Genomic DNA, 72089 nt, shown 5'->3' with positions numbered 1-72089 from the left:
GGATATTGAGATAGGGCAAATATATTTTACATGTCAGAAAGATATGAATTTTTCAGGGTGAGTAGGTAAATTGTTATAGGTTGAATTTTGTACCCCCCAAATTTTATATTAAAGTCCTAACCCTCAGTGCCTCATAATATGACATTATTTTTGGAGATAAAATCTTTACAGAAGTAATCAAATTAAAATGAGGTCATTTTAAAATGAGACCTTAATCAAATACACCTGGCATCTTTACAAAAAGGGGAAATTTGAACACAGAGGCACATACAGAGGAAAGGCAATGTGAACATGTAGGGAGAAGACAGCCATCTACAATCTAAGGAGAAAGGCCTGGAAGAGATCCTTCTCTCACAGCCCTCAGAAGGAACCAACATCACTGACATCTTGATTTTAGACTTCTAGCTTCCAGAACTGTGAGACAATGAATTTCTGTTTTATAAGCCACAGAGTTTGTGACTCTTTGTTATGGCAGCCCTAGCAAACTGATGTATCATGCAGTACTCTTCAGCAATAAAATGAATAAATATTGTTACATCCAAAAACTTGGATGAATCTCCAGTAAGTTATACTAAGTGAAAAAAGTACCAATCCCAAAGGTTACATATTGCCTGATTCCACTTAAAAAACAATTTTAAGATGCCAAATTTTTTAGGAATGTAGGACAGATTAGTGGTTGCCAAAGTTTTGCAATTGGGGCTGGACAGGTAGGAGGTATGTGAGTTTATAAAAGGGATCATGAGGGAGCCTTATGTTGATGGAACTCTTTTGACTGCAGTGGTGGATATATAAACCTACGTACTCGTGATAATTGTATAGAATTAAATTTACAAACAGACATACACAAATACAAGTAAAACAAAAGCATCTAAATAAGATAGGTATATTGTGTGAATATGAATTCCCTAGTTGTGATGTGGTGCTATAGTTTTTCAAGATGTTACCATTGTGGGGAACTAGGCAGAGCAAACACAGGATCTCTCCATGTTATTTCTTACAACTGCACGCAAATCTATAATTATCTCAATAAAATGTTCAATTAAAAAAAGAAATGATTATTGATCATATAACTATATAGAATTACTTCAAAAGCATTATGCTAAGTGCAAAAATCTTGAAAAATAAGTCTAAGAATTGTATGATTCCACTAGATGAAGTTCTAGTAAAGGCAAAACAGTAACAACAGAAATATTAGTCATTGCTTTGTACCAGCGATGTGGAGGAAGGAAAGGTTCTTTGTCTTGATTTTAGTAATTTTGAACTCATACATTTTTCAAAACTTATTGAATTATATGTTTAAAATAATGTTTATTGCATATAAATTATACCTCATTACACCTAATTAAAATAATAACTTAGAAGGATCTAAATACCAATTAAAAATAAACTGCTTATTGAAATCATGATATTGTCCATTTGGAATGGATTATTTTACATTTAAAAATATATACCCTCCCCTTAAAAACTACAACCCACACTATTTAAAATCCTTTTATTTGATATATTAATGAACATAATTACTAAAGTTTTTTCCTTGTTTTATAATAACTGAACATTTATAAAAACATGTGTGTAAGCTATTGCCTTTTAAGTATGTACTACTTGTAAAAATTTACTCCCAGCTAAGATGATCTTTTGCATTGGTTTTGTGAGTGTGTGGTTTGGAGTGTGTGTACATTATTATCTAACTTTTCTTAAACACCAGGATGTTTTCTTGATTCCATAATCTCCTTCATTTTCATTTTTAAGGATACATTTTATTTTTCTATCTCGTATTTCAAAGGTTTTATATTGACTAATATAAGTTATGTTGCATTAAGAATCCATGCTATAACTTTTTGAAGAGTTATGAAACACTCATGCTGTATTTAGCAAATTCCTTTTGGCTCATGTTAGTGTTTAAAAAAAGAAAAAGTACACAAAAGCGTACTGTTTCCTGGCATGCTTCAGTTATTCAGCAGGGGGGCAAAAGCTCAAAGGTGATCACAGGAAGTTAGAAATTCATATAGTTCCTAAGAGAGAGCAAGACATGGTTTGAATTAATGTACATACTATTGATTAAAAAGAGTATATTTTCTCATTTGAGAGAATAGAATTAAAGGTTGAAGTTGTTTGAACAAGAAAACCTCATTGGACCTTCCAGTACATGTGTCAATCTCTGTTTTAAAAATTGTCTGTGTGAAAAGGAAATAATCATATTTTCTGAACTTGCTTCTTACTACATTAAAATAATGTAGGTATGTTGATCTTTAATAGTCATATTTTAATCTTTGGTCTATCATTAAATAATGTATTATTCTAATCTATAGCTTCTAAGAGTAAGAGTATGTAAACCTGAATTAAAATATGTTTACCACGCTAAAACGGGTTGTTCCATTCATGACTATATGTGGACAGGCTTAAATTTCCAACTATACAGATAGTTGAGCCAGTACTTTTTGAACTTTTTCCTCTTAAATTGTCTAGGCTAAATTTTCTTCAAAGAAAACAATCAATAATCATAGAGATATAGAGACTTACTAGTCACAAAATATCCACTGATAAAATAGTTTATGTGTAATGCTTCCCTTTGCATTGTATTATACTATTTGAGAGAACAAAAAGGTGTTGTTGAAAATGTACCTAAAAATGGCACAGAGCATTTCAGGCAGCTTTGATCTTGTAGCTCTATTATCCAAGTATGAGGTTTCCTATTATTACTATAGCAGGCATATATAACTCAAACCCTCTCTTCTATGCTTCAGTCTGTAACTGACAGTTAATTTATAAATGTGTTCCTTTCGCCAGAACCTGTTATTAGCTTCTGCTTGCTCCAAAGGGGCTGTGAATAGAGGTAAGCAGATAGATTATATGCAAAACATTAAAATCTCCTGCTTTCAGAGAGACTTTTATATTATCTTCCACTCTATCTAATGTTTTAATTCTTAATAAAAACATATTTTTAGTTTCTGAGAGCCACTTTTAATTCCCTGAGTGTTCCTTTTTAAAGCAACTTGTTCTTGTCTTGTATAAAGACTTCTTGGATGAGTAGATTGAGAACTAAAAAATTTATAAATTTCAGAATATTGAAGTTTTTTTTGTGTTTATTTTAGTATTCATGGAGGGCCAATTACCACAATACCTGTCCTAGATTTCCTAACAGAATAATTCCATTTATTTAGGAATAAAAATGATAAAATATGTACAAAATCTATATAAGGTGAACTATCAAACTTTTTTGAACTATATAAAAGAACACAACTAAATGGAAATAATTTTTCTGGATTGAGAGGTTAACTATAGTCAATGTGTCAATTCTCGATTCTGCCATGTTTTTGAATAAAACTTAATAAGCCAACGTCAAAATATATTCTGAAGAGGAAATCACAATATTAGCCAGGAAAATTAAGAAGGAAAACAATTAGAGAGATTCATGTGTGAATTAGTGTCTCATTGTGGTTTTGATTGGCAATTCTCTAATAAGTAAAGTTAATCGTATTTTCATAAATTCATTGGATATTGGATTTTTCACCTCTTTGAAGTTTCTATTTATTTGACTATATAGATTTCCTGTATTGTATATTTATTTATTTTATTTTATTATATCTTGCTCTCATCCTTGTGTGTTTTTTTAAAGTTTATTTATTTATTTATTTATTTATTTTCTTATTAGTCATCCATTTTATACACACCAATGTATGCATGTCAATCCCAATCTCCCAAATCATCACACCACAAACCCCACCCCCTGCTGCATTCCCAACTTGGTTTCCATACGTTTTTTTCTCTACTTCTGTGTCTCAATTTCTGCTCTGAAAATAGGTTCTTCTGTACCACTTTTCTAGATTCCACATATATGCGTTAATATATGATATTTGTTTTTCTCTTTCTGATGTACTTCACTCTGTATGACAGTCTCTAGATGCATCTACATCTCTACAAATTACCCAATTTTGTTCCTTTTTATGGCTGATTAATATTCCACTGTATATATGTACCACATCTTTTTTTTTTAACATATTTATTGGAGTATAATTTCTTTACAATGGTGTGTTAGTTTCTGCTTTATAACAAAGTGCATCAGTTATACATATACATATGTTCCCATATCTCTTCCCTCTTGCATCTCCCTCCCTCCCACTCTCCCTATCCCACCCCTCTAGGTGGTCACAAACTACCGAGCTGATCTCCCTGTGCTATGTGGCTGCTTCCCACTAGCTATCTATTTTACGTTTGGTAGTGTATATATGTCCATGCCACTCTCTCTCTTTGTCACAGCTTACCCTTCCCCCTCCCCATATCCTCAAGTCCATTCTCTAGTACGTCTGTGTCTTTATTCCCGTCTTATCCCTAGGTTTTTCATGACCTTTTTTTTTTCGCCATAGATTCCATATATATGTGTTAGTATACGGTATTTGTTTTTCTCTTTCTGACTTACTTCACTCTGTATGACAGACTCTAGGTCCATCCACCTCACTACAAATAACTCAATTTCATTTCTTTTTATGGCTGAGTAATATTCCATTGTATATATGTGCCATACCTACTTTATCCATTCATCTGTTGATGGACACTTAGGTTGCTTCCATGTCCTGGCTATTGTAAATAGAGCTGCAGTGAACATTTTGGTACATGACTCTTTTTGAATTATGGTTTTCTCAGGGTATATGCCCAGTAGTGGGACTGCTGGGACATATGGTAGTTCTATTTGTAGTTTTTTAAGGAACCTCCATACAGTTCTCCATAGTGGCTACATCAATTTACATTCCCACCAACAGTGCAAGAGTCTTCCCTTTTCTCCACACCCTCTCCAGCATTTATTGTTTGAAGATTTTTTGGTGATGTCCATTCTGACTGGTGTGAGATGATATCTCATTGTAGTTTTGATTTGCATTTCTCTAATGGTTAATGATGTTGAGCATTCTTTCATGTGTTTGTTGGCAATCTGTATATCTTCTTTGGAGAAATGTCTATTTAGGTCTTCTGCCCATTTTAAGATTGGGTTGTTTGTTTTTTTGTTATTGAGCTGCATGAGCTGCTTGTAAATTTTGGAGATTAATCCTTTGTCAGTTGCTTCATTTGCAAATATTTTCTCCCATTCTGAGGGTTGTCTTTTGGTCTTGTTTATGGTTTCCTTTGCTGTGCAAAAGCTTTTAAGTTTCATTAGGTCCCATTGGTTTACTTTTGTTTTTATTTCCATTTCTCTAGGAGGTGGGTCAAAAAGAATCTTGTTGTGATTTATGTCATAGAGTGTTCTGCCTATGTTTTCCTATAACAGCTTGATGGTGTCTGGCCTTACACTTAGGTCTTTAATCCATTTTGAGTTTATTTTTGTGTATGGTGTTAGGGAATGTTCTAATTTCATACTTTTACATGTAGCTGTCCAGTTTTCCCAGCACCACTTATTGAAGAGGCTGTCTTTTCTCCACTGTATAGTCTTGCCTCCTTTATCAAAGATAGGTGACCATATGTGCGTGGGTTTATCTCTGGGCATTCTATCCTGTTCCATTGATCTATATTTCTGTTTTTGTTCCAGTACCATACTGTCTTCATTACTGTAGCTTTGTAGTATAGTCTGAAGTCAGGGAGCCTGATTCCTCCAGCTCCATTTTTCGTTCTCAAGATTGCTTTGACTATTCGGGGTCTTTTGTGTTTCCATACAAATTGTGAATTTTTTTGTTCTAGTTCTGTGAGAAATGCCAGTAGTAGTTTGATAAAGATTGCATTGAATCTGTAGATTGCTTTGGGTAGTAGAGTCATTTTCACAATGTTGATTCTTCCAATCCAAGGACATGGTATATCTCTCCATCTATTTGTATCATCTTTAATGTCTTTCACCAGTGTCTTATAATTTTCTGCATACAGGTCTTTTGTCTCCTTAGGTAGGTTTATTCCTAGATATTTTATTCTTTTTGTTGCAATGGTAAATGGGAATGCTTCCTTAATTTCTCTGTCAGAATTTTCATCATTAGTGTATAAGAATGCAAGAGATTTCTGTGCATTAATTTTGTATCCTGCAACTTTACCAAATTCATTGATTAGCTCTAGTAGTTTTCTGGTAGCATCTTTAGGATTATCTATGTATAGTATCATGTCATCTGCAAACAGTGACAGTTTTAGTTCTTCTTTTCCAAACTGTATTCCTTTTATTTCTTTTTCTTCTCTGATTGCTGTGGCTAGGACTTCCAAAACTATGTACAAGAATAGTGGTGAGAGTGAACATCCTTGCCTTGTTCCTGATCTTAGAGGAAATGTTTTCAGTTTTTCACCATTGAGAATGATGTTTGCTGTGGGTTTGTCGTATATGGTCTTTAGTATGTTGAAGAAGGTTCCCTTTATGCCCAGTTTCTGAAGAGTTTTTCTTTTTATCATAAATGGCTGTTGAATTTTGTCAATAGCTTTTTCTGCATCTATTGAGATGATCATAAGCTTTTTCTTCTTCAATTTGTTAATATGGTGTATAACATTGATTGATTTGCATATATTGAAGAAACCTTGCATCTTTTGGATAAAACGCACTTGATCATGGTGTATGATCCTTTTAATGTGTTGTTGGATTCTGTTTGCTAGTATGTTGTGCAGAATTTTGCATCTATATTCATCAGTGATATTGGTCTGCAATTTTCTTCTTTTGTAGTATCTTTGTCTGGTTTTGCTATCAGAGTGATGGTGTCCTCATAAAATGAGTTTGGGAGTTTTCTTTCCTCTACAAGTTTTTGGAAGAGTTTGCGAAAGATGGGTGTTTGCTCTTCTCTAAATGTTTGGTAGAATTCACCTGTGAAGCCATCTGGTCCTAGACTTTTGTTTGTTGGAAGCTTTTTAATCACAGTTTCAAAATCATTACTTGTGATTAGTCTGTTGATATTTTCTGTTTCTTCCTGGTTCAGTCTTGGAAGGTTATACCTTTCTAAGAATTTGTCCATTTCTTCCAGGTTGTCCATTTTATTGGCATAGAGTTGCTTGTAGTAGTCTCTTAGGATGCTTTGTATTTCTGTGGTGTCTGTTGTAACTTCTCCTTTTTCATTTCTAATTTTATTGATTTGAGTCCTCTCTTTTTCTTGATGAGTCTGGCTAATGGTTTATGAATTTTGTTTATCTTCTCAAAGAACTAGCTTTTAGTTTTATTGATCTTTGCTATTGTTTTCTTAGTTTCTCTTTCACTTTTTTCTGCTCTGAGGTTTATAATTTCTTTCCTTCTGCTAACTTTGGGTTTTGTTTGTTCTTCTTTCTCTAGCTCCTTTAGGTGTAAGGTTAGATTGTTTATTTGAGATTTTTCTTGTTTCTGAGGTAGACGTGTATAGCTATAAACTTCCCTCTTAGAACTGCTTTCGCTTCACCCCATAGGTTTTGGATCATCGTGGTTTCATTGTCATTTGTCTCTAGGCATTTTTTGATTTCCTCTTTGATTTCTTCAGTGATCTCTTGGTTATTTAGTAACGTATTGCTTAGCCTCCGTGTTTGTGTTTTTTACGTTTTATTCCCCCTGTAATTGATTTCTAATCTCATGGTGTTGTGGTCAGAAAAGTTGCTTGATATGATTTCAATATTCTTAAATTGACTGAGGCTTGATTTGTGACCCAAGATGGGATCTATCCTGAAGAATGTTCTGTGCACACTTGAGAAGAAAGTGTAATCTGCTGTTTTTGAATGGAATGTCCTATAAATATCAATTAAATCTATCTGGTCTATTGTGTCATTTAAAGCTTGTGTTTCCTTACTAATTTTCTGTTTGGATGATCTGTCCATCGGTGTAAGCGAGGTGTTAATGTCCCTCACTATTATTGTGTTACTGTTGATTTCCTCTTTTAGAGCTGTTAACATGTACCTTATGTTTTGAGGTGCTCCTATGTTGGGTGCATATATACTTATAATTGTTATATCTTCTTCTTGGATTGATCCCTTGATCATTACGTAGTGTCCTTTCTTGTCTCTTGTAACATTCTTTATTTTAAAGTCTATTTTATCTTATATGAGTATTGCTACTTCAGCTTTATTTTGATTTCCATTTACATGGAATATCTTTTTCCATCCCCTCACTTTCAGTCTGTATGTGTCCCTAGATCTGAAGTGCATCTCTTGTAGACAGCATATATATGGGTCTTGTTTTTGTATCCATTCAGCAAGCCTGTGTCTTTTGGTTGGAGAATTTAATCCATTCACTTTTAAGGTAATTGTCGATATGTATGTTCCTATGACCATTTTCTTAATGGTTTTGGGTTTGTTTTTGTAGGTCTTTTTCTTCTCTTGTTTTTCTCACTTAGAGGAGTTCCTTTTGCATTTATTGTAGAGCTGGTTTGGTGGTGCTGAATTCTCTCAGCGTTTGCTTGTCTGTAAAGCTTTTGATTTCTCCATTAAATCTGAATGAAATCCTTGCTGGGTAGAGTAATCTTGGTTGTAGGTTCTTCCCTTTCATCACTTTAAGTATATCATGCCACTCTCTTCTGGCTTGTAGAGTTTCTGCTGAGAAATCAGCTGTTAACCTTATGGGAGTTCCCTTGTATGTTATTTGTCGTTTTTCCCTTGCTGCTTTCAATAATTTTTCTTTGTCTTTAATTTTTGCCAATTTGATTACTATGTGTCTTGGCATGTGTCTCCTTGGGTTTATCCTGTATGGGACTCTCTGTGCTTCCTGGACTTGGGAGGCTATTTCCTTTCCCATGTTATGGAAGTTTTCAACTATAATCTCCTCAAATATTTTCTCGGATCCTTTCTCTCTCTCTTCTCCTTCTGGGACCCCTATAATGCAAATGTTGTTGCGTTTAATGTTGTCCCAGAGGTCTCTTAGGCTGTCTTCATTTCCTCTCATTCTTTTTTCTTTATTCTGTTCCGCAGCAGTGAATTCCACCATTCTGTCTTCCAGGTCACTTATCCGTTCTTCTGACTCAGTTATTCTGCTATTGATTCCTTCTAGTGTATTTTTCATTTCAGTTATTGTATTGTTGATCTCTGTTCATTTGTTCTTTAATTCTTCTAGATCTTTGTTAAACATTTCTTGCATCTTTGCCTCCATTCTCTTTCTGAGGTCCTGGATCATCTTCACTATCATTATTCTGAATTCTTTTTCTGGAAGATTGCCTATCTCCAGTTCATTTTTTTTGTTTTTCTGGGATTTTATCTTGTTCCTTCATCTGGTACATAGCCCTCTGCCTTTTCCTCTTGTCTGTCTTTTTGTGAATGTGGTTTTTGTTTCACAGACTGCAGGATTGTAATTCTTCTTGCTTCTGCTACCTGCCCTCTTGTCCTTTGTTTTTTAATCTTCTTTTTTTGAATGTAGTTTACTACTTTTTTGGTAAGTTTTTGTGATGGATACTGGATCATTAATTTTTCACACTCTCTTGTTTTCTAATATATATATATTAAAACTAGAAGTTTTTTTCCTCTAAGCTGACTTTAAGCACATCCCACAAGTCTCATTATTTTTCATTTAAAAATCCATTCTTATCTAGGTTATGACTTTCTTTTATTTATGGCTTACTTAGGAGTCTGTTGCTTAATTTCAATCACTGGGAATTTCTATTTTCCTTTGGTTTATTGATTTTTAGCTTAATTTAAAATTAAGAGTGTTCTCTATGGTTAGAGGACATACTCTGTATAATCTAAGGTTTTTAAATTTTTTTTATTTTTTTTAAGTTTTGCTGTATGGCCTAGCATATGGTCAATTTTCATAAATATTATGTGTCTTTGAAAATGATATGTGTTTTTTCCTCTTGATTGTGGTGTTCCACTATGCAAATTAAAATCGATTTTTGTTAGTTGTGTTATTTACATCTTGTGTCGTTCTTCCTCCTTTTCTTCCTTTTTCCTTCTCTCCCTTTTTTGTCTTTCCCTTCCTTCCTCCCTCCCTTTCTCCTTCTCTCTTGAGAAAAGTAATGATTCACCCTACCTGGAGTATAAATAACCAGAATTGTTATTCTAGTTCAAATGTTCAAAGGCTCAGAAAATTGGACAAGCTGATTGGAAATCCTTCCACCCAATTATGTTTCTTAAAAAGGCCTAGAAGTCTCTCTATTTACCAAAGCAGTAAAAGTTCCCTGATGAAGGATTAATTGGCATCATTCAGAAGCTCAATGGTGGCCATCATCTGTAATGTAGGAATGACAGAAGGGATGTTATAGATCCTGACTCACTGATATCAATGATGATAATATAATCCTAAAATAATAAATTATTACAAGCCAGGGGTTCCATTTTCATAATGGGAAGCAAGGCCTGGGTGATATCCAAAGTATCTGACCCACAGATAGCTACAGATGTGGTTAATAGCGAACAGCATTTTAAGGACAAGACTGATGGGCAACTAATAAGAGCACTGCTTAATTTTTATGACCATAGAATACTGGACGAAATCTGTGATGGATGATCAAAAAGGGGAAGGCAGTTACTCCTCAAAAAAGTCACAATCCTTTGCTCAGTCTCCAGCCCTGTGCCAGTTTTTCAGAGTTCATGGGAGTTTTGTCCCCTGAGGAACACATCTACAATCCTAAAAAAAGTATATATATTAAAATTTCTACTAGTCTAATATTATAGGACGAGAAGAAACTTGCCCAGTTAACTATGTTTGGGGACTGTTAAACACAGGGTCATAACTGACATTGATACCCAGGTATCTAAAGCCTCATTATAGTCCTTTTGTTAGTTAGGGTATGTGAAGGCCAGGTAAATGAATTTCTAGGCCAGTTACAGCTCACAGTGTATTCACTGGATCCAAGGACCAATTCATTATTTATTTCCCAAGTCTCTAAATGCATAATTAGAATATATATACTTGGTGTTTGTTAGAAGAATCTTATATTGGTTTCTTGGCATATGGGTAAGAGCTATTATGTTGGGGAAGATCAAGTGGAAGCCTCTAAAACAATCTTCACTCCAGCCAAAATGCAATATTGTAAACAATGTCACATCCAAGTAGTTGATGTTAGATTAGTGCCATGTTTAATGATACTAAGAATAAAGTTACCATCATATTTTCATTTAATTTATCAGTTTGGCTCTTATGGAAATGAGATAAAATTTGGCAGATCACAGTGTCTTAGCACAAACCCACCCAATAATTAACCCCAAATGTAATTTTTGTTCCAGATATATATTTACTAGAGCAGATCATTATGGCTTCAGGTACATAACATTTAGCCTTTGATCTTGTACTTTTTCATTCCTACTAGGAAGTATTAGAAGCAGAAGGACAACGTTCATATAGAATTTACAACAATATGTAATTATGATCTTCCTCTAGGGTATTTTTATTGTTTTTAACATTTGTTAAGTTCTGATGATGGTGGGACACAACACAGTGACTATTTGGATAGATAAAAAGTAGAACTCTGTTATTTATAGCTCCAAATGAGATAAGGCTACCACACAGGGCCACATAGGGAGTTATACCCAGGGAAGGAGTTATAGTAATCTGGAACTGTAGGGAGGCAGCTTACGTATGGTAGGGTGAGTGGGGTTAGCCATAGTTTGTGGGAGTCTTGTGAAGTGAGTCTTTTGAATGATTCTATGGGTTGAAGGAAGAAGGGGCCATCCCTAGATGTTTGGCCTCAGGTTCTCTAGAAATTGTGTGTGTTTTAACCCAAGAATATTAGATCCTATAAAGAAAATGGTTGGCGTATGGGTTTATCAAATTTCCCACAAAAGAAGAATTGAGAGCTTTTAAAACTGTAATCTCAAAACTGGATTAAAACAGCACTTGTGAAATATCATATTACACAGGGCTACATTAATTCTCTGGTCCTTTATCACTATATAGTCCAAAAGTACCCTGGTGATCTGGACATACTGCAGAACATCACATTTTTTCACTGTACTGATAACATCACATTTACTAGACTAGATTAGCACAATTGGCAAGTGCTTTGGAGGCCTTGGTAAGATACACATGCTCAAAAGAGTGCAAGATAAACCCTAAGAAAATTTAGAAGCCTGCCACATCAGTAGTTTTTATGGTTCTAGTGATCTTCAGCACATTGGGACATCCCTTTCAAAGTAAAAAACAATTTATTGCATCATGTGTCTAAAATCAATAAAAAGGAAGCACAATATCTATGAGGTTTCTTTTTTTCTTTTCTTTCTTTTTTTTTCTCTAGCAGGTTTCCTTGCTTTCTAGAGGATGAATTTTCTACAGTAGAGAAAATTAATCTGTCCCATCTAATGAGGAACACAAAATGCAGTCAGATTTGAGTGGAGATCATACAAAGAAAGAGCTCTGCTGAGATAAAAGCAGATCTGCCTCCCGTAAGATCCACAAGATCCTATGATAAGGTAGAAAAAAATTGTATGAAGAACTTATGGTGAGTCACACCTGGAGAATCATGCCATAGTCCCCTAAGATTCTAAAACCAATCCATAACCATTTGCAGTGGTGAGCTATTTACTATTCACAAAACAGCTCCTGCAATGCCCGGTATAGATGTAGTACCAAATACTCATGCAAACACATGTGCCCATGATGTGCTGGATTTTGTTAGACTTACTGTATTAGTTTTCTACTGCTGCTGCAACTAATTACCACAAATTTAGTGACTTAAACAACACAAATTTATTATCTTGCATTTCTGGTGGTCATAAATCCAAAATCAGTCTCACTGGGCTAAAGTTAAGGTATCAGCAGGGCTGGTTCCTTCTGGAGAGGCAACCAATTCCCCTTCCATTTCCTTGTCTTTTATAGCTTCTGGAGGCCACCTGAACTCTTTGACTTGTAGCCTCTTTATCTATCTTCAAAACGAACCATGTACCATCTTCAAATCAGTGATTTTGATGTTCTGCCTCTCTCTTTCACCTTTAAGGATACTTGTGATTACATTGAACCTACATAGATTAACTGAAATTATCTTCCTACCTCAAGATTCTTAATCATATCTGTAAAATTTGTCTTTTGTCATGTAAATTAACACATTTGTAGGTTCCAGGAATTAGGATGTAGACATCTTTTGGGGTTAGTATTTTTCCTACAACACCTATCAAATCATAAAATTTGGCTGGCCCAGGAGAAATCCATAATAAGATAGAAGGGTTACACACATTCAACTGGGCAAAAGCAAGGTCAGAAGGTAAAATTAAACTGCATGAGCAGTTGGTCGAGAACCACTTGTCCTACACCACTGCTGCATTAGGGTTCTCCTTCAGCTTCTATGGATGACTGCAAGAGGTATCCCTTATGACCACTTGAACAACACTCTTTAGGATGTCCCTTACTTTTGAACTGTTTTTGGGAAATTCACTCATTTTTCTTTAGCTGGCATTTTTAAAAAATGTATTCTTTATATTTGAAGAATATTTTCATTTTGTATATAATTCTAAGACTGGCATTCATTTTCTTCTAACACTTTGAAGATATCATTCCATTGTGCTCTCTTTTAAATTCATTTGGGAAGTGAACATCGATCTTACTGTTGCTTATTTGCAAGTAGGATTTTTAGTGGATGGAGTAGTCTGCCTATTCTTAAGATGATTTCTTTGTCTTTGGTTTTCTACAGTTTCACTATGTGTTGTTCCTGTGGGTTTATTTTTAATTATCTTGCTTGGGGTTCCTTGGATTTCTGGGTTTCTTTTGTTGATTTTGTTTGTTTGTTTGTTTTGTTTTTTGTCTGTGTGTGTGTATTTGTATCTCTCTTATGTCTGTGGGTTGGTATCTCCCATTAGTTTTAGTAAATAATCTTAACAAATTACCACAAAATAATGGCTTAAAACAATACAGATTTATTACCTTATAGTTATGGAGGTCAGAGTCTAAAATGGGCCAGCAGGATTATGTTCCTTCTGGAGACTCTAGGGAAGAATATGTTCATTGTCTTTGTCATTTTCAGAGGCTTCACTCTTTCCTTGGCTCATGGTCTTCTTCCATCTTCAAAGCCAGCAAATGAAGCACTCTGACCTCTGTTACTATCATCATCTCATCTTCTCTACTTCTGCTCTGTTATCACATCACTTTTGATACCTCAGACTCTCCTGCCTCCAATTGTGATTATACTAAAACCACCTGTGTAATCCAGAATAATCTCCCCATCTCAAGGTTCTTAATTTACTCACATCTTCAAAATCTCTTTTGCCATGTAAGTACAAAATATTCACAGGTTGTGGGGATTAGAATGTAAACATGTTTGAAGAAAGGGCATTATTCTGCTTACCGCACACCATCTTCCCTTTCCATTCATTTTGAGGTTCAAATTTAAAATAATTTAGACCTTCTTGCTATATTCTCTCGTTATCCCTCTCTCTTTGTTTCTTCCCCTTCCTCTTTTCTTTTATTCATCCTTTTGAATCTCTTTGCTTCAGTATGGGTAGTTAGCTCTGACATATCTTCCAATTCATTAATGTCCTCTTCAGCTGTATCTAGGCTATTCTCCATTAAGTTCATTATGTTTTCAATTTTAATTATTGTAATGGCATTAGTTATGACATATTTCATCAATTCTGGGAAATTTTTAGCCACAATCTTTTCTAATATTTCCTCTTGCCATCAAAGTACTATTAAGCATAGATTGGAACTTTTTATTCTGTCACTCCTGTCTCTATACGTCTCTGGCATGTTTTAGATCTCTTGATCTCTTTGTGATGCATTCTGAGTAATTTCCTCAGATCATTATTCCTGTTTACTACTTTTTATTTATTTTTCAAATATCTTTATTGGAGTATAATTGCTATAAAAGTTGTGTTAGTTTCTGCTGTACAACAAAGTGAATCACCTATATGTATACATATATCACCACATCACCTCCCTCTTAAGCCTCCTTCCCACCATCCCTATCCCACCTCTCTATGTCATCACAAAGCATTGAGCTGATCTCCCTGTGCTATGCATCAGCTTCCCACTAGCCATCCATTTTATATTTGGTAGTGTATATATGTCAGTGCTACTCTCTCACCTTGTCACAGCTTCCCCTTCAGCCCTGTGTCCTCAAATCCATTCTCTGCATCTGCATCTTTATTCCTGCCTTGCCACTAGGTTCATCAGTACTATTTTTTACATTCTATAAATATGCATTAGCATACCTCATTACAAATAGCTCAATTTCATTCCTTTTTATGGCTGAGTAATATTCCATTGTATATATGTACCATATCTTCTTTATCTATTTATCTGTCAATGGACATTTAGGTTGCTTCCATGTCCTGGCTATTATAAATAGTGCCGCAATGAACATTGTGGTACATGTATCTTTTTGAATTATGGTCTTCTCAGGGTATATGCTCAGTAGTGGGATTACTGGGTTATATGGCATTTCTATTTTTAGTTTTTTAAGGAACCTCCATACTGTTCTCCATAGTGGATGTATCAACTTACATCCCCACCAACAGGGCAGGAGGGTTCCCTTTCCTCCACGCCCTCTCTAGCATTTATCGTTTGTAGATTTTTTTCATGATGGTCATTCTGACCTGTGTGAGGTTATACCTCATTGCAGTTTTGATTTGCATTTCTCTAATCATTAATGATGCTGAGCATCTTTTCATGTGTTTGTTGGCAATCTTATGTCTTCCTTGGAGAAATGTCTATTTACGTCTTCTGCCCATTTTAAGATTGGGTTGTTTGTTTTTTTGATATTGAGCTGCATGAGCTGCTTGTATATTTTGGAGATTAATCCTTTGTCAGTTGCTTCGTTTGCAAGTATTTTCTCCCATTCTGAAGGTTGTCTTTTTATCTTGATTATGGTTCCCTTTGCTGTGCAAAAGATTTTAAGTTTCATTAAGTCCCATTTGTTTATTTTTGATTTTATTTCCATTACTCTAGGAGGTGGGTCAAAAAAGACCTTGCTGTGATTTATGATGTCAAAGTGTGTTCTGCCTATGTTTTCCTCTAAGAATCTTATAGGGTCAGGCCTTAAATTAAGGTCTTTAATCCATTTTGAGTTTATTTTTGTGTATGGTGTTAGGAAGTGTTTTAATTTCATTCTTTTACATGTAGCTCTCCAGTTTGTCCAGCATGTGCATGGGTTGATCTCTGGGCTTTCCATCCTGTTCTATTGATCTATATTTCTGTTTCTGTACCAGTACCATACTGTCTTGATTACGACAGCTTTGTAGTATACTCTGAAGTCAGAGAGCCTGATTCCTCCAGCTCAGTTTTTCTTTCTCAAGATTGCTTTGGCTATTTAGGGTCTTTTGTGTTTCCACACAAATTTTAAATTTTTTATTCTAGTGCTGGTAAATTTCTCTTGGTAATTTGATAGGGATTGCAATGAATCTGTAGATTGCTTTGGGTAGTGTAGTCATTTCCACAATGTTGATTCTTCTAATCCAAGAACATGGTATGTCTCTCCATCTGTTTGTATCGTCTTTGATTTCTTGCATCAGTGTCTTATAGTTTTCTGTATACAGGTCATTTGTTCCCTTAGGTAGGTTTATTCCTAGGTACTTTTTTCTATTTGTTTCAATGCTAAATGGGAGTGTTTCCTTAATTTCTCTTTCTGATTTTTCATTGTTAGTGTATAAGAATGGAAGAGATTTCTGTGCTTAAATTTTGTACCCTGCTACTTTACCAAATTCACTGAAGAGATTTAGTAGTTTTCTGTTGGCATCTTTAGGATTTTCAATGTATAGTATCATGTCATCTACAAACAATGATAGTTTTATTCTTCTTTTCCAATTTGGATAACTTTTATTTCTTTTTCTTCTCTGATTGCCGTAGCTAAAACCTCCAAATCTATGTTGAATAATAGTGGTGAGGGTGGGCACCCTTGTCTTGTTCTTGATCTTAGAAGAAATGTTTTTGGTTTTTTCGCCTCTGAGAATGATGTTGACTGTGGGTTTGCCATATATGGCCTTTATTATGCTGAGGTAGTTCCCTCTATGCCCACTTTCTGGAGAGTTTTTATCACAAATGGGGGCTGAATTTTGTCAAAAGATTTTTCTGCATCTATTTAGATTATCATATGGTTTTTATCCTTCAGTTTGTTAATATGGTGTATCACATTGATTAATTTGCTTATATTGAAGAATCCTGGCATTCCTGGGATAAACCCCATTTGATCATGCTGTATGATCTCTTTAATGTGCTGTTGGATTCTGTTTGCTAGTATTTTGTTGAGTATTTTTGTATCTATATTCCTCAGTGTTATTGACCTGTAATTTTCTTTCTTTGTGACATCCTTGTCTGGTTTTGGTATCAGTGTGATGACGTCCTCATAGAATGATTTTGGGAGTGTTCCTCCCTCTGCTATATTTTGGAAGAGTTTGAGAAGGATAGGTGTTAGCTCTTCTCTAAATTTTTGATAGATTTCACCTGTGAAGTCATTTGGCCCTGAACTTTTGTGTGTTGGAAGATTTTTAATCACAGTTTCATTTTCAGCACTTGTGATTGGTCTGTTTATGTTTTCTATTTCTCCTGGCTCAGTCTTGGAAGGATGTGCTTTTCAAAGAATTTGTCCATTTCTTCCAGGTTGTCCATTGTATTGGCATATATTTGCTTATAGTAGTCTCTCATGATCCTTTGTATTTCTGCAGTGTCAGTTGTTACTTCTACTTTTTCATTTCTAATTCTGTTGAGTTGAGTCTTCTCCCTTTTTTTCTTTATGAGTCTGGCTAATGGTTTATCAATGTTGTTTATCTTCTCAAAGAACGAGCTTTTAGTTTTATTGATCTTTGCTATTGTTTCCTTCATTTCTTTTTCATTTATTTCTGATCTAATCTTTATGATTTCTTTCCTTCTGCTAACTGGGAATTTTTTGCTCTTCTTTCTTTAATTGCTTTAGATGTAAGGTTAGGTTACTTATTTGACTGTCTTCTTGTTTCTTGAGGTAGGATTGTATTGCTATAGACTTCAGTCTTAGAACTGCTTTTGCTGCATCCCATAGGTTTTAGGCCATAATGTTTTCACTGTCATTTGTTTCTAGGTATTCTTTGATATCCTCTTTGATTTCTTCAGTCATCTCTTGGTAGTTTAGTAGCATATTGTTTAGCCTCCATGTGTTTGTAATTTTTACAGGTTTTTTTCCCTCAAATTGATATCTAGTCTCATAGCATTGTGGTCAGAAAAGACGCCTGATACGATTTCAGTTTTCTTAAATTTACCGAGGCTTGATTTGTGACTGAAGATGTGATCTATCCTGGAGATTGTTCTCTGTACAATTGAGAAGAATGTATATCTGTTGTTTTTGGGTGGAATGTCCTATAAATATCAATTAAGTTCATCTGGTCTATTGTGTCATTTCAAACTTGTGTTTCCTTATTTACTTTCTGTTTGGATGGTGTAAGTGGGGTGTTAAAGTCCCCTGTTATTATTTTGTTACTGTCAATTTCCCCTTTTATGGCTGTTAGCATTTGCCTTATGTATTGAGGTGCTCCTATTTTGGGTGCATAGATATTTACAATCTGTTATATCTTCTTCTTGGATTGATCCCTTCATCATTATATAGTGCCCTTCCTTGTCTCTTATAATAGTCCTTATTTTAAAGTCTATTTTGTCTGATATGAGTATTGCTACTCCAGCTTTCTATTTTTTTCCAATTACAGGGAAAATCTTTTTCCATCCCCTCAATTTCAGTCTGTACGTGTCCCTAGGTTTGAAGTGGGTTTCTTGTAGATAGCATATATACAGGTCTTGTTTTTGTATCTATTCAACTAGTCTGTGTCTTTTGGTTGGGGCATTTAATCCTTTTATATTTAAGGTAGTTATTGATAGGTATGTTCCTATTACCATTTTCTTAATTGTTTTGGGTTTGTTATTGTAGGTCTTTTCCTTCTCTTGTGTTTCCTGCCTAGAGAAGTTCCTTTAGCATGTGTTGTAAAGCTGGTTTGGTGGTGATGAATTCTGTTAACTTTTGCTTGTCTGTAAAGCTTTTGATATCCGTGTTGAATCTGAATGAGATCCTTGCTGGGTAGAGTAATCTGGGTTGTACGTTTTCCCCTTTCATCATTTTAAATATATCTTACCACTCCCTTCTGGCTTGCAGAATTTCTGTTGAAAGTCAGCTGTTAACCTTATTGGGATTCCCTTGTATGTTACTTGTTGCTTTTCCCTTGCTGCTTTTAATATATTTTCTTTGTGTTTAATTTTTGTTAGTTTGATTAATATGTGGCACAGCATGTTTCTCCTTGAGTGTTTCCTGTATTGGACTTGATTGACTATTTCCTTTCTCGTGTTGGGGAAATTTTCAACTGTAATGTCTACAAATATTTTCTCAGACCCTTCCTTTTTTCTTCCTCTGCTGGGACGCCTATAATTCAAAATTTGGTGTGCTTAATATTGTCCCAGAGGTCTCTGAGACTGTCTTCTATTATTTTCATTTCTTTGTCTTTATTCTGCTATGTAATAGTTATTTCCACCATTCTATCTTCCAGCTCACTTCTCCGTTCCTCTTTCTCAGTTATTCTGCTCTTGATTCCTTCTAGAGTATTTTTAATTTCAGTTATTGTGTTATTCATTACTGTTTATTTGCTCTTTAGTTCTTCTAGGTCCTCGTTAAAAGTTTCTTGTATTTTCTCTTTTCTATTTCTGAGATTTTTGGATCATCTTTACTATCATTACTCTGAATTCTTTTTCACGTAGTTTGCCTATTTCCTCTTCATTTAGTTGGTCTTGTGGGTTTTTATCTTGTTCCTTTGCCTGTAAGGTATTTCTCTGTCTTCTCATGTTGTCTAATTTATAGTATTTGAGGTCTCCCTTCCCTAGGCTGCAGAGTCGAGTTTATTGCTTCTATTCTCTGCCCCTGGTGGTGGGGTTGGTCCAGTGTCTTGCATAGGCTAGGCTTCCTGATGGGAGGGACTGGTGCCTGTGTTCTGGTGGGTTTAGTTGAGTGTTTTCTTTTTGATGAGTAGGGCTGTGTCAGGTGGTGTGTTTTGCGTTGTCTGTGAGCTTACTAAGACTTTAGGTAGTTTGCATGCTGATGGGCAGGTTTGTGTTCCTGTCTTGTTTGTTGTTTGGTTGAGGCATCCAGTGCTGGGAGCTGCAGGAATTTGGGTGGAGCTGCGTCTTGGATTCAGATAGAGGCCTATTGTCCATTAATCTTCCCTGGGTCCAGGAATTCTCTAGTTGTCCAGCCTCCTGGACTCAGTGTTCCCACCCCAGATCCTCAAGCCCGACTTCTGGTCGAGGAACCAACACCCCACAAGTTGCTCGTCCCAGCAATAAAGGAAAAAAAAAATTAGACTACCAAAATTCCAGACAAATGGTAAAAAGTAAAATCAACTAAACAAAAACAAGGAGACACTCACACGCACAAAGGCAACAAAAATAGAACCAAATAAAACAAAAAGCAAGAGAACAACCAAACATACAGAAGAATCCAAGAACAAAATCAAACAATTGAGAAGAAAACTAACAAAAACACAAAGCCAAAAACAAAACCAAAGCACAGTGCCAACTGAAGAATGAAGCAAAGAAACAAAACAAACTAATAAAAAAGAAAAAGAAGAAGAGAAAGGGGAAACAAGAGAGAATAACAGAAAAGCAACGTAGAAATACAAATATAAAAAAAATTAAAAAGAAAGAAAAAAGGAAAAAGTCAAGCAAAACCCCAGATAAATGGTAAAAATAAAATCAAACAAACAGACAGAAACAAGGAAACACACACACACACAAAAGAAACAAAAACAGATCCAAATAAATCAAAAAGCCAAAGAACAACCTGACAAACAAAAGAACACAGGAACAAAATCAAACAATTAAAAAGAAAGCTGCCAAAAACCCAAAACACAAAAAGAAAACCATAGCAGAGTGTCAACTGATGAATGAAGCAAAGAAACAATACAAAGTGACAAAAATGATTTAAAAAAAAGAAAAAGGAAAAGGGGAAAGAAGACAGAACAACAGAAGAGAAATGTAGAAACAGAAATTGTATAAAAATATAAAATAGCAAATATTTTAAAGACAAAATAAAGACAAACAAAACCCCAGATAAATGGTAAAAAGAAAATCAAACAAAGGAAAACATAAAGAAGGAAACACACACACACATAAAAGAAACAAAAACAGAGTCAAGTAAAACAAAAAGCAAGAGAACAACCAGACAAATAGAAGAACTCAAAAACGAAATCACGTAAGGTTAAAAGTAACAAAAACACATAACCTAAAAACAGAACTAAAGCAGTGTGCCCACTGAAGAATAAAGCAAGGAAAGAGAACAAACTGATAAAAACATTTAAAAAAATAGAAATAAAATAAAATAAAAGGGAAAAAAACACAGGAAAACAGAAAAGCAAATTAGAAATGGAAATATAAAAAAAGGAAAGAAAAATATATTAAAGTAAAAGAAGAAAAAATAAATAAGTGAAAAGAACACAGAACAACAGATAAGCAAAGTAAAAATGCATAAAAAATAAAGATAAAATATGTTATAAAACATGGAGATCCCAAAAGACTAAATTAAAAAAAAAACCAAAAAACTAAAACAGCAACAACAAACAAAGAAAAAGAAAGCAAAAAAAAAAATATCTAGAACCAACAACTGAATGCATGAAAATATAATAAAATTAATAGTAACAATTATGTTTTCCTGAGGTCTCAGCTGTAAGTGTCCTTGCATACCCTGTGAGACACAGCCTGCCTCTGCCTCTCCAAGAGGCTCTCCTCTTCCTCTGGGCTGGTATCTGGACCTGCTATGGGCCCTGTGGTACCATTCTTACTCTGATCTGGCTCAATTCCTGTGTGCACTTGCCCCCAAATTCCACAGCTGCCAGAGCTAGGCCATTTTCATTTGTGGAAACATTCATTGTCTACTCAGATATTCCATAGACCCAGGGTCTACCTAGCTGATCACAGGGATTTAATCTGCAGACTGTACAGCTGATGTAAAGATTTTTGATCTTCTTCCTTAGTTGCTCCATCCCTGGGTTTCAGCTTTGGTTTTATTCCCACCTCTGTGTGTGGTCCACCCACAGGAGTCTGGTCCTGAGGCTGCCTTGGAGCTCTTGGGTCTGCCCCAGTGAGGACAGGGTGCAGAGGTGGTGTGACTGCTTGGATTTCAGGAGCCCCAGTGGTGCCAATGCACAGGGAAGCTGGCCACCACAGGCACAAGAAATATGGCCCTAGTGAGGGCCTTTTCTGGTGCCCCACATAAGGCACGTGAGGGCCAGCCCTGAGAGGGCTTTTTTAAGTTTATTTCCCTGCAGCCGGCACATGAGGGCCAGCTTTGAGGGGGCTGTTTTTATTGCTTGGCAGCTGGTGCACAAGAGCCAGCTCTGAGTGGGCTTCTTTTATTGTCATCGGCAGGCGCCTATGTGTGGGGACAGAGAGGTTACAATAGTGGCTCCTCCCGCTGCGTGTGACTCAGCACTGTGCCCTGCTTCCATGGCAGTCCGGTCTTCCTCCACAGGCACTCCCTGCTGTGGATTTCCTCCCTTCTGTCCCCTCAGTCCATCTCCCCACAGACAATAGCAGTTCTCTCTCTGGGCCTGTTCTCCAATCCCCACACACCAGCTCCCAGCCCCCTTGCACACCTGTGAACACATGCCCCAGTCTGGGGCTCATAGGGCCACAGTACAGACCATCTGTGTATTTTTCACTGTGTCCTGTCTGTCACAGAATGGCTGCTTCACCCTCTTCCAACAGCCTCAAATGCTTCCCTTTTGTCCCAATCGATTTCTCCATCAGAGAGGGGGTTTCCCCTTCATAGAGGGGTTTCCCTGAATTTGAGAATCTCTCCTCTGCTTCAGCTCCCCTGCCCCAGGGTGCAGGTCCCGCTTCCTCTCCTCCTCCTTCTCCCTTCTTTTATTCTGTCCTACCCAGTTATGCAGAGATCTTTATAGTCCTTTCTGGGGTCCAAGGACTTTTGCTAATTTTCAGCCATTGTTCTGTGAGAATTGTTGCATCTATAGATGTATTCCTGATGCATCTGTAGAGAGAAATGAACTCCACGTCCACCTACACCTCCTCCATCTTCCCTGCAGACTCCAGTTTACTACTTTTTAATTCACTGTTACATAATGTGTTATTTACCCCACCCATAGAATTTTGGCTTTGAGCCATTTTATTTTTCATTTCAAGAATTATGTTCTTGAAAAGCATTTTAAAAATCAATTGCATCTTATCATTTTGAAGATGATTTATTCTAGATTATTTTGTCTTTGATTATTTTAAACATCTATTCTTTAATACCAGTCAAAATGATATAAAGTTGTTACATCAGCTGATTTTGAAAATGTGTTAGTTCTTCATTTTTGCTTTAAATTTACACACTCTTCATGGATACTTGATTTGCAGGAATTCTATTCTGACCACTTGAGGGAGTTTTTGTTTGCTTCTGATAAGCACTTCAATTTATCACCAACCTTGACTTGCTAAGCTAGGATCAACCTGGTATTATCAGCTTAGAGATTCCTGGACCATGTTGGATTTAAATTTTGAAACATAACCAATGCAAGGTTGTGCCTATATATAAAATTTTTCAGTTGTATTTTATTTTAGTATCTATTTTAGATGCCACATATAAGATATATCATATGATATTTGTCTTCCTCTGTCTGACTTACCTCATTTAGTATGATAACAAATGAACTTATTTACAAAACAGAAACAGACTCACAGACATAGAAAACAAACTTATGGTTACCAAAGGGTGGGGAGAGGGATAAATTAGGAGTATGAGATTAGCAGGTACAAATTACTATATATAAAGTCGGTAAATAACAAGATGCTACTGTATAGCATGGAGAACTATACTCACTATCTTGTAATAGACTATAATGGAAAATGATGTTATATGTGTATATATTACTGAATCACTTTGCTGTATACCAGAAACTATCACAACATTGTAAATCAACTATACCTCAGTAAAAAATAAATTTTAAAAATTAAATAAAATAATTCTTCAAAAACTTATTTATTTATTTTTTCCTGGGGAGAGGTTCTGGCTCAAGGTGGCAAGGAAGGAAAATCCCAAACATACCTACTACCATGGACACACTGAGTCTACAGCTACATATGGAACAATTTCCTCCCCAAAAAAAACCTTAATGCTAGGCAGAGTGGAGACTACACATCTGGCAAATGAGAAGAAAACCATATTGAAGTTGGTAGGAGATGCTGGGATATAATCTTGTCATAAACCCCATCCTCAGCATGGCGACCCACAAAGTGGGAGAAAACTCAAAACCTGGAGCTTCTCCCTGAGGAGCAAAGGGTTTGAATCCCACATCAGGCACCTCAGCTTTTAAGACCTGCACCTGAGAGATGAGCCCCCAAAACATCTAACTTTGAAAACCAATGAGGTTTGCATCCTGAGACCCATAAGAGTGCAGCGATCTGAGAAAGGACTCTTAAAGGACTTTCACTGTCAGACTTACCCATCCCAGAGCCCATCTCAGAGGCAGCCAATCTCATGCAGACTTAAAATGAAGGAAGCTTACCTGCTTATATTAAATCATCAGCCTGAGTGCCAGCCATCTAATTTAACACCACATCTCGGAGCCTGCTGGAACAATCTCTAGGTATAGAGACTGGTAGGGTCATGTTTGCACTCTCCCTTTGCTGTATTTCAAAGCACCATTATCTCCCAGAAGCTTTTACATATGTCTAGTGCCCTAGTTTTTGTGGCTGCTGTGCTGGGCAAGTTTACTTACTGCTTGGCTTTGAAGGCCATGAGAGCTTGTGTTTCTGGTCCCTTGGGACTGTAATCCCTGTCTGGTGCCCCAATATTTTGTGGCTGCTGCCAGGGGATCCTCTATATCACCTGTCTCTGGTGTCTAGTGTGGCTTATACTTGTGGGTCCCACAAGTATTGATATCAATGGAGAAAGAATTCTTAAATAGCTACCACCCTCAAGGTACAACAAGACACAACAGACCCAGGAGCTCTGTTTCTCTGTGAAGGAGAACTGTTAGTTAATCATTATTTTCAGGGGAGAATTTTATTACAATCATAACAGAAGCCAAGATAAGCAAGTTTCTCTGTGTTGGTGAAGAGCTTTCAGTGAACTGTTTTACTGTGGGTAGAACCTTTATAGGATTGGAGTTTTAAAAGGGGACACAGATCTACCACTATCATACTCCAGCCCAAGACCTGATATCCTCTCCTTAAAAGGACATTAAAAACAGAAACATCTACTTACTGAGAGAGCAAACCTCCCATGTTTGCTGAGGTGTCAGACTAAATAATACAAGCTCTAGTTTAAATTTTCTTCATTTTGACCCTTGTTTTCTTGAAAGTTTCTACTCACTGTCCTAAATATCATTCTAACATTACTTCCTCTTTGCCTTCTGGAACCTGGGATATTTCTTCTATTATTTTGTAGTGCTTTATTTAATATATTTTACCCTTTGGTTTGTATTGTTTCTAGAATTTCTATGTTTCAGAAGTGGAGAGAGAATTCTCCTAGTTTAGTCTAATATATTTTGTATTCATGCATTGATCAGGTTTCTTAAAGAAAACAGGAAAAAGAGAATAAATATTGATATTTATTTTTCATTTGGTACTAGAGAACATAAACCTAATTTAAGTTGATTTTTATTTATGTCTAACAGCAATAACTGTATTACAGATATCTACATCAAGGAAGTAGAAGGAAAAATTTCCGTTAAAGACTAAAGAAGTGGCAAAAGGGATCATCAAGGGAAAAAATTTCTTGTCAATGACAATATAATTAGAGATATTGATAAGGGCAGTTTTGGTCATAATACTTACATGTATGAAATACTTTACATAGTTAAGGTATAAAAATATTATTCTTAAATATGTCATAATAATACAGGTATTTTAAATTTAATTTAAACGTGTAGTTTTTTTTTTTTAAAGACTTCATCTTTTTTTTTTATGGCTGTGTTGTGTCTTCATTTCTGTGTGAGGGCTTTCTCTAGTTGTGGCAAGCAGGGGCCACTCTTCATTGCAGTGCGTGGGCCTCTCACTATCGTGGCCTCTCTTGTTGCAGAGCACAGGCTCCAGACGCGCAGGCTCAGTAGCTGTGGCTCATGGGCCCAGTTGCTCCGCGGCATGTGGGATCTTCCCAGACCAGGGCTCGAACCCTTGTCCCCTGTATTGACAGGCGGATTCTTAACCACTGTGCCACCAGGGAAACCCCAAAAGTGTAGTTTTAAGTACACTTTTTATTAAGATTTATTTTTATTGAGATATAATTGACATATAACACTATAAGTTTAAGGTGTACAATGTGTTGATTTGATGCATTTATATATTGCAATATGATTACTATCACAGCAGTAGCTAACACATCTATCACGTGGCATAATTATCATTTACTTTTGTGGTGGGAACAATTAAAATTTAGTCTCTTAGCAATTTTGAAGTGTATAATGCACATTTATAAGTTTATATTGTTGTCTATATTCATGATGCTCTGCACTGGATCTCCAGGACTTATGTATCTACTTTTTGCAAGTTTGTACCATTAAACAAATTCTCCTCACCCCAACCCCTGGTAACAATCATTCTACACTCTGTTTTTATGGGTTAGGCTCTTAAAATTCCATATATGAGTGATATCACAAAATATTTGTCTCTTTCTGATTTATCTCATTTAGTATAATGTCGCCATCCATGTTGTCACAAAGGGCAGGATTTCCTTTTTTCTCATGGCGGAACATTATTGCATTAGGAAAAACTACATGCCAGAAAAGTTTCTAAATACCAGAGAGTAAAACAAAATATTGGCATCTAGTTGGTGAATTTGAGGATTAGAGACTATCAAGCAGTGCCCTAGAAATTTAGTGAAAATAAATACATTTTGAACCTGAGGCTCTACATCTCAAAATTAATAAAGACATTCAAAGAAAGCTATAAAATAATCTGCAGACATTAAGAATGATACCTATCCATCTGTAGTAGTTAGGAAACAACATGTATGAATGCAGAAGAGATAGCTCAGTAACATTGGAAGCTGCTGATGTTCTGCGATCCTAGAAAAATTATAGGAGTCATCTATGTGTCAGAATACAGTGTATTAAGGGCTCTAGTTTGGCAATTGCTTTATGAATTTTCTTTGTGAGGTATCTCATCTAGGTAAACATTGAATTTAAATAAAATATTGCTGAATTCTATATATAGGTCTCAGCAAATGTTGCCTCAAAATTCTATTTGGATACCTTAGTAAATTTCCAGTTAATTTTATAATTTTAATTTTTCATAACAAAAATCTACTCCTGTATATGTAACTCCACTGTATAGAGAAATACCTAAATTTCATTAACTGTTTAATTAACTGATTAATTTCATTACATTAGATGCCAGAAATAATATTAAATGCATTTCCATGGTAACACAGGTCAAAGACTGTTCCATGTATTCTGTTGCAATGCATTTGAGGATTTAAAAACATTGATTGCTTTAATGTGATTTACATCTTCTGAAATATTTGTTTTCCTATAGAAAGACTCTGGTACCTTTGTAAACATTTTTAAAACTTGACAACCTGCCATATAAAAGCCATATAAATGTCAAGCAAAAATGATGCTTTTCATTATGATCAATTCCAGGCTTCTGGCATCTGGACATCAGGTAATACTCAATCCATTAGAAGAATATCAAATAATTCAGTTGTATTTATAATTATTAGAATTAAAGGATTTAGCTTTCCAGTATAGCCATCTCATAGCAAGATCAGAGCTGCTGTTTTTAGTAATATATATATATATATATATGTGTGTGTGTGTATATATATATATATACACACACATATATATATATATAAATTTTTTTCTCCACTTAACCAAATACTTTTCCCTTACTGGGGGATTCATCTTTGGGATTTTTTTTTTTGAATGGCATTATCTTCTCTGACTAGCTCAGGGATCTCCCACAAGCATGTGTCACAAATGGCAAGAATGTCCAGAGATGTTGGCACATCGATTTCTCTTTTGATGCTAACTATCTTGGGGACTTTTGCACAGCGACTTTAATTTCCATTGCTTGGCAGATCTTAAATTATCAACAATTTAAAACATGTTTACAAATGCATACAATCATAGCAGCTATGCTTTAGATACCAAATTCTTCTGTAAGCCACTGATCTTTATTATAGGTTTGCAGGGCATTACTAAGTGCACTGATAATTATACATCTGGGATGTCTTAATAACTACTCTTGGCAATCTCCTTTTCCACTATGGTATTTACTGGAGAACTGTAAAAGAAATATATCACTGCTTTATTAAGTCAATTTAATGATTTTTATTTCATCTACTAAAAATCTAAAAAAGTGTTATTATGTTTCTTGAAATTGTGTAAGAAATTTTTCATTAAAAATATTTGAAATGTATTGGTTCCTGATTTTAAGTAGTACCTTTTTTGTACACACCAAATAGCTCATTTTATTTTAAATGTAGATTAAATTAGCATTTAATTAAATGTTCTTTGTCCTTAACTATCTTAATTAACACATTAAGTGCCCTTTTGAAAATTATTCATTTTTTAAAATCTAGGCACACATCTCTCTCATTTTTATTCACTCCTTATAATTGCAGATGGAACATTTACTTTCATATATTTCAGGGTCAGAATTTCTCCTTGGACTAAGTGGGACAAATTCTCATGATACAAAGCCATGGAGAGAAACTGAGGAAGGTATCAAAGAATTCGATTATGATTACACTTATGATTTTTCATTACCTTTTTGATTATGCTATCTATTAAACATTAGAGTAATTTATTAATTTATCCACTCTCTCTTCTCTTTGTTACCCTTTCCCAGCCAGCCACAGACAGATGCCCATACATACATAAATATTATCCTCCCCGGCTACAGTTCAAGAGTCAAACAAGTCATCAGTCTTCTCTGACAGAACAAAATTAATGTCTAGACTAGCCACAGGTTGACATGCTACTTGCCTTCTTATATACTGCCTCCTAAAGTTGTTTTCAGCTCCTCACATAATAGTTTCCAACCTTTGAATGTGCCCCTAGTAAAGAGCAGATAGATTATCCAAATAATTTAAACTTTTGGATATATGACATTAAGATATAAAAGTTTAAATTTCTTGAGTACTTGAAATTACAGGCCGAACGTTAATCTAATACCTCATTTATCCTCATGACACACTTAAAAGGTATATATTATTATGTTCCCAAATTTGTAAGTGAGGGAGCTTTGGCTACATAATTTTCTAAATGATACACAATCATTAAATGGAAGTGCCAGTACCTCAAACAATGACCGGGCCCCAGAGCAGTAGTATTTAATCATTATATTATATTATATTGCCTCTCTCGAGACTCTGTTTACCAATAATGAAGATGAATAAATTTAAGTTTTAGTTCTTTCAGTGTTGCATATCTCATAATAATTTATTTGAGATTTCTAGAGTTCACTGCTCTTCTTTTCCTCACATCATTCTATGAAATACTGCTTATTAGGGAACAAAATTGTCTTCCTGTCAGTATAATTTTGTGATGATATTTAACATAGTGGTGGTGTTTCCAAAGATAATCACAACTATACAGTGAAACAGAATTATGTATCACAGACCAAGTTGGCACTCAAACATCAAAGAAATACGATTTTTTTTCCTACACAGGATAGTAGTTGAGTTCAATATTGTTTAAAAATCTATACATGATGCTTGCCTCATTACATATTTCTAACTATGTATTTAAATTCAGAAAGTATCCAACTTTCATAGCATCTAAAAATATTGTTTTATGATCTAATATATATGTGGCTTAAATGTTTTAAATTTTACTTACAGATGTAAATTTTTATAGATTTAATTATGGCAAAACATCAGCACAGCACCTTTGAGTCTCTCTAGATATGAAGGCATTAACATTTAATGTCTTAACAACTAATTTCACCTGTATAGGAAGTTCAAATTATATTAAGGAAAAAGATAAAGCCTATTAAAGTGAAATGGCTTATGGAAGCCATATTAATGGAAATCTAAAACTTTAACAATGGACTGCATTTTGATTACTAAACTTTACTAATGTGGCAAACTGAAAGAATTCTATTACTCTTCAAGTTCTAAGAAACACCACGCATGCATTATTGAACTTTGATTCAAAATTTGTCAGGCGTGGTTATGGCAAGTCCAAAAATTTATTTGGAAATACAAAACAACTTAATAAAATATAAGTATTTAGTTTTAGAGGACTAAGATCTTCTCATATTAAGATATGTTAGGGGGTCTGGGCAAGATGGCGGAAGAGTAAGATGCAGAGATCACCTTCCTTCCCACGGATACAGTAGAAATGCATCTACACGTGGAACTGCTCTTACAGAACACCCACTGAACGCTGGCAGAGGACGTCAGACCTCCCAAAGGGCAAGAAAATCCCCACGTACTTGGGTAGGGCAAAAGAAAAAAGAAATAACAGAGACAAAAGAATAGGGACGGGACCTGCAACAGTGGGAGGGAGCTGTGAAGGAGGAAAGGTTTCCACACACTAGGAAGCCCCTTCATGGGCGGAGACGGTGGGTGGCAGAAGGGGGATGATTTGGAACCACGGAGGAGAGCGCAGCCACAGGGGTGCGAAGGGCAAAGCGGAGAGATTCCCGCACAGAGGATCGGTGCCGAGTAGCACTCACCAACCCGAGAGGCTTGTCTGCTCCCCCGCCGGGGTGGGCAGGGGCTGGGAGCCGAAGCTTGGGCTTCGGTCGGATCGCAGGGAGAGGACTGGGGTTGGCAGCGTGAACACAGCCTGAAGGGGTTAGCACACCACGGCTAGCCTGGAAGGAGTCTGGGAAAAAGTCTGCAGCTGCCGAAGAGGCAAGAGACTTTTTCTTGCCTCTGTGTTTCACGGCGCGCAAGGAGAGGGGATTCAGAGTGCCGCCTAAACGAGCTCCAGAGACAGGCACGAGCTGCGGCTATCAGCGCGGATCCCACAGCAAGAGGGGCGCAGAGGGAAAAGCGGAGAGATTCCAGCACAGAGGATTGGTGCTGACCAGCACTCACCAGCCCAAGAGGCTTGTCTGCTCACCTGCCGGGGCGGGCAGGGGCTGTGAGCTGAGGCTCGGGCTTTGGTCAGATCGCAGGGAGACGACTGGGGTTGGCTGCGTGAACACAGCCTAAAGGGGTTAGCGCACCACAGCTGGCTGGGAGGGAGTCCGGGAAAAAGTCTGCAGCTGCCGAAGAGGCAAGAGACTTTTTCTTGCCTCTTTGTTTCGCGGCACGCAAGGAGAGGGGATTCAGAGTGCCGCCTAAACGAGCTCCAGAGATGGGCGTGAGCCGCGGCTATCAGCGCGGACCCCAGAGACGGGTGCGAGCCGTGGTTATCAGCGCGGACCCCAGAGACGGGCATGAGATGTTAAGGCTGCTGCTGCCGCCACCAAGAAGCCTGTGTGCGAGCACAGTTCACTCTCCATACCGCCCCTCCCAGGAGCCTGTGCAGCCCACCACTGCCAGGGTCCCGTGATCCAGGGACAACTTCCCCGGGAGAACGCACTGCGCGCCTCAGGCTGGTGCAACGTCACGATGGCCTCTGCCACCGCAGGCTCCCCCCTCATCTGTACCCCTCCCTCCCCTCAGCCTGAGTAAGCCAGAGGCCCTGAAGCAGCTGCTCCTTTAACCCCATACTGTCTGGGCGGGGAAGAGATGCCCTCAGGCGACCTACATGCAGAGGCGGGTCCAAATCCAAAGCTGAACCCAGGGAGCTGTACGAACAAAGAGGAGAAAGGGAAATCTCTCCCAGCAGCCTCAGGAGAGGCGGATTAAAGCTCCACAAACAACTTGATGTGCCTGCATCTGTTGAATACCTGAATAGACAACAAATCATCCCAAATTCAGGAGGTGGAGTTTGGGAGCAGGATATATTAATTTTTCCCCTTTTCGTTTTTTTGTGAGTGTATATGTATATGCTTCTGGGTGAGATTTTGTCTGTATAGCTTTGCTTTCACCGTTAGTCCTAGGGTAAGGTCCATCCGTTGTTTTGTTTTGTTTTGTTTTGTTTTTTTACTTAAAAATTGTTTTTCCCTAATATATGTTTTCTTAATAATTTTTTGCTTATTTTCTATTTTTAAAAAATTAAAAAAAATTTTTAAATAAGTTTTTTCATATTTTTAATTTTTATTATATTTTTATTTTTATTTTTTTTAATTTTTTTTTAAAGTGGGATGAATATCAGGAGTCCCACTTTTTTTTTTTAATTAATTAATTTATTTATGGCTGTGTTGGGTCTTCGTTTCTGTGCGAGGGCTTTCTCTAGTTGTGGCAAGCGGAGGCGACTCTTCATCGCGGTGCGTGGGTGTCTCACTATCACAGCCTCTCTTGTTGTGGAGCACAGGCTCCAGACGCACAGACTCAGTAATTGTGGCTCACGGACCCAGCTGCTCTGCGGCATGTGGGATCTTCCCAGACCAGGGCTTGAACCCATGTCCCCTGCATTAGCAGGCAGATTCTCAACCACTGCACCACCAGGGAAGCCCCATATTTTTTATTTTAAAAAATTAAAAAATTTTGTTTCTTAATAGTTTTTTCTTAATAATTTTTTTTCTTATTTTTTATTATAAAAATTAATAAATCTATTTTTAAAAATTAAATAAAATTTTTTCTTAATAAATTTATTCTTAATAATTTTTTCTAATTTTTTATTATAATAGCTTTATTTTATTTTATTTTATCGTCTTTCTTTCTTTCTTTCTATTTTTTCTCCCTTTTATTCTGAGCCGTGTGGATGAAAGGCTCTTGGTGCTCCAGCCAGGCATCAGGGCTGTGCCTATGAGGTGGGAGAGCCAACTTCAGGACACTGGTCCACAAGAGACATCCCAGCTCCACGCAATACAAAATGGTGAAAATCTCTCAGAGATCTCCATCTCAACATCAAGACCCAGCTTCACTCAACGACCAGCAAGCTACAGTGCTGGACACCCTATGCCAAACAATTAGCAAGACAGGAACACAGCCCCATCCATTAGCAGAGAGGCTGCCTAAAATCATAATAAGGCCACAGACACCCCAAAACACACCACAAGACGTGGACGTGCCCACCAGAAAGACAAGATCCAACTTCATCCACCAGAACACAGGCACTAGTCCCCTCCACCAGGAAGCCTACACAACCCACAGAACCAACCTTACCCACCGGGGAAAGGTACCCAAAACAACGGGAACTATGGACCTGCAGCCTGTGAAAAGGAGACCCCAAACACAGTAAGATAAGCAAAATGAGAAGACAGAAAAACAAACAGCAGGTGAAGGAGCAGGGTCAAAACACACCAGACCTAACAAATGAAGAGGAAATAGGCAGTCCACCTGAAAAGGAATTCAGAATAATGATAGTAAAGATGATGCAAAATCTTGGAAATAGAATAGACAAAATGCAAGAAACATTTAACAAGGACGGAGAAGAACTAAAGAGGAACCAAGCAACGATGAAAAACACAATAAATGAAATTTAAAATACTCTAGACGGGATCAGTAGCAGAATAACTGAGGCAGAAGAACGGATAAGTGACCTGGAAGATAAAATAGTGGAAATAACTACTGCAGAGCAGAATAAAGAAAAAAGAATGAAAAGAACTGAGGACAGTCTCAGAGACCTCTGGGACAACATTAAACGCACCAACATTCGAATCATACGGGTCCCAGAAGAAGAAGAGAAAAAGAAAGGGACTGAGAAAATATTTGAAGTGATTATAGTTGAAAACTTCGCAAATATGGGAAAGGAAATAGTTAATCAAGTCCAGGAAGCACAGAGAGTCCCATACAGGATAAATCCAAGGAGAAACACGCCAAGACACATATTAATCAAACTATCCAAAATTAAATATAAAGAAAACATATTAAAAGCAGCAAGGGAAAAACAACAAATAACACACAAGGAAATCCCCATAAGGTTAACAGCTGATCTTTCAGCAGAAACTCTGCAAGCCAGAAGGGAGTGGCAGGATATACTTAAAGGGATGAAGGAGAAAAACCTACAACCAAGATTACTGTACCCAGCAAGGATCTCATTCAGATTTGATGGAGAAATTAAAAGCTTTACAGACAAGCAAAAGCTGAGAGAGATCAGCACCACCAAACCAGCTTTACAACAAATGCTAAAGGAACTTCTCTAGGCAAGAAACACAAGAGAAGGAAAACACCTACAATAACAAACCAAAAACATTTAAGAAAATGGGAATAGGAACATACATATTGATAATTACCCTAAATGTAAATGGATTAAATGCTCCCACCAAAAGGCACAGACTGGCTGAATGGATACATAAACAAGACCCGTATATATGCTGTCTACAAGAGACCCATTTCAGACCTAGAGACACATACAGACTGAATGTGAGGGGATGGAAAAAGATATTCTATGAAAATGGAATTCAAAAGAAAGCTGGAGTAGCAATTCTCATATCAGACAAAATAGATTTTAAAATAAAGACTATTACAAGAGACAAAGAAGGACACTATATAATGATCAAGGGATCGATCCAAGAGGAAGGTATAAAAATTGTAATTATTTATGCACCCAACATAGGAGCACCTCAATACATAAGGCAAATACTAACAGCCATAAAAGGGGAAATCGATAGTAACACAATCATAGTAGGGGACTTTAACACCCCACTTTCACCAATGGACAGATCATCCAAAATGAAAATAAATAAGGAAACACAAGCTTTAAATGATACATTCAACAAGATGGACTTAATTGATATTTATAGGACATTCCACCTCAAAACAACAGAATACACATTTTTCTCAAGTGCTCATGGAACATTCTCAAGGATAGATCATATCTTGGGTCACAAATCAAACCTTGGTAAATTTAAGAAAAGTGAAATCATATCAAGTATCTTTTCTGACCACAACGCTATGAGATTAGATATCAATTACAGGAAAAGATCTGTAAAAAATACAAACACATGGAGGCTACACAATACACTACTTAATAATGAAGTGATCACTGAAGAAATCAAAGGGGAAATCAAAAAATACCTCGAAACAAATGACAATGGAGACACGATGACCCAAAACCTATGGGATGCAGCAAAAGCAGTGCTAAGAGAGAAGTTTATAGCAATACAAGCCTACGTCAAGAAAGAGGAAACAGCTCGAATAAACAACCTAACCTTGCACCTAAAGCAATTAGAGAAAGAAGAACAAAGAAACCCCAAAGCTAGCAGAAGGAAAGAAATCATAAAGATCAGATCAGAAATAAATGAAAAAGAAATGAAGGAAACAATAGCAAAAATCAATGAAACTAAAAGCTGGTTCTTCAAGAAGATAAACAAAATTGATAAACCATTAGCCAGACTCATCAAGACAAAAAGGGAGAAGACTCAAATCAATAGAATTAGAAATGAAAAAGGAGAAGTAACCACTGACACTGCAGAAATACAGACGATCATGAGAGATTACTACAAGCAACTCTATGCCAATAAAATAGACAACCTAGAAGAAACGGACAGATTCTTAGAAATGCACAACCTGCCGAGACTGAACCAGGAAGAAATAGAAAATATGAACAGACCAATCACAAGCACTGAAATTGAAACTGTGATTAAAAATCTTCCAACAAACAAAAGCCCAGGACCAGATGGCTTCACAGGCGAATTCTATCAAACATTTAGAGAAGAGCTAACACCTATCCTCCTCAAACTCTTCCAAAATATTGCAGAGGGAGGAACACTCCCCAACTCATTCTATGAGGCCACCATCACCCTGATACCAAAACCAGACAAAGATGTCACAAAGAAAGAAAACTACAGGCCAATATCACTGATGAACATAGATGCAAAAATCCTCAACAAAATACTAGCAAGCAGAATCCAACAGCACATTAAAAGGATCATACACCTTGATCAAGTGGGGTTTATTCCAGGAATGCAAGGATTCTTCAATATACGCAAATCAATCAACGTGATACACCATATTAACAAACTGAAGGAAAAAAACCATATGATCATCTCAATGGATGCAGAGAAAGCTTTCAACAAAATTCAACACCCAGTTATGATAAAAGCCCTGCAGAAAGTAGGCATAGAGGGAACTTTCCTCAACATAATAAAGGCCATATATGACAAACCCACAACCAACATTGTCCTCAATGGTGAAAAACTGAAACCATTTCCACTAAGATCAGGAACAAGACAAGGTTGCCCACTCTCACCACTATTATTCAACATAGTTTTGGAAGTGTTAGCCACAGCAATCAGAGCAGAAAAAGAAATAAAAGCAATCCAAATCGGAAAAGAAGAAGTAAAGTTGTCACTGTTTGCAGATGACATGATACTATACATAGAGAATCCTAAAGATGCTACCAGAAAACTCCTAGAGCTAATCAATGAATTTGGTAAAGTAGCAGGATACAAAATTAATGCACAGAAATCTCTTGCATTCCTATATACTAATGATGAAAAATCTGAAAGTGAAATTAAGAAAACACGCCCGTTTACCATTGCAACAAAAAGAAAAAAATATCTAGGAATAAACCTACCTAAGGAGACAAAAGACCTGTATGCAGAAAATTATAGGACACTGATGAAAGAATTAAAGATGATACAAATAGATGGAGAGATATACCATGTTCTTGGATTGGAAGAATCAACATTGTGAAAATGACTCTTCTACCCAAAGCAATCTACAGATTCAATGCAATCCCTATCAAACTACCACTGGCATTTTTCACAGAACTAGAATAAAAAATTTCACAATTTGCATGGAAACACAAAAGACCCCGAATAGCCAAAACAATCTTGAGAACGAAAAATGGAGCAGGAGGAATCAGGTTCCCTGACTTCAGACTATATTACAAAGCTACAGTAATCAAGACAGTTTGGTACTGGCACAAAAACAGCAATATAGATCAATGGAACAGGATAGAAAGCCCAGAGGTAAACCCACGTACATATGGTCACCTTCTCTTTGATAAAGGAGGCAAGCATATACAGTGGATAAAAGACAGCCTCTTCAATAAGTGGTGCTGGGAAAACTGGACAGGTACATGTAAAAGTATGAAATTAGAACACTCCCTGACACAATACACAAAAATAAACTCAAAATGGATTAAAGACCTAAGTGTAAGGCCAGACACTATCAAACTCTTAGAGGAAAACATAGGCAGAACACTCTATGACATAAATCACAGCAAGATCCTTTTTGACCCAGCTCCTAGAGAAATGGAAATAAAAACACAAATAAACAAATGGGACCTAATGAAACTTAAAAGCTTTTGCACAGCAAAGGAAACCACAAACAAGACCAAAGACAACCCTCAGAATGGGAGAAAATATTTGCAAATGAAGCAACTGACAAAGTATTAATCTCCAAGATTTACAAGCAGCTCATGCAGCTCAATAACAAAAAAACAAACAACCTAATCCAAAAATGGGCAGAAGATCTAAATAGACATTTCTCCAAAGAAGATATACAGATTGCCAACAGACACATGAAAGAATGCTCAACATCATTAATCATTAGAGAAATGCAAATCAAAACTACAGTGAGGTATCGTCTCACACTCGTCAGAATGGCCATCATCAAAAAATCTAGAAACCATAAATGCTGGAGATGGTGTGAAGAAAAGGGAACACTCTTGCACTGTTGGTGGGAATGTAAATTGATACAGCTACTATGGAGAACAGTATGGAGGTTCCTTAAAAAACTACAAATAGAACTACCATATGACCCAGCAATCCCACTACTGGGCATATACCCTGAGAAAACCATAATTCAAAAAGAGTCATGTACCAAAATGTTCACTGCAGCTCTATTTACAATAGCCAGGACATGGAAGCAACCTAAGTGTCCATCAACAGATGAATGGATAAAGAAGATGTGGCACATATATACGATGGAATATTACTCAGCCATAAAATGAAATGAAATGGAGGTATTTGTAATGAGGTGGATGGAGTTAGAGTCTGTCATACAGAGTGAAGTAAATCAGAAAGAGAGAAACAAATACAGTATGCTAACACATATATATGGAATCTAAGGGGAAAAAAAAGGTCATGAAGAACCTAGTGGCAAGATGGGAATAAAGACACAGACCTACTAATGAATGGACTTGAGGATATGGGGAGGGGGAGGGGTGAGATGTGACAGGGTGAGAGAGTGTCATGGACATATATACACTACCAAATGTAAAATAGATAGCTAGTAGGAAGCAGGTGTATAGCACAGGGAGATCAGCTAGGTGCTTTGTGACCACCTAGAGGGGTGGGATGGGAAGGGTGGGAGGGAGGGGGATGCAAGGGGGAGGAGATGTGGGAACATATGTATATGTATGATTGATTCACTTTGTTATAAAGCAGAAACTAACACACCATTATAAAGCAATTATACTTCAATGAAGATGTTTAAAAAAAAAAAGTTATGTTAAATCCCTGGAAACAGAGCCTGCACTATGTAAAGCTTTACAAATTACAAATTGGGGAAGAGAAAACCTATTAGACTCACTTTTACTTTATAAATAGTTGACTAGGATAGGTTTTTTTTATGGATAATAAAGATGCAAAACATGCTACATTTACTTTCATAATGAGCTTTTTATCAGAGCACAAACAAGATCTTGTTTTTTGTTCTCTGAAGTAAGTATTTTTTAATGACTAAAAGTTTGCTAGCTAGCAGTCTGTATAGCCCTGCACCCTTCAAGTTTAATAGGGTACTAAGCTGATTCATCTTTTAAAAAAGAATACTACCATTATGGATCATTTAATTTAGGAAAAGACAGGAAAAGAATATAATGCCTCACTATGTAACCAGAAAATTATTACATTGTTCCTAATATTACTTGATTATAAAGAGACAGATATACTACTTAAAGTTTACCTGATACAAATGTGAGTTGGTGATTTAATAAACTAAGTACATTCAAAAATTTAATTGAAATTTTTTTTTTTTTACTTCTGAATTTTCAAAACATGGTATTCATATCTGATAAATACTTAGTTTAAGAATATACTTTAGCAGTAATTAGCTGCAAAACATAAATGTATTTTTGAGTGCAAGGACAAAACATACATTAATTAAAACATCCATTTGGGATAGTGTATTTCTGCTTTGCTTAAAATGTACTGTGGATAGTAAAACCAAGAAATCAAATCAAATAATGTTTAATTTCAATGAAGCAAAATAATTAACTTCCTATGGGTCATGTTAAATTAAATTTAAAAAGCCGCATTTTCTATAATAGACTCTTTAAAACCAATAAAAATATTTTAGCTTATGCAACTTTCAATTAAAAAAGAAAAAAAAAAACAAATCTATTCTGAATATCTGTTCTTCTTTGCAATTACATTTACATGTAGCTCTTATCTTTTAGAAGCACTTTCATAATTATTTTATTTTCATCATTGTGAAGCAGATAGAATTTTATAGTTTTAAAAGCAGTTTCACATAGGTTATCTCACCTGATCTTTATGCTAATCCTTGTTAGGTTGTTGGAGATGATTCTATTATCCCTAAATTACAGATAAAGAAACAGGCTAGGTGAGGTTGAGTTGCATAAGGTCACAGGCTCAGCTTTTCTGACTCTGTCACTAACTTACTTTGTGACCTTGGAAAAAGTCTCTATGTCTCTGTTTCCTCATCTGTAAAATGAGGTTTTAACCAAGATGATTCCTATGGTTCCATGGTTCCCATGACTCCATGATTCTTTGACTCCACATTCAGGCTTCTTTCTGCTATGACTTATATTTTGCAATTGCAATTTTTGTAAGATAATTGTAGATTTACATGCAGTTGTAAGAAATAATACGGAGAGATCCCTTTTCCTTTCTGGCACTTTCCCTCAGTGATAACATTTTGCAAAGTTGTAGAACAATATTACAACCAGAATATAGACGTTCATACAACCTACCAATCTTATTCAGATTTCTCTAGTTTTACTTGTACTCATTTATGTGTGTGTAAATAGATCTATACTATTTTATCACATGGATAGGTTTGTGTAGCCATCACCAAATACTGGTCTGTAATTTTCTTTTTTTATATGTCTTTTTCAGGTTTTGTATCAGATTAATACTGGCCTCACAAAATGATTTGGAAAGTGTTCTATCTTCTCTCTTTTTTTTTTTCTGGAAGATATTATGAAAATCTGGTACAATTCTTTAAGTGTTTGATAGGATTCTGAATTAAAACAATCTAGGCTTAGAGGTTATTTTTCAGGAGACTTTTAATTAATAATTCAATTTATTTTATGGTTATAAGTCTATTCTGATTGGTTATTTCATCTTGGTTGATTTTTGGTAATTTGTGGTTTAGCAGGAATTGGAACATTTCTAAGTCACCAAATATGTGCACATAAAGTTGGCTAGTATTCTCATTCCCATTTTAATAGCTGCAAGATCTGTAATGATATTTTCTATTTCATTCCTGATGCAATTTGTATTTTTTCTCTTTCAATTTTTGTCAGTTTTACTAGAAATTTATCAGTATTATTGATTTTTTTTTAAAGAATCAGCTTTTGGTTTTATTGATTTTTCCACCTTTTTTGATGTCATTGATTTCTGTTCTCATATTTATTATTTCCTTCCTTCTGCTTGCTTTAGATGAAGTTTGCTTTTCTTTTTTTAAATAAATTTATTTATTTATTTATTTATTTATTTTTGACTGCATTGGGTCTTTGTTGCTGTGCAAGGGCTTTCTCTAGTTGTGGCAAGTGGGGGCTACTCTTCCTTACAGGGCATGGTCTTCTCATTGCAGTGGCTTCTCTTGTTGTTGAGCACAGGCTCTAGGTGTGAGGGTTTCAGTAGTTGTGGCACGTGGGCTCAGTAATTGTGGCTCATGAGCTCTAGGGCACAGACTAAGTAGTTGTGACACATGGGCTTAGTTGTTCCACAGCATGTGAGATCTTCCCAGACCAGGGGTCGAATCTGTGTCCCCTGCATTGGCAGGCGTATTCTTAACCACTGTGCCACCAGGGAAGCCCTGAAGTGTGCTCTTCTTTTTCTACACTCTTGAGGTAGGAACTTGGGTCAATGTTTTGAAATTTTTCCTCATTTCTATTGTAAGCATTTAGTGGTATAAAATTACTTCTCAGCACTGATTTAGCTGCATCCACAAATTTGATATCTTGTTTTCTTTTAGTTTCTGTAGTTTTTATTTCCTTTGAGATTTCCTCTTTGACCCATAGATTATTATTATTTTTTAATGTTTAATTTCCATGTTGTTAGAGCTGCTCCTATTGTCTTTCTGTTATTGATTTCTAGTTTGATTCTAATTTGATTCTTCTATGGTCAGAGAACATATTCTGTTCAATCTTCTAAAATTTTTGAGATTTGTTTTACAATCCTACATAAGATCTATCTTGGTGAAAGTTCCATGGGCCCTTAAAAATACATATTATTTTCTTGATGAGTGGAGTGTTCTATATATGTAAGATTCTGTTGGTTAATTGTGTTGTTCAGATATTCTTGCTGATTTTAATGTCTAATATTTCTTTCAGTTGCTGAAAGAAGTTGTTTAAAGACCAAAAATAATGGTGGATTTGTCTCTTTCTCTCTACATATCTATCAGTTTTTACTTTATATATTTTTAGCCTTTTTTTTGTGTGTGTGGGCTTACATATTTAGAAACTCAATGTTTTCTTGGATTGATACTTTTATTCTTGTGTAATGTTTCTATTAATCTCTAGTAATTTTCTTTGCTCTGAAGTCTCTTTGGCATAAATTAATTGTCTCATTCCAGTTGAATTTTCTTAGTTCTTGGCATAGAGTGATTTTCAATTATATTGTGGACTTTTTGTCTATTGTGTTATGGGACTCTAAGTCATATTTAAATCTTTAATTTAGTAGCCAGTCACCTTCTTTAGATTTATTCACCTGAGTCTTGGCCTACCTTTGTGTGCTGTGATTCCAAAACATTTTAATTTTCAGAGTCCTTGTATTGCCATTTGGTCTGCTTTGTTTGTCTGTTGCACTTGAGACTCCCACTGTTTCTTGCTGTTGCTGCCTAAAGGAGTGAAACAGGTTTCCAAAGACCTGATTCTTGGATGTATCTCAAGTGGGGAGGTGTCCACCAACACTCCTTCATGTCTCTGTGCCTGGTGAAGAAGAGTCTTAACTTCCTCTCCCCACCCCCGTGTATATATGTGTATGTGTGTGTGTTTGGTTGGGAGGAGGAGAGTCCAAACCACAGAAACAAAAAATTTTACCACGCTGGCCATTTGTTATGACTGTGTTCTTTTCCTGGTTCTGTGCCCTGTGGCTCTTGGCTGGGAAAGAAAGTCTTGGATTCACAGGAACAAAGAAGCTTCCTGGATTGTGTCATTTGTTATGGTTGTGTCCTTTTGCAAGTTCCATGGCCCACCTTAGTATCTCTTTGTGGGAGAGGAGAGTTTGTGCTGTTGGCAACAAAGAGGCTTCTCAGACTTGGCAGCTAGCTGTGATTTGAGTCCCTTTTGCTTGTCCTTCATTGCCCACCTCAGTGTGTTTAGGCAGTGGAGGAGAGTCTCTGGGTGGCAGAACAACAAAGCTTCCTAGTCTGGGTTGTTTGTTTGGCTGTGATCCTTTCCCTGGTTCAGCCAGCCTGCCCCTCCCAGTGACTCCAGTTTGGAGAGAGAGTGTTTCCCCTGGCTCCTTATTTTTTGTTAGGCTCCCAGTCAACCAATTAATCCCCCTTACCTGTGTTGCCAGGTTTGACTTGTTTTGACAAAGGGACCTGGTTTTATCAGAAGGATCTAGAGGAGGAAGGAGCTTACCTGGGCTTCCTTCTGTTCTTAGGTTTGAAGTTGGGAAACACTGGGTCTGGGTAATCTTCCTGTTATGTGAGAGGACACAAGACACCCTGCCAACTCTGTTGTTCTTCCAGTTATTATTGAACCAAACTGGCATCCACTAGCTCACCAAGCAGCAAAGTCAGTCTACCAGCACCTAGTTGTGGTGAAGGAAATTACAGCATTTATTGCAGGGCACCAAGCAGGGAGAAAGGGCAGCTCATGCTCAAAAGACCCAAACTCCTTGATGACTTTCAGGGAAGGGTTTTAAGGCAATGTTTGGGGTGGGATTTGCAGTGTACATGATCAGCTCATGGACTTTCTTCTGATTGGTTGTTGGTGGTAAGGTAAGAGTGTGATGTTTCACAAATCTTAATCATCAGCCTTCTGGTTCCAACCACTCTGGGGTCTATGTGTCTGTGCTCAGTATGTAGTTGCCATCCTCCACTTGGGGGGGGTCTTAGTTCCTGCAAAACAACTCAAAGATATGTGTCATATTGTTATGTATACTCCTTAATGAAGAGCTAGGATGCTGTTTTACTGCTGAACTATTTGCTTTTGCTTTGTTTCTGCATTCCCTCACTTCTCTAATTAGTAACTGCTTGAATCTGCTCTTTGGAACTCAAGGGAGGCCTAGGAGATTAAAGCCTTTTTCTACAAACAAGAAATGGGGGACCCAGAGGGGCTTTTGTACCTAGGATGACCCCATAGGGTCCTGCTCATTTTCATAGTCTAGGAATCCCAAACCAGTTTCACTTCTTATCAACTTTCACAGTAGTATTTGGTTGCCTCTAATACCATTCCCAGTGTTTATAGTAGTGGTGAGTGGGGAGGGGTAAGGAAAAACAAGTTTAAGCCATCTTGTCCTGATGGAAATATATACCATATATTTTTAAGGTAAGATAAATGAAAAACAGTGAAACTAAGCAACTTGTTCAAACTCAAGCAGGAATTTAATAGCATGATTAAGACTAGATTCTAGGTCGCATGATATTGATCTCTGGTTTGTCTAGCATAGAACTTAAATAAATCAGGAATTTTTTCGTATAGGTAGCTGAAATAAAGTCAGAGAAGAAATTATGATATAACCTTATATAAATTATATTTCTATCTTTTCTCTCTGAAATTGAGTCAATAAAGTAATATTAAGTTAATGGTTATTATGTAGACACTAAAACTGAATTATTTAATCATATAATTTCTGTTATGCATATGCAAAACAGAATATGATCTGTTGTTAAATACCTAGAATTTTAGTCTTTTTTTTCTTTAAATGGAAGGGCCTTTAAAAAATCATCCAATCTAACGCTCATATTTTACAGTTTGTGATGCTGAAGCTGCAACAGATGATGTGTTTTATTTGTTTGTTTGTTTTTCCTTATTAAGAGAAAAGTTGGGCTGAATTAAAATTAGGTTTTCTAATTACCAGAATAATCTTTCTACTATGTAACAATATCATTTCATTAATGGATCATAAAAGCCTGAGATCATTTGAAAGACATTATTTTATTAGGGATTTCACAATTTTCCTTTTGGTTAAATAGAGTATCTTTAGAAAGAAAAATTTTATTCATAATCTTTTAATTACCATGAGGTACAGTTCATCCAAGAAAGGAACAGTAAATGTTTAATATATTTTCTTATTTAATATTTTTTCTGAATAATGATTTAGTTTTTTAGAAAACACCAAAAATAGTAAATCAATGAGGTTTTGTGTGTGTGTGTGTGTGTGTGAGAACATGAAAAAAAAAATTTAACAAATTTGGACAGAGAAATACCTTCAATATGGCTCCTTAGACTTTTTAACCCCAGTTTGTTTCCTTTCTTTCTTCCTCTTCATCTTCTCCTTCTTCTCCTTCGTCTTCTCCTTCTTCTCCTTCTCCTTCTCCTCCTTCTCCTTCTCCTTCTCCTTCTCCTTCTCCTTCTCCTTCTCCTTCTCCTTCTCCTTCTCCTTCTTCTTCTTCTTCTTCTTCTTCTTCTTCTTCTTCTTCTTCTTCTTCTTCTTCTTCTTCTGTTTAACAGTTTTCATGCTTTCTGTATTACAAACTGTCACAGGATCATCTTTCCAAGGAGACATGGTTCTCCTTAGTTGTAAATGTTATTTACATGCAAAGTCATATAGCTCTAGACAATACTCTTTTTGAAAATGTTTTTAGAGAAAATATTTTGTGATTTCATACTGATATTTCCAATTCACATTTATGATTTTAGGGTTTACTTTTTGCTTAAGTTCTTTGATTTTATAAGTGTAATTTTTCTCTTATGGTGAACATTTTGTCTGTCAATGACATATTTTGCTTATTTGCTTTATCTTATTGTATACTTTTTCAGTGTAACAATACCAATATTATTGCTAATAAAATGATTAATAGCATTACAGGCTATTTTTTTCTTTTCTTGTTCTCAGGTTACACCTTACTAAGAACGTGTAATCAAATTATTGATCTCTTAAAGCCATAAGTCATTATTTACTTAAAGTCCTCCTTTTGCTTTTGAATTTTGGGGATTGATGTTTTATTTTGATTTATTTTTGTTTTAAATCATTTGCATAGTTATGAAGTCAAATCTACAGAAGTAGGTTCATTCAGAGAAGTTTAGCTTCCATTTGCAGTCAATCATCTTATACTCCCAGGCCTTTGTTGGCACTGATATGCTTTTTTGAACCTATAGTTTTGTCTTTTCCAAAGTTTTATATAAATGGAGTTATAAAGCTTACAGACTTTTTAATCTATGTCTTTTTATTTGGTGTGTGTTTGAGATCCATCCATGATGCTACATGTATCAATAATTTGTTTCTTTTTACTGCTGAGCAGTAATGCATCATATGAATATACCACAAATTTTTCTTCTTTAAACATTCTGAGCAATTCACCAGTGAAGTAGTTTGGGCATGGAGCTTCCTTTGTGGGAAGGTTTTTACAAGGAATTAATTATCTTTAATTGATATAGAGATATTCAGGTTACCAAATTTTTCTTGAGTGAGCTTTGATTGTCTGTGACTTGCAAGGATTTTTTTCTATTTCACCTAAGTTATCAAACTTTTAATATTTAAACTATTTATTTATAATATTTGCCAAATTAATAATATTCCCTTATTAGCTTTTACTGTCTGTAGGGTCAGTAGCGAAGTCCTTTTTCATTCATGTTGTTAATAATTTGTCTTATCCATTTCTCTCACTCTCTTTCATTGATCAATCCAGAAGAAATTTACCAATTTTATTAGTCCTTTCAAAGAACATGATATGATATTTTAAAAATTTTATATTGTTTTTCCATATTCTACTTCAATGATTTTTCATACCTTTTAAAATTTTTCTTCTATTTATTGACTTTGGGTTTGCTTTACTCTTTTATAGTTTTTTTTTTAAGGTAGAAGATTAGATTATTGATTTTAGACCTTATCTCCTAATCTAAACATTTAATACTATAAATTTACCTTGAGCTACTTGCACCTCACCAGTTTGATTTGCTGTTTTTTTATGCTCCTAAATATTTACATTTAATAAAGTTAGTTATAAATTATAGCCAAAAAAAAACCCCGTACACAAATGTTTATAATTGTCAAAAAACAGAAGCAACCAATTAGCCAGTGTTGTCATGCAAGATTGTGGAATAGAACCTCCACTGAACAACTGTTGAGGAGATAAGAACTATTAGAATCAACTGTTTTGGAACTCTGAAGTCTTGTTGAGCACATGCAGAGTCTGGGGAATTGTTTGTGAAAAAAGAGACTTAAATTTCAGTGAATTTCAGCATTTTATGTAACAGATACCATCCCCATTCTCAAATCCAGGAGTGATAATGGTGTGAATGGTGGCCTGCATTCCTGGTATGGCTTGCTGGTGCCTAAGTGAGCAATAAGGAGTTTTACAATGTATGCCTTCTTTTATTAACTGAGGGACTGGCAGAGAGGTTGCTTATTATTTCAGACCATTTGCACTGAAACAGATTCCCAGGTTGTATCTGTTGAAGGAATTTAAAAACAGATAATATTTTTTTAAATTACATTCAGGTAGGCAAGGAAATCTCTGTCAGGTCACTGACTGACAATGGAGATAATGGAACAGAGACTTCAGTGACCACACATAATGCCAAGTTATGTAAGTGGTTTAAGGAAGAGTATTAAGTATTGCTGATGGTGAATGAGGTGAGAATTAAGGTATGACTATTGGATTTGCCAAATTTCAACAATACTGGTAATACTGGAAAGAGATGTAATGCATAAAGAAAAAAATAATGGTAACTAGTAAGCCTGTAACTGAAACAGATTTAAATAATTTGGAGGTGGGAATTGGGACATGTAGACTGAGTAATAACATCATAGAATATCCTGCCTTTTTCTGTGGAAATAAAGAATCAGATACCAGATACTATTTCATTATTGACATCAATGAAAGACTATACATTAAACTATATTGGTCAAAATACAAAAGATAATCACTAGTAGGGTATATATACAATGTATCTAGTTTCTTTAACTACTAAAAATAAGGAAACTTGATTACTTCAACAGAAAAAAAGTGCAATAAGAAAAAGTTATAAAATAAGAATATAAAATAAGATAGCAGGTGTGCAGAAAAGAGCTAACATAGCAAGATTATGACTGCTTATCCTTAGAAAGCCCTCCTTATAAGTTTGGCCCTTGGTAGGCATCTTGGAACTTGGGGAATGGGAGGGCTCCCACCATATCCAGAACTGATGATTGGCTTACTCTGCCTAAAGTATGCAAACAATATGGTTTATCTTAAACACCTGCTTTGCTTCTTGGACTCTGGAGTTTTGATATACAGTAAGCAGAGGTTGCCTATGTGAACATTCTCCAGTAAAAAACATGGGCACTTTATTTCTAAGGAGTTTCTTTGGTAGACGTTTCACATACATTGTCACAACTCACTACCGGGGGAATTAAGGATGTCTTGCATGACTCCACTGGGAGAGGTCTTTTGGGAACTTGCATTAGATTCCTCTGGGCTTCTCCCCATGTACCTTTTTTTGCTTATTTTGTTTTATATCGTTTTTCTGTAATAAATCTTAGCAATGGCTATATGCTGAGTCCTGTGAATCTTACCAGTGAATCATAAAACCTAGGGGAGGTCTTGGTCCCTGACACAGCAGGGAAAACATCAAAGTTATCTAGATCACAATAAAAGGCAATGAGTCAGTCTTTCATATTAAAGGATAAAGAATGATGCTTGTATTTGGTTTAAAAAAAGATCTGTCTACACAACGTTATGAAAGACATAAGTAAAACACATATCATCATAAGGCAGAAAATAAAGTGTTGGTAAAAATGGCAACGATTTCACCAAATGTTAAGCAGGGTAAGACAAAGCAGGGTAGACAAAATGCTTTAAGTGCAGAATATAGTGATTGTTATATTATAAAAATAACAGTCCACAAAGAAGAAACAAAGTAATATATTTTTTCTGTAGCAAACAACACATCATTAGAATATGTATACACATTTAAAAATGAAAGAGTTAAAAAATACAAGAAAATATTACAAAACCACAAAAGTGTGACATACTTTTATAGGTCTTTTTAAAGAATTTGACAGCTTTAAGGAGACAAAAAGTAAAATAAATAAAATATGAAATATATTAATAAAGAAAATAATGAGTTTGATATAATGAACATGAAATATTATACCCCAAAATAATATATATTAAAACATACCAACATGTTTACAAAATCTATGTTGTATGCAATAAATTAAACCTTAAAGTTCAGAGAGTAGAAGTTCTATAACCTATATTTTAGCCTATGTTTTAATACTAAAATTCTGAACTTTAGTTAACTAACATTAACAACATTAATGAAAGTATATCTAAGAATATCAACAACATAAGAACTTGTTCTAATAACTTTTAGGCAAAAGAAGAAACACGTCTGAAGTGAAGTAATAAAATTTATTTCTGAAGAGCATTTCAACTGAATTTTCTCATCATATAGCTTTTGTAGCAGACACAGCTAAGGAAAGAGACTCTATCATATATTAATAAAATTAATATTTAGAACAAGCTTATAAGGTAGTCACTAAGATAGCTATTGTAGTTTCTAACAATCACTGAAAGAATACTAATAGAATTTATAACAAACTTATACCGAAAAAAATGATAAATTGAAATGAGACACATAGAAGTAGCAAAAAGAAGAATTATGCACAAATATTACAGTAATTTCAGTAAGTCTAAGAAGACTAAATATTCCAATTTAAAAATGATGGGGCTTCCCTGGTGGCACAGTGGTTGAGAATCTGCCTGCCAATGCAGGGGACACGGGTTCGAGCCCTGGTCTGGGAAGATCCCACATGCCGCGGAGTGACTAGGCCCGTGAGCCACAATTGCTGAGCCTGCGCGTCTGGAACCTGTGCTCCGCAACAAGAGAGGCCTGTGCACCGCGATGAAGAGTGGCCCCCACTTGCCGCAACTGGAGGAAGCCCTCACACAGAAATGAAGACCCAACACAGCCATAAATAAATAAATAAATAAATAAATAAATAAAATTAAAAATGATGATTGAAAGTAAAATGACAGAAAAACTTAATCCATGCTATCACTAAACCAAAATAAAGCTGTTGTAATGACATTAACATCAAACAGAGATATTTTATAACCAAAGAAGCATTTTGAGAGAAAGATATAATCTTGAATGTAAATATAGTTGAAGCAAAAATTATGAAGCAAAATAGATGAAGCAAAAACTTAAAGATTAAAAAAATAAATCCATAATCACACTTAGAGATTTTTAACACACCTCTTTCAGTAAATGATAGAAAAAGTATATGCAGTTAATGTTAGTAAGGATATCAAACATTTAAACAATAATGTAACTAACTTGTGCTAATGGATATAAACAGAATACTGAAATAAATGTTTGCAAATTAAATATTATTTTCAAAGGTAAATGAAGCATTTATCAAAATAGACTTTAAACTCAGCTATAAGCAGGTCTCAACTAATGTCAGAGACCAAAAATGTATTCAGAGTATGTACTCAAACTTCAGTGAAATTAAATAGAAATTATGTGAGCAATATAACCAGAAAATCCCCAAATGTTTGGTAACTCAGCTACATATTTTTAAATAACCTGTAATCAAAGAACATATCACAATGGTAATAGACAAATATTTTGATTGGTCTTTATAAAAAAAGCAAAATTATATCTTAATAATTTTCATGAACATAATTACAAAACTTCAAATCAAATATCAGATAGTTGAAACAATGTGATATGAAAAAGATAAAGTCTCATCTTAGTTTATTATAAAATGCAAGATGGAATTAATATTTAACAGATAATATAATTATCCATAGATTAAAAAAATAGAATTATATTACTAGAATAAATAAAATCAAATAGTAAAATCTCTTCATGATTTCATAAAATCAGTAGCTTAGGGACAGAGGAAGTTTCTTAATCTGATAAAGTCTATCTACACAAATTCAACAATTACCATTATGGTAATGAATGAAATATTGATTTATTTCCCAATCAGTTTGGTAACAAATCAAGGATAACCACTAACACTCACTGTGTTGGAGGTGTTAGTGCAATACATCAAGTCAAAGAAATATATCTATGAAGATTAAAATAATGAAAAAATACTCATTATTTACAGATGTAAGAATTACATGCACAAAACAGCTAAAGAGATTTACAGACTGACTGTTAGAATACATGAAATAATATGGTCACTAGATTTATATCAACATAAAAATATTAAACTGTATTTTTTTTAATTATTTTTATTTTTTATTGATTCATGACTGTGTTGGGTCTTCGTTTCTGTGCGAGGGCTTTCTCTGTTTGTGGCAAGTGGGGACCACTCTTCATCGCGGTGCGCAGGCCTCTCACTATCGCGGCCTCTCTTGCTACGGAGCACAGGCTCCAGACGCGCAGGCTCAGTAATTGTGGCTCACGGGCCCAGTTGCTCTGCGGCATGTGGGATCTTCCCAGACCAGGGCTCGAACCCGTGTCCCCTGCATTGGCAGGCAGATTCCCAACCACTGCGCCACCAGGGAAGCCCTAAACTGTATTTTTATATGTATTTTTATAATCAAATTAAAGTATAAAACAATATATTATTTTCAATAGATTAGAAAACAATTGCTTAGGAATAAATGTAATGAAAGAGGCCAATAAAACAATAAAATATTGAGAGAAATTAAGGAATACTTAAGTAATTTGAGGATTATACTAAGTTTATGAATTGGAAAACTCAATTTTTTAAGATGCATATTTTCCCTAATTCATCTGTAGACTCAATACAATTCCAGTTATGATCACACAAGTGTTTTCATTGAAAACATTATGTCATGCAAGTATTTTTGCTGATAAGAGTTTTATGGTAATTTAAAGGACCTAGAATAGCCAAGAAAAATCATAAAAAAGATAAACTTTCTTAGAAGATCTATGATGACTCATATAAAAACTTACTACAAAGTTACAATAATTAAAACAGGCTACTACCTTGCAAAGGATGAACATTTATATCAGTGGAAGTATATAAAGAGTCCAGAAACAGACCGACATATATATCACCCCCTGATTTATGACATATAAACTACAGTGATGAAAGTGTTGTCTTTTCAATAAATTAGGTTTTGCATAAATTGGATATACATATGAATACAAATTAATCTTAACCTTACAAATAGCACTAACCATAAAAGAAAATACTGATTAATTGGATGTCATTAAATTAAGAACTTGTGTTCATCAAAGACACCAAAAATACAGAGAAAAGTCAAACCACAGATGGGGAGAAAATATTTGCAATATTTGTACAAAAGGTTCATATCCAGAATATATAACAACCTCATAATATAAATGAGAAATAGATAACCTAATACAAAATTGGAAAAACAAGTCTTGAGTAGGCAATTAGTAAGAGAATATATACATAGCCATAAAGTATATAAAAGGATACTCAATATCATTATTTATCAGGTAATTACAAATAAATGTCAAATGTGATAGAACTACATGCCCAAAGGAAGGACTGAATTTAAAATGACTGGTAATTACAAGTGTAAATGAGGATGTAGAGCAATTGGAACTTTCATACATTGCTATTAGGGTTATTAATTATTACAACTAATTTGAATAGTTCTTTGGCAGTATCTACTAAAGCCAAACATACTATAGGTATGTAGGTATAGGTAGGTACAATCATGGCTCTTATACAAATATGAAACAAACACATTTTAAATTCATTAATTAATCATGAAATGATTGAGATGTTACAACCAGTTCAAAGAATTCTTAAAAATATGCACATATACAGGTGAAGGAATCTGAAAAGGATTTACAAATAGATAAAAACAGATCTACCATCAGGACGATAATCAACGCATTCTCTCAGACATAATTAATTTGCATTTCTATGGGCAAAAATCATTTGCATTATTATCAATTTTTGTCCATTTCAAAGTTTTTTACATTTTTTTCTGACATTAAGTACACCCTATCCCTGATTTAACAATTATACTAATGGCTATATACCTAACATAAATAAGTGATTGTACCCACTAAAAGATATACACTAAAATGCACAGCAGCTTTCTACAGAATAGCCAAAAACTGGAGATAACCAACTGACCATCAACATTGAATTGAATGAGCTAATTGTGGTATAATCATACAGTGGAATAGCATAGAGATATGAAAAATAATGGACTGCTGTTACATGCCAAAATAGGATGAATCTTTCAGACATACACTGAGTAAATACAGACAGACACACAAAAGTACATACTGTATGATTTTATTTAAATGAAATTCCAGGATAGGAAAACTAACCTATGGATATCAGAATAGTGGTTACCTTTGGGGAGTTAGCGCCTGGAATGGGAATGAGGGAAACTTCTGTGTTACTGGGAATGTTCCGTGTCTTAAATGGGATACTGCTTGCATGCATGCATGCATAGATATATAAAAACCTGTATAATTAATGTTTGGACTTTTATTTTCTATAAGTTTTAAATCCACTCATATTTTTTAAAAAAGGTTTAGAAATCAACACCACTTAATATTTCAATTAACAATCTTGCCACACTTTATTGGTTAAAAATGTTAATTATACAGATGACCTATCATTCTTAACACATATTGGAGACAGTATAATTATAGGAGGCAATTTTTCTCTTAGGTAAAAGGGATGCCTTAATATTAGACTGAGTAAAATATTGATATAGGAAGGAGTAACCTTGAGGACTTAGTGAAAATATAAGAAAATAAAGAAATTTGAAAAAATCAAATGAAAAATTTATTTTAACATATTCTAATTTACCTTATCTTCTGGAAAGAAATAGATATTGTAGAGTCCTCCTTTGATAAGGTAAACAAAATCATAGAGTATATAATTTTTTCAAGTTTCTATTATAAAACAATCTAGATATGAAATACAAACAGATATTTGTAAACATACCTTATAGTTTGGATTTACATTGATTATATTTTTACATATGTTCTTAAATGAAACTATAAAAATTGATATATGCACAACGTTAACCTAACTTGTGCAATATATTATTCTTATTTTTATTTCAAAATTTATTATTTATTAGCTGTCACTGTATCCAATAGGATTTATATATTCAATATTTGTTCATATTATTTTGTCAATATACAAGTTTCATTTTCCTATATTGATTCTAAATATTAAAATGACTTTTTCTCCATCAGTCCTAAACGCATATTTTTATTATTCAAGAGCAGTTTCTTTTTCCTGTCATGTGGTTTGCTATTGAATTGAAAACTAGTAACAAAATTGAGGTTGAGAGTCAAGCAAATTAACACAGAACTTTTTAAACCTAATTTATGCTAGGATGACTTTATATCTACTCTGGCAAAGACTACTTAATATATTTATTAATGAGTGAATTTGTTTATAAATACATATAAATAGTGTTACATTTAATAGTGTTAGATCTATCTACTGCATAGATCCAGCTAAACGTTGTATATTTAGAGACTGATGCATGATATAATGGTTTCCAAAATAATGTACTTAAAGAAGATGAAGTATTAAATAGGTCAGAGAAGGTTTCCCTTTTATGGGGGAAACCTAATTCCTTTCAATTAATCTCCTTTTCAAATGAGAGTATGTGGAGTGTGACATCACCAAAATGGCAGTGTAGGAGGCTCCAGCCTCTGTCCTCCCACAAAGATCAACCAACAATTGGACAGCTATCCACAAACAAAAATTAGGTCCCACTGGAGCCCACTTAAGAAACTTTCTTTGTTGCAATGGTGAATGGGATTGCTTTCTTAATTTCTCTTTCTGATCTTTTGTTGTTAGTGTATACATACAGAGTGAAGTAAGTCAGAAAGAGAAAAACAAATATCGTATATTAACGCATATATGTGGAATCTAGAAAAGTGGTACAGATGAAACGGTTTACAAGGCAGAAATAGAGACACAGATGTAGAGAACAAACATATGGACACCAAGGGGGAAAGCAGGGGGCGGGGGTGGTGGGATGAACTGGGAGATTGGGATTGACATATATACACTAATATGTATAAAATAGGTAACTAATAAGAACCTGCTGTATAAATAAATTAATTAATTAAATTAAAAAAAAAGAAACTTCAGCAACACAGTGGAACAAAAACCTGAGAATAGGAAGGAAGACAGATTCATTTTGTCTGCATCAGCCCATCCATCATGCTGGCATTGCTCAGTGCTAAGAGGGAACTCCCCAGATAGAAATATTTACCCTCCTTGGGAAAGGAAATGCAGGATAAGCAACCAGATTCTCCAGCTTTTCAGGGCACTTCACAAAAGTCCTGCTTCAGTTGGTGAGAGTGTTGGGAAAATGGAACCCTTGTGGACTTTTGATGGGAATGGAAATTTGTGCAACCATTATGGAAAACATGATGGAGGCTCCTAAAAAATTAAAAATAGAAATACTATATGATCCAGCAATCTCACTCTGGGTATGTATCCAAAAAAAATGAAAATGGGATCTCAAAGAGATACCACTCTTTCATATTCATTGCAACATTATTTACAATAGCCAAGATATAGAAACAACCAAAGTGTCTGTCTGCAGATGTGTGAATAAAGAAGACACACAGTAAATTATTATTCAGACACAAGAAAAAAAGGAAATTCTGCCTTTTGCATCAACATGGATGAACCTTGAGGGCATTATGCTAAGTGAGATAAGTTAAACAGAAAAAGACAAATACCACGTGATATCATTATACATGGAATCTAGAAAAAGCTTAACTCACAGAACAGAGAGTATAATGATGTTTATCAAGAGTTGGAGTGTGAGGGAAATGGGAAGATTTCAATGGCTAGCCTGCCACTTGAACCATAAGGCAGTAGATCCAATGGTACTAGACATATTCATGGTGGATAACTATACTAGGTGGAATCTCTGGTAGCACCAATAGGAGAGTTACTAAGAACATCTCTAAGATTTAAGAGAAAGATTCTGTCTTATATAACAGAGAACCCCTTTCCATTGAAAAGCAGCTCTATTACAGACAGAAAAACTGACCAAAGTGGCCCCAAAAGGGAGCTCGTTGTTTTGAGCTGAATACAGCAACGTCATTAAGCTACACTGGTGAGTGTATCAGCAATCTGCTTTATTATTACAGCAGCAAACCATGGTATATTCAGAATTCGGCTTTGGCAAGCACAGAAGGCAAAAGTAAGTTTTATGAACAAGTAACCTAGACTCACATGTCACCTGCTTGAGTGTGATCTCTGGTTAACTTTCCACTAAAAGTAATTATCTTAAGCATGAGCTCTAAATCTTTCTTCTTAATGTCACTTTGCCTACATATGAGTGCAGTCCAGAAGGATGGGAGGATATTAACTCTCTGGGGGATGGGAGACAGTAGATAAATTCTCCGTCCTCCAGTCATTCAAGGGAAGTTTTTGGGAGGCATAATTCTCCTTTGATGTCTGAGTGGAATCAATCCTCTATTACCTACAGTGGTGACTTTGATAATGCACCCTTTTTAAAATTTCAGTTCTTTTATTTGCTTTTACTCCTTTTCTGTCTTACCATCTCCGTACCCTCATTTCTCCTTCCTAGAGTCACTTCTAAATAAACATATTGTATCCAAGTCTTTGTTTCAGGCTATGTGTCTGGGAGCGCCCGAATTAAGACCGACTGCTGTATGGCTTAGGATAATTAGAAAATAAATTTGTTAGGAATATTAGTATGTGTGAAATCAGGATGGGGCATGTGGGAGATTGTTTCCAAATATGATTGCAATAACTCTTCTTCTTGATCCATTTCTGTAGGTAGTCTCCCTACCATACATGGAGCTTAGCCATATTTCTTGCTTTGGTCAATGGGTCATTAGAAAATATGATGCAGGGAGAGGATTAAAGAGTATTAGTCCATTGCTGTATTGAAAAATAATTCATAATAATAAAATAAGACTTATTCTAGGTATGCAAGGAAGGTTAAACATCAGAATAATCTACCCACTCATTTTTCATCAAAGGTAATTTTTTAAAATTTTTTACTGAAGGGCACCATAATCAACGTTAACAGAGTAAGAAATGATATTTGCAGATTCTAAAATTGGTAAGATTAATAGTTTTCATAGATGAATAATTTTGAAAATCACTAAAAATTAAAACAAACAAAAAAAGAGAAAATTATGAGACCTTTATAACAGGAAACACTTAAGTGGTTTCAAGTATTTGAAGATAAGCTCAATCTCACTGGCAGATAGCAGAAGACAGCCTAGATGTCCATGTAAGGAATGGATAAGTTCAATATGGTAGATTTATATATGGAATGCTATAGACAATTTAGAATCAGCAAACTTTATCTATGTATAGCAACATGGATATGCCTTAAAATATAACATTGCATAGATAAATGTATTAACTAAAAATGTATATGTACCCAAACAACACCATAAAGATAAGGATAAACACATATATACATCAAACACATTTCTGTGGATGTTTATGGGAAGGGAAGATGAATTGAAATTGAATGATGAATAGAAAAAATAAATTAAAACAGGTTAATGATGACAATGTACCCTCAAGTGTGGATTGTTATTAATTCAAATTTCTGCACCTGAATTCCTACAGGGAAAACAAAAATGTTACTACATAGGAAGCTTGACATCAAACATCAACCTTACAACCCTCTGTGATATGTATATAATTTAATCGTATATAAGAAAGAATTCTCAAAGTCTAACAAATCATTTGCGCTGGTAGCTTAAGAATATGCTAAGTTCTTTCTATAGTATTGGTAAAAGTTTTCACATAGACATGTGTGCCACCTATTTATCTAGCTATCTAGCTATCCCGATCTTCTATGTTCAACATTTTCTATTTGCTTTTTTATTTATCTGTTGTGTATACAAAATTGAATGAAAAGTCCCTATGCTAATGTCAGGAAACATTGATGTGCCTGTTCCCAAAGATAATATCTATGCCAGAAAAATGGATTTATAACCTACATTGCAAGAGGGTTAACTTTGCTAATATGTTTCTCCAGAAAATACACTTGTAATAGCTACAGAAAATACACATGTCATTGCTCACTTATTCCAGTTGATGTTATGGTTAAAAAAAAAAAAATCTTTCATGATTAGCAACCTGGGAATTTTAAAGCTCACCTTATCTCTGAACATTCCTAGGTTTACCTTTATTTTTTTCAACTTAAACCACATGACTTATTTTCTTAATTTTTGTCCCTGCTCCTTTTATTTTAGTTCTCTGCAGATATTCCTGTTTTTCAATACAGCGTCTTTAGAAGTTAAAAAAGTCTTTTTTCCAAAATTTTGCAGATAATAAACTGTATTTGTATTAGAATCTAGAAAGGAAGAAAATGATGCTAGTAGCTTATATAGGCATGAATAAATGCATGGTGGTGAATGGCTTCATTTGAGACATGGTGTGAAGGAAAAATGAAGTACAGCTTAACTTCCTTATCCTTAAAGTGTATGACAATTCTTTTTCATATCTGTATTGTAATAATTATAATGATAATCTTGATAATAATTGCTAATAATTACTTAGTGTTTACTATGTGCTAGTCACTCCTCTAGGTACTTTACTTATGTTAACTAACAAACTGCATAACAACTCTAAGAAGTTGGTATTGATTATTCCCATTTTAAAGATAAAGAACTGAGGCACAGAGAGATTGAGAAACTTGTCCAAGGCTGCTTGTAATAGTATTATAACCCAGGGAGTTATGCTACAGAGTCTATTTTATATAAATGGAAAATAGAATTAGGAAACCCATTGTTTTATCTATAAGATACAAAATAATTTCAATCTGTGTTTTGTTTTAACTGAATTAAAGTGTAAGTACAATCTAAGAACCAGAGAGATCCAAATGGAGAGTGTTTAATACTACACCTTTGTAGTTTCTAACATATATTTATTCTAATAAAATGCTAAACTTTTTTGAATATTGCCCGATCATAATTTTCAATTAATTATGATGATAGAATATGTATTATATCCTGCAATGATGAGGCCTATTATTACTCTATCCTAGTGATATTCATAGTTATATCACACTTTCTTATTTAAAAGTCATCTAATACTACAGCTTTTGTGATCACAAGGACTAGTACCTACATAGAGTTATTCAGGAAAGCAGTAGAGGATAGCTGTAAAAAGCATAGCTTCAGGAGTCACGCTGCCTTGGTTTAAACCTTAGATTCACCAAGATCCTAGGAAAGTTAATTTCTACGTGTTTCAGTTTCTACATTTGGAGAATTGCAACCATATTATATACTCCAAAGGGGTGTTCTGAGGAGAAAATAATGCAAACCTTGTAAAGTGCTTAGTTGATACTCACTGTCACAATCAAATGCTCAGTAAATGTTAGCCATTTTAATTATCATTGTGGTATTAGCTATGTGACTTTGGGTAAACTAACATCTCTGGATTACTCCTCCTCTGTAAAATGGGGATAATATCAATGTCCAATATGCAGGGTATTAGAGGAAATCAAGTGAATAGATACATGTAAAACATAAAGGATCTGACACTTAAGATGTCCTCAATAAATATTAGATATTATTTTTTAGAACAATTCACGGTAGGCAAAAGATCATAAATATGGAAATTACAAAGTAGTGAAATAAGATGCAATTAAGGTCAGCTAACATTTGCTGTACCTGTGTAGAAAGAAAGGCACATTGGAATGGATAGTTAAAGTGGTTTACAAAGCAGCCAGAAAAAAGGTTTGATTCCACAAGAATTGGTAGGTCATCCAATGCAGCAATGTTTGTTAGGTATGAAACTGCAGAAGATTGAAAGATCAGCAGGAAATTGTTTTTTATAGAATCTAAATTCTAGTAGAAGAGATAGACACATAAATACATAAGTCTTTACTCTGCTATGGAAGATAATTTGGCTTTCAAGACTATGTAAGTACATGGTGTAGACTTGAATTGTGGTAGTGGTAATGGAAATACAGAGAAGTAAAGAAACTCAAGAGAAATTAAGTAGGCAAGATTTGCTCACCATTCAATGTAGGGTGCTGAGGTAGAATTCTGTTAGTAATAACTCCAAGACTTCCAGCTTTTGTGGGTGATATAGATGCTGTTCATTAAGATAGTGGAATGAAATGAAGATTGAACACTTAAATTTAAGATATAGAGAGCCTTTATTGGGAACTAAGTTACTAATTCATTCAGACTTTCTTTGTCTTTGTAAATAAATTCTATTAATAAGTAGAAATTATTATTCATTAAAATAGCAATACTTGCTTCTCATAGGCCTATTTCTCCATGGGGCATTTTTTTTCCCTTTAAGAGTTTTATTATATAGTTGAATAAAATAAAATTCTTTTACAAAACAGTTCCTCTACAGGGTATATAAACATAATAAATAAAAAAAAATATTTTGATTTGTAACAAACACCAAGAATGGAAAACACTAATGTTTACTGAGAGCTCACTACTTTCCAGGCACTATATGGAACACTTTTAAGAACACACACAACATCTCAACTATCACAGCACAATTAGGGAAGCACAATTGTTATCCTCACTTGACAGATGAGGAAACCAAAGTTTACCAAGTTAAAGAACTTCACAAGGTCAGGTAACTAATAAGTATCAGAGGCAATATTTCAACTTAGATGACTCGTACTCCCACAGTATGTTCACTTAATCATTGTGAACTGCAGACTAATGTTTGAACATGATTAAGAAAAAATCTGGTTACCTTGGTGAATAGAAAAGAGAAATTTGGTTTCTACAAAGAGAGAAGTTCAATTGCTTGTTCTCATCTCAGATACATTAGCCAGGGGTCACAGTTCTTTTGACAACTCTTTATCTGCAATGAGAATAAATCTAGAGTATCTTAGTACTGTCTGCTATTAAGTATCCATAGTACATTCTTCTGTATTAAGCCCTTGCAATGTACGTGTTTTAGAGCTCATATTCCTGGTCAAATGGTATAATTTTGCAGTTTCTTCTTTGTTTAAATGCATCAGTTACATCGACTGTAATTACTATGTGTAGTCAAGACAGCTACTTTTATATTTAAAAAAACTTTACTGCTCCTTGTGTGTATTTCTTTTAACAAACCGAATCAATGAATATACTAGTTTGAAGCCTAATTCAGATTATATTTCTACTAGGGTGTAATTTCAGGAGGTTTTTTCCTTTTAAAGCATAGGACAGCAAGCTACTGATGCTAAACATTAAGATGAAAATGTGTAGTGTATTTTAAAAGATAAGCATTGGAGAGACCTTCAAGATGGCAGAGGAGTAAGACGTGGAGATCACCTTCCTCCCCACGAATACATCAGAAATACATCTACATACGGAACAACTCCTACAGAAGACCTACTGACCGCTGGGAGAAGACCTCAGACTTCCCAAAAGGCAAGAAACTCACAACGTACCAGGGTAGGGCAAAAGAAAAAAAAAAAAAAACAGAGACAAAAGAATAGGGACGGGACCTGCACCTGTGGGAAGGAGCTGTGAAGGAGGAAAACTTTCCACACACTAGAAAGCCCCTTCACTGGTGGAGATGGCAGGTGTCGGAGCGGGGGAAGCTTCGGAGCCATGGAGGAGAGCGCAGCAACAGGGTTGCAGAGAGCAAAGCAGAGAGATTCCCACACAGACAATCAGTGCCGACCAGCACTCACCAGCCCAAAAGGCTAGTCTGCTCACGCGCCAGGACGGGTGGGGGCTGGGACCTGAGGCTCTGGCTTCTTTGGAGGAAAAGACCTACAATAACAAACCAAAAGCAATTAAGAAAATCATAATAGGAACATACATATCAATAATTACCTTAAATGTAAAGGGATTAAATGCTCCAACCAAAAGACATAGACTGGCTGAATGGATACAAAAACAAGACCCGTATATATGCTGTCTACAAGAGATTCACTTCAGATCTAAGGACACATACAGACTGAAAGTGAGGGGATGGAAAAAGATATTCCATGCAAATGGAAATAAAAGAAAGCTGGAATAGCAGTTCTCATAGCAGACAAAATAGACTTTAAAATAAAGACTATTACAACACAGAAAGAAAGACACTACATAATGATGAAGGGATCAATCCAAGAAGAAGATATAACAATTGTAAATATTTATGCACCCAACATAGGAGCACTTCAATACATAAGGCAAATGCTAACAGCCATAAAAGGGGAAATCCACAGTAATGCAATCATAGTAGGGGACTTTAATACCTCACTTTCACTGATGAACAGATCATCCAAAAGGAAAATAAATAAGGAAACACAGGCTTTAAATGATACATTAAAAAAGATGGACTTAATTTATACTTATAGGACATTCCATCTAAAAATAACAGAATACACTTTCTTCTCAAGTGCCCATGGAACATTCTCCAGGAGAGATCATAACTTGGGTCACAAATCAAGCCTTGGTAAATTTAAGAAAATTGAAATCATATCAAGTATCTTTTCAGACCACAATGCTATGAAAGTAGATATCAATTACAGGAAAAATCTGTAAAAAATACAAACACATGGAGGTTAAACAATACACTACTTAACAACAAAGAGATCACTGAATAAATAAAGAGGAAATCAAAAAAAAAAAAACATAGAAACAAATGACAATGAAAACATGACAAGCCAAAACCTATGGGATGCAGCCAAATCAGTTCTAAGAGGGAAGTTGAGAGCAATACAATCCTACCTCAAGAAACAAGAAACAGCTAAAATAAAAAACCTAACCTAATACCTAAAGCAATTAGAGAAAGAAGAACAAAAAGCCCCCAAATTTAGCAGAAGGAAAGAAATCGTAAATATCAGATCTGAAATAATTGAAAAAGAAATGAAGGAAACAATAGCAAAGATCAATAAAGCTAAAAGCTGTTTCTTTGAGAAGATAAACAAAACTAATAAAGCATTAGCCAGACACATCAAGAAAAAAAAGGGAGAATACTCAAATCAATAGAATTAGAAATGAAAAGAAGCAACAATTGACACTGAAAGGATCATGAGAGATTACTACAAGCAACAGTATGCCAATAAAATGGACAACCTGGAAGAAATGGACAAATTCTTAGAAAAGAACAACCTTCCAAGACTGAACCAGGAAGAAATAGAAAATAAAAACACACCAATCATGGGCACTGAAATTGACACTCTGGTTAAAAGTCTTCCAACAAACAAAAGCCCAGGACCAGATAGCTTCACAGGCGAATTCTATCAAAAACTTAGAGAAGAGCTAACACCTATCCTTCTCAAACTCTTCCAAAATATAGCAGAGGGAGGAACACTCCCAACCTATTCTATGAGACCACCATCACCCTGATACCAAAACCAGACAAAGATGTCACAAAGAAAGAAAACTACAGGCCAATATCACTGATGAACATTGATGCAAAAATCCTCAACAAAATACTAGCAAACAGAATTCAATAGCACATTAAAAGCATTATACACAATGATTAAGTGAGGTTTATCCCAAGAAGGCAAGGATTCTTCAATATACGCAATCAATGTGATATACCATATTAACAAACTGAAGGATAAAAACCATATGATCATCTCAATAGATGCAGAAAAAGCTTTTCACAAAATTCAACACCGATTTATGTTAAAATCCCTCCAGAAAGTAGGCATAGAAGGAACTTACCTCCACATAATAAAGGCCATATATGACAAACCCACAGCCAACATCGTTCTCAATGGTGACACATTGAAACCATTTCCACTAAGATCAGGAACAAGAAAAGTTTGCCCACTCTCACCACTGTTATTCAACATAGTTTTGGAAGTTTTGGCCAGAGCAATCAGAGAAGAAAAAGAAATAAAATTAACCCAAATCGGAAAAGAAGTAAAACTGCCACTTTTTGCAGATGACATGATACTATACGTAGAGAATCCAAAAGATTCCACCAGAAAACTAGTAGAGCTAATCAATGAATTTGGTAAAGTTGCAGAATACAAAATTAATACACACAAATCTCTTGCATTCCTATGCACTAATGATGAAAAATATGAAAGAGAAATTAAGGAAACACTTCCATTTACCATTGCAATAAAAAGAATAAAATAACTAGGAATAAACTTACCTAAGGAGACAGAAGACCTTTATGCACAAAGCAATAAGACATTGATGAAAGAAATTAATGATGATACAAACAGGTGGAGAGATATACCATATTGTTGGATTGGAAGAATCAACATTGTGAAAATGACTACACTACCCAAAGCAATCTACAGATTCAAGCAATGCCTATCAAACAGCTAATGACATTTTTCACAGAACTAGAACAAAAAATTTTACAATTTGTATGGAAACACAAGAGACCCCTAGTAGCCAAAGCAATTTTGAGAAAGAAAAACAGAGCTGTTGGAATCAGACTCTCTGACTTCAGACTATACTGCAAAGCTACAGTAATCAAGATAGTATAGTACTGGCACAAAAACAGAAATGTAGATCACTGGAACAGGATAGAAAGTCCAGAAATAAACCCACACATATATGGTCACCTTATTTTTGATAAAGGAGGCAAGAATATACAATGGAGAAAAGACAGCCTATTCAATAAGTGGTGCTGGGAAATCTGGACAGCTACATTTAAAAAAATGAAATTAGAACACTCCCTAACACCATACACAAAATTTAAACCAAAACAGATTAAAGAGCTAAATGTAAGGCCAGAAACTATAAAACTCTTAGAGGAAAACATGGGCAGAACACTCTATGACATAAATCACAGTAAGATCCTATTTGACCCACCTCCTAGAGAAATGGAAATAAAAACAAAAGTAAACAAATGGGACCTAATGAAACTTAAAAGCTTTTGCACAGCAAAGGAAACTATAAACAAGACAAAAAGATAACCCTCAGAATGGGAGAAAATATTTGCAAATGAAGCAACTGGCAAAGGATTAATCTCCAAAATTTACAAGCAGCCCATGCAGCTCAATATCAAAAAAACAAACAACCCAATCCAAAAATGGGCAGAAGACCTAAATAGACATTTCTCCAAAGAAGATATATAGATTGCCAACGATCACATGGAAGATTTGTCAGTATCACTAATCATTACAGAAAGGCAAATCAAACTTTAATGAGGTATTACTTCACACCAGTCGGAATGGCCATCATCCAAAAATCTACAAACAATAAATGCTGGAGAGGGTGTGGAGAAAAGGGAACCCTCTTGCACTGTTGGTGGTAAAGTAAGTTGATAGAGCCACTATGGAGAATAGTATGGAGGTTCCTTAAAAATCTGAAAATAGAACGACCATCTGACCCAGCAATCCCACTACTGGGCATATATCCTGAGAAAACCATAGTTCAAAAAGACACATTCACCCCAGTGTTCATTGCAGCACTATTTACAATAGCCAGGTCATGGAGGCAACCTAAATGCCCACTGACAGATGAAAGGATAAAGAAGATGTGGCACATATATACAATGGAATATTACTCAGCCATGAAAAGAAACGAAATTGAGTTATTTGTAGCGAGGTGGTTGGACCTAGAGTCTGTCATAAAGAGTGAAGTATGTCAGAAAGAGAAAAACAAATACCGTATGCTAACACATATATATGGAATATAAAAAAAAGAAAAAAAATGGTTATAAGGAATCTAGGGGCAGGACAGTAATAAAAACACAGACGTACAGAATGGACTTGAGGACACGGGGAGGGGGAAGGGTAAGCTGGGACGAAGTGAGAGAGTGGCATGTACTTATATACACTACCAAAGGTAAAATAGATAGCTAGTGGGTTGCAGCTGCATGGCACAGGGAGATCAGCTCGGGGCTTTGTGACCACCTAGAGGAGCGGGATAGGGAGGGTGGGAGGGAGACACAAGAGGGAGGAGATATGGGGATATATGTATATGTATAGCTAATTCACTTTGTTATAAAGCAGAAACTAACACACCATTGTAAACCAATTATACTGCAATATAGATGTTAAAAAAAAGATAAGCATTATTTTAAGACTGATTTTAATACTATAAATGAACAGGTGGAATTTCTTACTTTCAGAATTTTTTTGATTCCAAAAGTGAAATATTTTCTGTTATTTCTTACTCTTCAGTTTGTGACAAGATAAAAATTTACTTTACTTTTTTCTTTTATTTATTTTTTTCTTATAGTAGGGGATTAATCCTGCCTAATCAAATGTAGTTCCTACCTAATCAGGTCCTAGGAAAACCAGAGCCATGTCAGCCTGCAATGTTCCTTGACTTTGTCAATAAGGTGGATCTTCCTAAATGACAAAGAGAAAAGGAACAATTAAATAGATTAAGGAAGTTTATATTATTATATGAATCATAGTGAAGTGAGAGAAGGGTGGAGTTAGTAGCCAGGCTGACTTGAAATCCTTACTCTCTATTTCCTAACTGTACATACATGGATGAGATAATTTCTGATCCTCTGGTCTGTTATACTCAACATAGAGATAATAATAGTATCTTTTTCATAACGTTATTGTAAAAATAATTTATACAAACTGAATGTCAAATAGTAAGCACTAAGGTAGGGACAAAATATTTTTAATGCTTATGCATTTCTAAGCAGTGTTTATATACATACTACATATATTACTCTGAACCTTCAAATTTACCTCAAGCATGAAGTTGGAAAGCATAAAATTAAATTAAGTTAACCTAGAGCCTTAGCCATTTCAAAATGCTAAAGATGAAATTTTTTTTTCTCCACCCCCACCCCGCCACCACTTTCCCCCCTTGGTTTCCACACGTTTGTTCTCTACATCTGTGTCTCAATTTCTGCCCTGCAAACTGGTTCATCTGTACCATTTTCTAGGTTCAACATATATGCATTAATATACACTATTTGTTTTTCTCTTTCTGACTTACTTCACTCTGTATGACAGTCTCTGGAACCATCCACATCTCAACAAATGACCCAATTTCGTTCCTTTTTATGGCTGAGTAATATTCCATTGTGTATATATACCACATCTTCTTTATCCATTCATCTGTCGATGGGCATTTAGGTTGCTTCCATGACCTGGCTATTGTAAATAGTGCTGCAATGAACATTGGGGTGCATGTGTCTTTTTGAATTATGATTTTTTCTGGGTATATGCCCAGTAGTGGGATTGCTGGATCATATGGTAAGTCTATTTTTAGTTTTTTAAGGAACCTCCATACTGTTCTCCATAGTGGCTTTATCAATTTACATTCCCACCAACAGTGCAAGAGGGTTCCCTTTTCTCCACACCCTCTCCAGCATTTGTTGCTTGTAGATTTTCTGATGATGCCCATTCTAACAGGTGTGAGGTGATACCTCATTGTAGTTTTGATTTGCATTTCCTAATAATTAGTGATGTTGAGCAGCTTTTCATGTGCTTCTTGGCCATCTGTATGTCTTCTTTGGAGAAATGTTTATTTAGGTCTTCTGCCCATTTTTTGATCGGGGTGTTTGTTTTTTTTTAAAATTGAGCTGCATGAACTGTTCATATATTTTGGAGATTAATCCTTTGTCCAATGATTCATTTGCAAATATTTTCTCTGATTCTGAGGGTTGTCTTTTCATCTTGTTTATGGTTTCCTTTGCTGTGCAAAAGCTTTGAAGTTTCATTAGGTCCCATTTTTTTATTTTTGTTTTTATTTTCATTACTCTAGGAGGTGGATCAAAAAAGATCTTGCTGTGATTTATGTCAAAGAGTGTTCTTACTATGTTTTCCTCTAAGAGTTTTATAGTGTCCAGTCTTACATTTAGGTCTCTAATCCATTTTGAGTTTATTTTTCTGTATGGTGTTAGGGAGTGTTCTAATGTCATTCTTTTACTTGTAGCTGTTCAGTTTTCCCAGCACCACTTATTGAAGAGACTGTCTTTTCTCCATTGCATATCCTTACCTCCTTTGTCATAGATTAGATGACCATAGATGCGTGGGTTTATTTCTGGGCTCTCTATCTTGTTCCATTGATCTATGTTTCTGTTTTTGTGCCAGTACCATATTGTCTTGATTACTGTAGCTTTGTAGTATAGTTTGAAGTTAGGGTGTCTGATGCCTCCAGCTCCGTTTATTTCCCTCAAGACTGCTTTGGCTATTTGGGGTCTTTTGTGTCTCCATACAAATTTTAAGATTTTTTGTTCTAGTTCTGTAAAAAATGCCATTGGTAATTTGATAGAGATTGCATTGAATCTGTAGATTGCTTTGGGTAGTACAGTCATTTTCACAACATTGATTCTTCCAATCCAAGAACATGATATATCTCTCCATCTGTTGGTATCAACTTTAATTTCTTTCATCAGTGTCTTATAGTTTTCTGCATAAAGGTCTTTTGTCTCCCTAGGTAGGTTTATTCCTTGGTATTTTATTCTTTTTTTGCAATGGTAAATGGGAGTGTTTCCTTAATTTCTCTTTCAGATTTTTCATCATTAGTGTATAGGAATGCAAGAGATTTCTGTGCATTAATTTTGTATCCTGCAACTTTACCAAATTCATAGATTAGCTCTAGTAGTTTTCTGGTGGCATCTTTAGGATTCTCTATGTATAGTATCATGTCGTCTGCAAACAGTGACAGTTTCACTTCTTCTTTTCCAATTTTTATTCCTTCTATTTCTTTTTTTTCTCTGCTTGCCATGGCTAGGACTTCCAAATCTATGTTGAATAATAGTGGTGAGAATGGGCATCCTTGTCTTTTTCCTGATCTTAGAGGAAATGCTTTCAATTTTTCACCATTGAGAATCATGTTTGCTGTGACTTTGTCACATATGGCCTTTATTATGTTGAGGTAGGTTCCCTCTATGCCCACTTTCTGATGAGTTTTTATCATAAATAAGTGTTGAATTTTGTCAAAAGCTTTTTCTGCATTTATTGAGATGATCGTATGGGTTTTATTCTTCAATTTGTTATTATGGTGTATCACATTGATTGATTTGCGTGTATTGAAGAATCCTTGCATCCCTGGGATAAATCCCACTTGATCATGGTGTATGATCCTTTTAATGTGTTGGATTCTGTTTGCTAGTATTTTGTTGTGGGTTTTTGCATCTATATTGATCAGTGGTATTGGTCTGTAGTTTTCTTTTTTTGTAATATATTTGTCTGGTTTTGGTATCAGAGTGATGGTGGCCTCATAGAATGAGTTTGTTAGTATTCCTTCCTTCATGATTTTTTGGAAGAGTTTGAGTAGGACGGGGGGTTAGCTGTTCTCTAAATGTAAATGATTCCCATTGTAGTTACCAAGACACAGACAGTAAAAATGATTTTGGCAGAGAAATATGAAATAATAGCTAACTTTAAAAGTAGAACCCCTATTTAAATTCATTTTCTAATGAAGTAGGTAATAATCCGTCAGTCAAATTTTAATCCTTTAACTGGCTTTTATCATAATCTGTACACTTTATGAAGAGTTTGTCCATAATGTGCTAATGAGTTCTAATAATTAAAGTACTTAAAGGAATAACTGACCTATAATATAAAAGCCCTGCACCCATTTTTCACTATTAGGGCAGAAGGCACAAGGGTTCTGCAGTAGAACTTGAATTTTAGTGTATCTCTTGAATTAATTAAACCTTTATATTTCCATTTGGGTGAAAATGGAATATATATGAAATTTAAAATTTTCAATGTAGATACATATAAAATCATTCTACAACTAGTCTGTCAGAAGTTAAGACTTCCCTACTGTCGGGTCTGTCTCAGCTGGAAAAAAAAAAGAAAAAAATCTTTGGTTATCCATTTACCCAGCAACCTAAATGATGATCATATTCTCTTTGGCCTGATATTGTAGAAAGTTTATTGAGAAATACCTATGATCAAATGCTTTTAGAAAAGCTACCTCTTCATCTTATCTGACAATTCTTAATTTTTTTTTGCTTTGGTAAGAATATGCTGCTTCTAAGGTGGAGTAAAATTATCTTTCATCAATGAATATTACAATTCCCCTGAAAAGTTTCTATAACTTACCTTGATGACATTATAAGGTTGAAAGTAATCTTTACCATCTTTATTCTTTCAGTGGTAAAAGAGACTGATATGTAATTTCCAATTTTCTTCTGTCAACTCCTTTAATGTTTACTCAAAGCTTTCATTTTCCATCTGAAATGTGCTATTAATTTAGAGCCTACCTGGGACCTGGTATCAGCAGGAGCCAAGTCACTATTTTCATATTTACAGGGCAATCTTGTTCATGGAAAATGTAGCAACTGTGTTCTTGCAAGGTATATAGTTGGTACCTCTCTCCAGGCACATGTACACCTGCAACTCAAAAGTAGCATTCATTGATGTCCTTGAGTGTATCAGTAGTACATTCTTTTTATTGTTGACTAGAATTCAATTATATAAATATCTAGCAATTTATTTATCCATTTTCCCAATGAGAGACATTAGATTACTTCCAGTTTTTGGCTACTTAACACAAAGTTTCCATGAACATTCCTGACAAATCTTCGTATAGACATATGTTTCTTTTTCTTTTTCTTTCTTTTTTTACTTTTTGGTAAATACTAAGGAGAATAATGGCTGAATAATATGGTAGGTGTATGCTTAACTTTTTAAGAAATTGTTGAACCATTTCCAAAGTGGTTATATCATTTATATTTCCACCAACAACGTCTGAAATGTCCAGTTTCTCTGCATCTTCACAAGCATTTTCTATGGCCAGTCTTTTAAATTGTAGCTATTCTAATGTGTTTGCAGTAGTTTAAATTTTCTCTCTATGGTTTTAATTTCTATTCTCTAATGACTATTGGTGTAATGTGTTTATTGGCCATTTGTATATTTTCACTTATCAGTGTCTGTTCAAATTTGTTGTCCGATTTTTAAATGGGTTATTTGTCATCTTATTACTGAGTGATAAGCATTCCTTATATATTCTAGATACAAATTTTTTGTCTTGTTGATAATCCTTTGATTTGATATAATGTTCCTGATTCTATGGCTTGTGTTTTCATAATCTGAGTTTTACCTTTAAAGAGTTAAAAAATTACCTTTTAATGTCCAATTTATTATTTTCTTCTTTTATGGTTTATGGGGTTCTATTTGCTTGCTTGTTTGTCCTAAGAAATCATTACCTACAGCTGACTCTACCAGGTGTTGAAAATTATGTGGAACAACTTGATCCCTTGTACACTGATAGTAGAGGAATAAATTATTTTATCTAATGTTTGGCAGGAGCAAATCAGCTCAGTTAGTCTATACTCTATGACCTCAAAATTCCAGTCTTAATTATGTCCAATAGAAATACTTACATACATGCATAAAATACATATACAAGAATATTCTTGGCAACGGTACTTGTAATAACACCAAACTGGAAATAACAATGTCTATTATTAGCATCATTGATATATAAATTGTGTTATATTCATTTAGTGGAATACTATGTAGTAATGAGAATGAATTAAGTACAACTGCGTAAACAACATGGGTGAATCTCACATAGTGTTGAGAAAAAAAAGCTAAACTCATAAAATGTACATATTATTTTATTCCATTAATATAAAGTAAAAAAAAATAAACAGTAGATTAACTGGTAAAACTAATTTATGTGTTAGAAGTCTAGATAATGGTTTTCTTTGGAGAAACAGAGAGTAGAAAGAGGAAAAAGAGGGATTTGAGATGTTGGTAATCTATGGACTGAGTAGTTATATGAGTGTATGTTGTATGAATGATTATATAAGTATATTTACTTAAAAAAATCATAAGTCTATATACATATGATCTATGTACTTTTTTGTTTTTTTTATTATACCTGATAACTAGTTTTACATAAAAGTAACAACAAAATTATAATAAATGTATAATATGAACAACTTTATGATAATTAATTTTAAAATTTAGATGAATTCATTATCAAATAGTTTAACAAAACAAGCACAATAAAATTATTACTTTTAGAATAAATTAAATACATAATTTAAAATATTCTCACAAAGTAAACTCCAGTGTCATCTGGCTTTCCTGGTAACCTACTGGTTGTGATATTTTCAAATATATTTGCCTGAGAAATAACATCAATTTGAACCAGTCTTATGGAGCATACAGATCAGGAAATCCTTGTGAACTTGTTTTATGAAGCCAAATTAACCCTTATATAAAAACCTTCCATAAACATTACATAAAAGGAAATTCTCAGGCTAAGATCTGTCATAATCACAGATTCAAAAATTCTAAACAAAATTCAGCAAAACATGCAGTAATATGTAAAAAAGCATAAGACATCATGATTACCTACGGTTTGTTGCCAACCTTACTTATTTGGCTTAAGGTTTTGCTACTATTCCATACACATTTAATCTCTTTCATTCTACACATTCTTTATCGCACTTCAATGTTTATTTCACGTATTTCATTGGGACTATTCTTTTTGATATGTCTTTCTCATCTTGAGTTTAAATTACTAAAACTCTACACATAAGTCAATGCTACCTTTATCTTCTCTTGTCAGCAGTAATTGCTCACCTTTTAAAATTTTCAGGTTTTTGCAGGACTGGTGACACATATATTATACAATTTATTAGTTATTGGCGTACACGTACTGTCTCCTGGCTACATTAAGTATACTTTAAGAGCAGTTTTGTAAATCCTATAGTATCTAGAAAAGCAGCAAAATGCTTTCACATTGACGAGACAAAAATTATTAAAGACATTAAGTATTTTGATGTGAAGAAGTAATTTACTCCCATATTTGTTTTTTTTTTTTTTTTTCAGATGTGACAAAAATCTTTAAAAACGGGTACATTACCTGCACTGAGAAATCAGTTCAAATGTTTGCAGTTTGTAATGTTGAAAAAGGATTGTGGAAACTTTCTGTTTTAACAATTATTAGCTTTTTTAGTCATGTGTTTTTAAACCGCCCATGGATTCCAGGGAACAAAGTCTATTTACTAAACATTTAGGGGCTCAAAATAATGTTCATGCTCCTACTGGTTAGGAAGGATTTTAACATTTTAGCAACCAACAATGCTGATGTACAATGAATAAATATCAGTAGTGCATATTGTTTCTGAAAACATTATTTTATCAATATTAATTTATTGGCAAAACTGACAATGAGAGATATTTGAACAACTTTTTGAAAGGTAAATAGGAGTTTATATTAAGTTAAAAATGGAGATGTGCAGTGGTGACACGTATTTCAAGCAGAGGGAGACATTCATGAATTAGCTTGGCATTCTTGAAGAAATAGTAAAGAGTTTGATAGAGTGTATAGGGAAATGGATATTGTTGGGAGATGAC

The sequence above is a fragment of the Balaenoptera acutorostrata genome, chromosome X (assembly GCF_949987535.1).
Source record: "Balaenoptera acutorostrata chromosome X, mBalAcu1.1, whole genome shotgun sequence".
NCBI lineage: Eukaryota > Metazoa > Chordata > Mammalia > Artiodactyla > Balaenopteridae > Balaenoptera > Balaenoptera acutorostrata.
This window is presented reverse-complemented; position numbering follows the sequence as displayed.